Here is a 72,089-nt window from a genome sequence, read left to right as displayed (position 1 = left end):
CTGAGAGAGTGCAGCTTCAAGGCAGAAGGATGATGGCAAAACAAACCCTTAACAAGAGATACAGCGCTACAATACCAAACATATTGCACAAGAGTTGTATCTTTATATTCACACAAAAATAATCAATATATCCATTGAATCACCTGGGTTTTAAAACCACTTAGCAGCACTTAATCTGCTGAAATATAACCGCCGTTACCTGTTTCTGTCTTCGTCAGATGTTTTTAATAAATTATTTTGCAAATTAAATATGTCTTGACGTCTTGATAACTCAAACAGCCATTTAATTGAGTTTAAAAATACTAAATGCGTCAATTAATTTACGCACTACATACTTATAAATCGGATAGTTCCAAAGTTTTAGGGGGGAAAACGCATTCTCTCATTATTTAACGGTTAATTGATGTTTTATGAGGATTGCTTTGGTTTTACAGAAATGCAAACTTGTAGAGGACTGCCAAGGTTTTACTAATCGATTGGAAAAGATTGGCTTTTTTAAGAGGCGAAACTAGCTGCTGTATTTTGTTACGTACACGCACATTCTATCCGCAACTCGGAACATATTTTGGCGGCTGTTTTCAGATTGATCGTTACGGTTCTCAGGTATTTCATTTCATATCCGAATAAAATCAAGCATATATGCCTTATAAATTAATTAAAGATTCTAGTATTAATGTTTGTCCACTACTTAATACCTGCCTTTTCTCAAATTAAATGATATAAACAATACACTGAATAACTTCTCCAAGTTTTTAGAGCAAATGTTTTATAACAAGAACGGACCTCCCCCTTGATACCAAAGGAGTAATAACTCGGTAAATTTGGTGAAGATTCGTTATAATGATATTCCTATACTACGTTCTAGATGAATTTCTATATACAAGTGGTAATTTGAAAAGTGACAAATGAGAAAAAAAATACATACATTAGATTGTTTTTATTAGAAAAGGCTTCAGTATTTTGCGGGCATTATATATTCACATTGATGGCAAATCAATAATTGTACTCAAAGACGTCTACCAACCTTAGATGTTTCGGACTATAAACTGGGATGGCTGCACGAATTAACGTAAGAGGAAGCACCCTTCCGCCAGGAATAGAAAAAAATAGGCCCAAAATGTGGTATATTGGGTTTTAGGGCTCATGATTATACTGAGGTATGTGTTACATTTACCAGTGTATCATGGACCCATGTTCGTCGATCTAGGACTGGTATCTTCTTGTTAAAGGCAATAGTTAAGGTTTTATTATAAAATATATAAAACCGTTCACCTTCTCTCGGTTTGACTGTGATAAACACCTCCAAGGATCTTAGAGTCAGTCAGGCAACCTTAAATCATGTTGGTAAGTCTAACTCTTAAAGATAATCGGAGAATTTAAAAAAGTAATAGTTAGTGCACAATCTTATGACAAGCACTATAACCTATACATTTTGCTGCATGCATCAATTTTACATGTTACCCTTCTTTTAGCATGGCGAATTGTCCGAATGTTATGCTTTAAGCCACAGCTCATTCATTTCGCAGATTGTCTGAAAAATATGTTGCCAAAATAGTAACCAATAAAAATTGAAAAACATTTTTCTAGCATCAATTGCAGTGGTAGAAACGGCATTTGGATACTTAACAACACCGGTGGAAAAGAAACAAATAACGACGGGAGGGGCAGTTTACGATGACGGCAACTCAAATAACGTCGAGGAGAAAGTAGATAACGGCGACCGATATTATACACAGGGGAGTATCACGTGATCGCTATAGTACATCGGCCGTACAAGATGGCGAATAATTCGCCCGCTTCAACCCATAATTTCGACTTTTACAGATGGTGAATATTAAGGCAGGATCTTTAGAATAGGCGCAGAGTACCCGCATTGTAACACAGTTGACTCGCGTGTTTTTTTTTTGTTTTTCGGAGGTTTGCTTAGTTTAAGCCTAAAACTCGATACAGATTTATTTCTGCGCATACATTGTCCGTATAAGTCTGAAATCTGAAGTCTGAGGAACTATCACTTGAAAATTACAACGAAGTATACATTTGCAAATTTAATCCATATTTTGTAGACATTTGTTTCATATTCATGTTTTGCGCTAAAACACACGGAATTCAGACTTATATGGACACTGTACGCACAGAAATAAAATCTGTCTACGACCAACCTATACCTTAGGCATTTGATTCATTGCACGTTGTTCACATCGTGTTAATAACAACTTATCAGTTTCCCAAAAGTATCCACATTTATCCTCCATTATAGCTACATAATGGTCTCCATATAAATCCCGGATACGACCTACCTTTCTGTATGGTTCTCAGTCCATCTTTCTTTATCAGGTATCTATTCTCCTTGATACATTTATTCGGAATTAGATATCTGGATACCTACCTGCTGTTTTAACTATGTATGTTTCTATTTTTAAAATATTAACAGGTAGATAAACTCGGTTTATGATTTGCTGCAGACAGAGCTCTTCAAGAACAGAGATTGTTGGGCACAATATTTTACGACAAGCGATTATTTATGTGATGTATTTAGAACTGACGAAGGTGATATTAATAATTAAATAAATTATGCAGAATAATAAAATTGATATATAATCATTTTAAACATTTGTAATATTATCTCACTTTATTTACCAGCAGTTTAGTAGCGTTATTATGGTGCTATTCAAAAATGTAATTCACAATGCAAAAATTATATAGCTAAAAAATATAGATCAAACATAGAAATCCATCTCGATGTTTATAGCTAAGATGCATTAACGTTGCATCCTAGTGAATGTAGATTTGAAGTGGAACTTATTTTAAAAGGCTTCGGTTTGTTCATATGTACTGTTTATATGTACTTTATATGTACTGCATGGATACTATATAGCCAAACATAGTCAACGGCGTGTAGCTCTGGAGACGGTATGGGTGAAGTTCAGTTACATTGGGCACTATTACACGTGCTGGAAATGTGTAAATTATAAATCTGTATCTCCAGTTCACTCTTTAAATATTTGCTAATAGACCGTATGGTGCCTCCAATTCTTTCTCTTCAAACTTTGATTGCGGGTTGTAGGTTAAAGCCGTTGATTGAAATGTAAAGGCTAATGGAGCCAAACCGATCAGATAAAGACAATACTTTGTGGTTTTAGAACTCATGTATTAACTGACGAAAATCACAGTAGTTGAAAGCAAGATGGATGGTGTATCCTCAACTTGTTGTATAAAATGTGTTGATATCTTAAAGGCTGACTGATACGAATGTGACTCCGTTATTTACTTTCAAGACAGCAGTTAACCGATTGAGCAAAGGGAATAAAAACAAAATGTTTAGACCTTGTACATAAACAACAAAGCAAGCATTTAGTACGAGAAATGAATTACCATTGTTGTCCATTCATATATCTGCTGACACACAGGAACAAATAATGAATTATACAAAATGTTGAATAACGCATTACCATACCTCATGCTCTTTTGTAATCGACCGCAATAATACCAGCTGACACAACCAAAAAAAATATGTCCTTTGTATTATGGCTGGGTCTCTTTATGCTTTGTTTTTATGACGGCGTGTCCTAGATTGTCTAGATTGCGTTCATGAATTCCTTAACATTTAAACTAGTAATATTTCAAACAGCGTAACTTTCAATTTTGACATTTTTTTGTCTTACGATAAGTCGTTCAGTCTCTTAATCTCCATATACAAATACATTGGATCATCCCTACTCATTCATCGAAGTCTGATTTGATATCGACTTTCCTTACAAATGTGACTAGAATGTCATCGAATCCTTTGTGCTCACTCTGCAATAACGGATACAACCGAATGCTCAATTGCTTCAAAACTTCGTTACCACTCACCGATAGCGCACCAAATACTCATTCATTTACCTCGAATCCCTCAAAACCAATCTCCCATTGCATACCGAATACTATTTCAGTGTCCTCGAATCCCTCGAAACCTCTCTCCCATTGCATACCGAATACTATTTCAGTATCCTCGAATCCCTCAAACCCACTCCCCCATTGCATACCGAATACGTATTCATTAACCTCAAATCTTTCGAAACAACTCTCCCATTGCATACCGAATACTATTTCAGTATCCTTGAACCCTCGAAACCACTCTCACATTGCATACCGAAAACTAATTTAGTGTCCTCGAGTATTTCGAACCACTCTCCCATTGCATACCGAATACTAATTCAGTGTCCTCGAATCCTTCGAAACCACTCTCTCATTGCATACCGAATACTATTTCAGTATCCTTGAATCCCTCGAAACCACTCTCTCATTGCATACCGAAAACTAATTCAGTAGCCTCGAATCCCTCGAAACCACTCTCTCATTGCATTGAATACTAATTCAGTTTCCTCGAATCCGTTACATACCGAATAAGTAAGTATTCAGTATCCTCAGCATACCGCGTTTGACCTTAATTATTTCCGAGTACTCCCTCAAAAGTGTCTGAATGATGCGTATCAAAGGAAGGTGGGATTCAGCCTCGAAGAATAGTTTCAAAACAACCTATTGAGAGGAAAGCAACTGCAAGCTGGTTCGTCCTTTGTAGTAAATATTGTATGGAACATTTTTGTTAACATTCGTACTGCACGAGTGTTTTAATTCATACACTATCGTTTAAACTCAGGATAGTGGATAATTGAGTATGATGTCACGGTTGAATATATATATGTACTGTTTGGGAAACACCGTGTTAGCTGATGCAAACGCTTATTCTAGTGGTAAATGATTGACTGCCTAATTAAGGGGTGCAGGTGCGATCTTTCGCGTCACTGAAAAGATACGAATGATATTCGGGTCGGACCCGTCGAATTGGGGGTCATCGCTTTACATTGGCGCAAGTTAAAAAAACAGGTTAGATCTAAGCATGGTTAAATTCTGTCTGTTGATGTTGCCCCACAATTAACAAAACTGAGATTCTCCGTTGGGCAGACGTCCTTCGATATGCCAATATCATCAGGTTTAATATGTCGACAATACATCCAGACCGGATATTTTTTTCTACCTGAACCCTAATGCATTCTGAAAAGTCAACTTAACGTATTTCGGCTAAGATTTCTCCTCTTTTTATACATTACGTTTTTGTGTTGTTTGAGCGCTCTTTCTTTTTATTTCTAAACAAGAATCTTCAATGCTTTAATTTATTTTAAATACCTCCATCTATCTTAGAATGTATGCGATATGTTCTACCTGTACCCCTAACTGGTTTTCTTAAGATAACACTTTATATCCATGATTGTTTTCCTCATGCCGCTGCTGGTTATATTTTCACAAATGTTCACTGTTTTTGTTTGTATTAAAAAATACAGAACGTTTTCAAACCGCTTCATATGCTCGGGAACGTGTGCGTGTGTACTTCATTTTGTGGGCTTCATCAACAAAGTACGATATGTAGTTTTATACAAGTTTGAAATGAAATGTACAGCTGCAAGCTGATAGTGATTGATACGAGCGCGAGCTAAGCTACAAGAACAAATATAGAGAGAGTTCGCAAACGACTTCGAAGCCCTACAACAGCACGTAAACACGAAGGTTTATATCGTCGAAGAAGACGTTGTATTTTGCAGACTTCACTATTAATTTATTGGTTTAATGCCACTTTCAAACATTAATTCATATTGATAATTCAATAGAAACGAGAAAAACTTTACTATCAATATGTAGACATTCATTAATACAATACATTAATGATAAAAGTATAATAATGTCTATAACTGCAATTAGTGTAGAGTGTTTTATGAAACAAATACAATTATCAGACTAATATAAAATCGCTTTTAATTTGAAGTTGAATATTCCAGCCAAAGAATGTTTTATCATTGCTATCTCAATATTATGTTGATAACATGATGGTAAAATATTTGCAGCTGGCAACGTTACAAACAGACTTTCAGTTACGTTGTTTCTACCCCTTTCATTTTAACTGTTTCTAAGAGATGAGGAGAAGAAACAATACTTAAACATTTCGTTCCTGGAAAAGTGTAATTAGAAATTAATGAATTGGCTTCGATCGACTGCATTTTATAAAGGCACTAATGACTCTTAACCGTGTAATTAATTAACGTACGTACTTTGTTATTTTTACCATGGTACAAGTAAATCATATATGAGGATATCACACCCAACCCCTTGGAATCCAATTGATTGATTGATTGAGAATGATGTGGTCTAGCTTATGCAAGATGTGTTAATCTAAAAATATAAATATTAACTAACAATTCAACTTTTGTCTTTTCAATATTGGTATGGAAAGTCAGCTTCTGATAATAACCATACATTATGGACTATATATAGATTAAAATGCGCTTTAATGGTGATCACTCGCAATACAGTTTCAACATTAAGACCCGCTAAAGCTACCAAAGTTTAAATAAGCAACAAAAAACTACAAAGAGCAAAAGAAATACTTAGAGCTACATTGAATTATTAAAAACAAAAAGTAAGTACTAGAGCTATATTGAACTATTAACAAAAAGAAAGAAATACTTAGAGTTACATTGAATTATTAACAACAACAAATAAGTACTTAGAGCAACATTGAATTATAAACAACAACAATGTATAAGTACATAAAGCTTCATTGAACTGTTAACAACAACAAATAAGTACTAAGAGCTACATTGAACTATTAACAACAACAAATAAGTACTAAGAGCTACATTGAACTATTAACAACAACAAATAAGTACTTAGAGCTACATTGAACTATTCACAACAACAAATAAGTACTTAGAGCTACATTGAACTATTCACAACAACAAATAAGTACTAAGAGCTACATTGAACTATTAACAACAACAAATAAGTCTTAGAGCTACATTGAACTATTCACAACAACAAATAAGTACTAGAGCTACATTGAACTATTAACAACAACAAATAAGTACTTAGAGCTACATTGAACTATTAACAACAACAAATAAGTACTTAGAGCTACATTGAACTATTAACAACAACAAATAAGTACTTAGAGCTACATTGAACTATTCACAACAACAAATAAGTAGTAGAGCTACATTGAACTATTAACAAAAAGAAAGAAATACTTAGAGTTACATTGAATTATTAACAACAACAAATAAGTACTTAGAGCAACATTGAATTATAAACAACAACAATGTATAAGTACATAAAGCTTCATTGAACTGTTAACAACAACAAATAAGTACTTAGAGCTACATTGAACTGTTAACAACAACAAATAAGTACTTAGAGCTACATTGAACTATTAACAACAACAAAAATAAGTACTAAGAGCTACATTGAACTATTCACAACAAAAATAAGTACTAGATCTACATTGAACTATTCACAACAACAAATAAGTACTTAGAGCTACATTGAACTATTCACAACAACAAATAAGCAGTTAGAGGTACATTGAACTATTCACAACAACAAATAAGTACTAGAGCTACATTGAACTATTCACAACAACAAATAAGTACTAGAGCTACATTGAACTATTCACAACAACAAATAAGTACTTAGAGCTACATTGAACTATTAACAACAATATATAAGTACTTAGAGCTACATTGAACTATTAACAACAACAAATAAGTACTTAGAGCTACATTGAACTATTAACAACAACAAATAAGTACTTAGAGCTACATTGAACTATTCACAACAACAAATAAGTACTTAGAGCTACATTGAACTATTAACAACAACAAATAAGTACTAAGAGCTACATTGAACTATTCACAACAACAAATAAGCAGTTAGAGGTACATTGAACTATTCACAACAACAAATAAGTACTAGAGCTACATTGAACTATTCACAACAACAAATAAGTACTAGAGCTACATTGAACTATTCACAACAACAGATAAGTACTTAGAGCTACATTGAACTATTAACAACAATAATAATGACTTAGAGCTACATTGAACTATTAACAACAACAAATAAGTACTTAGAGCTACATTGAACTATTAACAACAACAAATAAGTACTTAGAGCTACATTGAACTATTCACAACAACAAATAAGTACTTAGAGCTACATTGAACTATTAACAACAACAAATAAGTACTAAGAGCTACATTGAACTATTAACAACAACAAATAAGTACTTAGAGCTACATTGAACTATTCACAACAACAAATAAGTACTAAGAGCTACATTGAACTATTAACAACAACAAATAAGTACTAAGAGCTACATTGAACTATTAACAAAACAAATAAGTACTAAGAGCTACATTGAACTATTAACAACAACAAATAAGTACTTAGAGCTACATTGAACTATTAACAACAACAAATAAGTACTTAGAGCTACATTGAACTATTCACAACAACAAATAAGTACTTAGAGCTACATTGAACTATTAACAACAACAAATAAGTACTTAGAGCTACATTGAACTATTCACAACAACAAATAAGTACTAAGAGCTACATTGAACTATTAACAAAAACAAATAAGTACTTAGAGCTACATTGAACTATTAACAACAACAAATAAGTACTAAGAGCTACATTGAACTATTAACAACAACAAATAAGTACTAAGAGCTACATTGAACTATTAACAACAACAAATAAGTACTTAGAGCTACATTGAACTATTAACAACAACAAATAAGTACTAAGAGCTACATTGAACTATTCACAACAACAAATAAGTACTAAGAGCTACATTGAACTATTCACAACAACAAATAAGTACTAGAGCTACATTGAACTATTCACAACAACAAATAAGTACTAAGAGCTACATTGAACTATTAACAACAACAAATAAGTACTAAGCTACATTGAACTGTTAACAACAACAAATAAGTACTAGAGCTACATTGAACTATTCACAACAACAAATAAGTACTAAGAGCTACATTGAACTATTCACAACAACAAATAAGTACTAAGAGCTACATTGAACTATTCACAACAACAAATAAGTACTAAGAGCTACATTGAACTATTAACAACAACAAATAAGTACTAAGAGCTACATTGAACTATTCACAACAACAAATAAGTACTAAGAGCTACATTGAACTATTCACAACAACAAATAAGTACTAAGAGCTACATTGAACTATTCACAACAACAAATAAGTACTAAGAGCTACATTGAACTATTAACAACAACAAATAAGTACTTAGAGCTACATTGAACTATTCACAACAAATAAGTACTAAGAGCTACATTGAACTATTCACAACAACAAATAAGTACTAAGAGCTACATTGAACTATAAACAACAACAAATAAGTACTTAGAGCTACATTGAACTATAAACAACAACAAATAAGTACTTAGAGCTACATTGAACTATTCACAACAACAAATAAGTACTAAGAGCTACATTGAACTATTCACAACAACAAATAAGTACTTAGAGCTACATTGAACTATTCACAACAACAAATAAGTACTTAGAGCTACATTGAACTATTCACAACAACAAATAAGTACTAAGAGCTACATTGAACTATAAACAACAACAAATAAGTACTAAGAGCTACATTGAACTATTCACAACAACAAATAAGTACTAAGAGCTACATTGAACTATTCACAACAACAAATAAGTACTAAGAGCTACATTGAACTATTCACAACAACAAATAAGTACTTAGAGCTACATTGAACTATTCACAACAACAAATAAGTACTAAGAGCTACATTGAACTATAAACAACAACAAATAAGTACTAAGAGCTACATTGAACTATTCACAACAACAAATAAGTACTAAGAGCTACATTGAACTATTCACAACAACAAATAAGTACTAAGAGCTACATTGAACTATTCACAACAACAAATAAGTACTAAGAGCTACATTGAACTATAAACAACAACAAATAAGTACTTAGAGCTACATTGAACTATAAACAACAACAAATAAGTACTAAGAGCTACATTGAACTATTCACAACAACAAATAAGTACTAAGAGCTACATTGAACTATTCACAACAACAAATAAGTACTAAGAGCTACATTGAACTATTCACAACAACAAATAAGTACTAAGAGCTACATTGAACTATTCACAACAACAAATAAGTACTAAGAGCTACATTGAACTATTCACAACAGCAAATAAGTACTAAGAGCTACATTGAACTATTAACAACAACAAATAAGTACTAAGAGCTACATTGAACTATTAACAACAACAAATAAGTACTTAGAGCTACATTGTACTATTCACAACAACAAATAAGTACTAGAGCTACATTGAACTATAAACAACAACAAATAAGTACTTAGAGCTACATTGAACTATTCACAACAACAAATAAGTACTAAGAGCTACATTGAACTATTAACAAACACATATAAGTACTAAGAGCTACATTGAACTATTCACAACAACAAATAAGTACTGGAGCTACATTGAACTATTCACAACAACAAATAAGTACTTAGAGCTACATTGAACTATTCACAACAACAAATAAGTACTTAGAGCTACATTGAACTATTCACAACAACAAATAAGTACTAAGCTACATTGAACTATTCACAACAACAAATAAGTACTAAGAGCTACATTGAACTATTCACAACAACAAATAAGTACTTAGAGCTACATTGAACTATTCACAACAACAAATAAGTACTTAGAGCTACATTGAACTATTCACAACAACAAATAAGTACTAAGAGCTACATTGAACTATTAACAACAACAAATAAGTACTTAGAGCTACATTGAACTATTAACAACAAATATAAGTACTTAGAGCTACATTGAACTATTCACAACAACAAATAAGTACTAAGAGCTACATTGAACTATTCACAACAACAAAATAAGTACTAAGAGCTACATTGAACTATTCACAACAACAAATAAGTACTAAGAGCTACATTGAACTATTCACAACAACAAATAAGTACTTAGAGCTACATTGAACTATTAACAACAACAAATAAGTACTTAGAGCTACATTGAACTATTCACAACAACAAATAAGTACTAAGAGCTACATTGAACTATTCACAACAACAAATAAGTACTAAGAGCTACATTGAACTATAAACAACAACAAATAAGTACTAAGAGCTACATTGAACTATTAACAACAACAAATAAGTACTAAGAGCTACATTGAACTATTCACAACAACAAATAAGTACTAAGAGCTACATTGAACTATAAACAACAAATAAGTACTTAGAGCTACATTGAACTATTCACAACAACAAATAAGTACTAGAGCTACATTGAACTATAAACAACAACAAATAAGTACTAAGAGCTACATTGAACTATTCACAACAACAAATAAGTACTAGAGCTACATTGAACTATAAACAACAACAAATGAGTACTTAGAGCTACATTGAACTATTCACAACAACAAATAAGTAGTTAGAGCTACATTGAACTATAAACAACAACAAATGAGTACTTAGAGCTACATTGAACTATTCACAACAACAAAAAAGTAGTTAGAGCTACATTGAACTATTCACAACAACAAATGAGTACTTAGAGCTACATTGAACTATAAACAACAACAAATAAGTACTTAGAGCTATATTGAACTATTCACAACAACAAATAAGTACTAAGAGCTACATTGAACTATTCACAACAACAAATAAGCACTAAGAGCTACATTGAACTATAAACAACAACAAATAAGTACTAAGAGCTACATTGAACTATAAACAACAACAAATAAGTACTAAGAGCTACATTGAACTATTCACAACAACAAATAAGTACTTAGAGCTACATTGAACTATAAACAACAACAATAAGTACTTAGAGCTACATTGAACTATAAACAACAACAAATAAGTACTTAGAGCTACATTGAACTATTCACAACAACAAATAAGTACTAGAGCTACATTGAACTATAAACAACAACAAATAAGTACTAGAGCTACATTGAACTATTCACAACAACAAATAAGTACTAGAGCTACATTGAACTATAAACAACAACAAATGAGTACTTAGAGCTACATTGAACTATTCACAACAACAAATAAGTAGTTAGAGGTACATTGAACTATTCACAACAACAAATAAGTACTAGAGCTACATTGAACTATAAACAACAACAAATAAGTACTAGAGCTACATTGAACTATTCACAACAACAAATAAGTACTAGAGCTACATTGAACTATAAACAACAACAAATAAGTACTTAGAGCTACATTGAACTATTAACAACAACAAATAAGTACTTAGAGCTACATTGAACTATTCACAACAACAAATAAGTACTAAGAGCTACATTGAACTATAAACAACAACAAATAAGTACTAAGAGCTACATTGAACTATAAACAACAACAAATAAGTACTAAGAGCTACATTGAACTATTAACAACAACAAATAAGTACTAAGAGCTACATTGAACTATAAACAACAACAAATAAGTACTAAGAGCTACATTGAACTATTCACAACAACAAATAAGTACTAAGAGCTACATTGAACTGTTCACAACAACAAATAAGTACTAGAGCTACATTGAACTATTCACAACAACAAATAAGTACTAAGAGCTACATTGAACTGTTCACAACAACAAATAAGTACTAAGAGCTACATTGAACTATAAACAACAACAAATAAGTACTAGAGCTACATTGAACTATAAACAAAAACAAATAAGTACTAAGAGCTACATTGAACTATAAACAACAACAAATAAGTACTTAGAGCTACATTGAACTATTCACAACAACAAATAAGTACTAGAGCTACATTGAACTATAAACAACAACAAATAAGTACTTAGAGCTACATTGAACTATTAACAACAACAAATAAGTACTAAGAGCTACATTGAACTATTAACAACAACAAATAAGTACTAAGAGCTACATTGAACTATTAACAACAACAAATAAGTACTAAGAGCTACATTGAACTATTAACAACAACAAATAAGTACTAAGAGCTACATTGAACTATTAACAACAACAAATAAGTACTTAGAGCTACATTGAACTATTAACAACAACAAATAAGTACTTAGAGCTACATTGAACTATTCACAACAACAAATAAGTACTAAGAGCTACATTGAACTATTCACAACAACAAATAAGTACTAAGAGCTACATTGAACTATTCACAACAACAAATAAGTACTTAGAGCTACATTGAACTATTCACAACAACAAATAAGTACTAGAGCTACATTGAACTATTCACAACAACAAATAAGTACTAAGAGCTACATTGAACTATAAACAACAACAAATAAGTACTTAGAGCTACATTGAACTATTCACAACAACAATTAAGTACTAAGAGCTACATTGAACTATAAACAACAACAAATAAGTACTTAGAGCTACATTGAACTATTCACAACAACAAATAAGTACTAGAGCTACATTGAACTATAAACAACAACAAATAAGTACTTAGAGCTACATTGAACTATTAACAACAACAAATAAGTACTAAGAGCTACATTGAACTATTAACAACAACAAATAAGTACTAAGAGCTACATTGAACTATAAACAACAACAAATAAGTACTTAGAGCTACATTGAACTATTCACAACAACAAATAAGTACTAAGAGCTACATTGAACTATTAACAACAACAAATAAGTACTCAGAGCTACATTGAACTATTAACAACAACAAATAAGTACTAAGAGCTAAATTGAACTGTTAACAACAACAAATAAGTACTTAGAGCTACATTGAACTATTCACAACAACAAATAAGTACTAGAGCTACATTGAACTATTAACAACAACAAATAAGTACTACGTGCAAATATCACCTTACAGCTACAACAAACTATTAAGAGCTACAGAGAGCTATAAATAGATACAAATAGCTTATGCAACTACACATAAATTACTTAGAGCAACAAAAATAATACTTAGAGATAAAAAGAACTGCGTACAAATCCAAAGAATTAATTTGACAACAAAACATTATTTAGATGGATATTATTTTATAAGTGTTGGGTGAATATGGTGAATAAGGAAAGAGCCAAAATGAATTGAACACTTCAAAACTGTACCTCCAATAAGACGGTTTCAAAACCTTCGTGATCATAGTACATTTATATTACAATCGAAACGGAATTCGGGCAAGCCAAAAAAATCGTGGATCATCGTAGTTTATCATGACCTTAATTTTATGACGATCATGTACGGCAGCTTTTCTTTTTTAATTAATAAATTTAAAGCTATGTAAATGTAACATACGTTTTAGCAATTGTGAGGAATATTCCTAATACATACAAATAGCGCTGTTATTATTAGAACTGTCCTTATACATCTGTAAGTATTAGAAAAAACCCGTATTACAACACGACCGCTTTGTCTCTGGTAATGGTCAGGATTTGTACAAAACATATCAAATTGGAGCTATACTTATGTCTCTGATTCGTCATAATGCATCGAAAACAAGTCATGGGGAATCGGGGCTGAGAGTACAAGCTGATATGTCGGTCGCATTCCTTATAAGAAAATGCCCAAAATGTTCAAATAGGAGAATTTTTATTTTTAATAGTACGGCAAGTGATTCAATTGTATGCCAAAAACATTTGCTAAATTCTGCGTATTATGAAAATTCAATCTGATAGAACAGGTTTTCAAGTGAGGGCAATACATCGGTAATTGGACAATGATTTTTTTGCGTTCAAAACAAGAGTATAATGTCAAGTGATATCCAAATGGATATAGCACACAATGAGTTGCATAAGAACATTTTTAAAACCGGATTTATTTTACAAATCAGTTTGGTGTTTCTGACTCATATTCACGCGAGCTTATCAATTGGTCGGAAGGAAAACGAGGATGTACTCCCACAGAAATATTAGGGAAGATTATATATTCATAGTTATCAAATCACTGTTGAGAAAACTGCAAGGTTTAACAGAAACAAGACGCCATTCGAATAAATATTTTCTTTCGATGTTGTATCAAGTGCAATTGTATTTTAATAACAGGTCGCCGAACAGGTCTGCGCATCTAGTGTGCGTTGTATTAACCAGCGCTCATTATCAGAGAAGCCTGTTGGAAGACTAGTCACTGTTATAAAATGTAAGTTTGAAATATTTAGAAGTATTTTGTGTAACAAATCAATTGACAAAAGGATTAATAACACAAAATAGAATTAATGTGCGTATATTTTAATTTAGTAATTATAACATGTGTATTAACATCTTAACAGCAGTATTTTTTTTTATAGTTTAAGAATTGAAACATATTTAACTTTAAACTTCGTATTATCTACATTAAAGCAGTGTTTTTTCATTCGTTATCAGCTTATGTCATCTTTTTGTTTCGATAAAATTTTGTATACTAATATAAGGAATAAATTATTGATGTATAATTATAGATTATACCATAAAAGCCAGAAAAAAATATATTTTATATCTATTATATATCTACCCATTTAACCCCTTTAAATGATAACAAAATAATACAGAGTTACTCGCCCCTTGGGTTGGAATTTGTATGAATAATCTCCACTAAAATTGGAATTTTTATGAATATGCGCCGCTAGGTTTGGAATTTGTACGTATAATTTCCACCTAGGTTTGAACTTTGAATGAATTTTCTACGTTTGGTTTGGAATTTGTATAGATTGTCTCCCCATTTAATTTTTGGTTTCAATCTCCGCTTAGGATTTTGTATGAATTATCTTTATCCAATCCTATATTTGGAGTTTGTATGACATGCAGGACATTAAGAGAACCTATTTTTAGTAAGTTGATGGGGTTATAAAACTTCGAGTGACTTGGGTAAAATTCATAATTAATTATTACTTATTTTTTTTTAAACTTTTAAAAAATGTTTACAAATATAATAATTTTCTAATAATGTCAATCTTCTTCGTTCGCGAACTGTTGCTTTCAGTAAAGTTTAGCATGCACATTAGGAGACTACTGTGTGATACGGAATCAAATCGGTCTTGGAAGCAAAACATATAGTACTTAATTTAAGTACTTGGACGTACATGCTTCGTTGTTTAGTAGCATGGGCGACATTTGCGGATGATCTCAAAGGCTTAATTAATCCACTTCGTTTCAATTCATTTTAGTTTCAGGTTGATAAACAACCCACAACGTTGATGGAGAACTCGCTGGTATGGTGGTTGGAGGCTATATCTATTCCTGCTATTACACTGTTTGGGCTGATTGGGAATATACTCACGTTCATTGTGCTTGCCCGAAAGCCTCCTCACCCTACATGGACACCTCCAGCCTCTCTCATGCTTTCCAGGTCATCGATACCGCGTCGCGAGTCTTCGTCAACAGATCACCCGTGTTCACTACCGTATTATCCGTCTTCTACTCAATCTGCATCGCGTCATACTTCGCCTCGAACTCAATCCACAGCTACATCCAGTGGCAGACATTACTCAATTGCCTCCCGACGGTCGTCCTCAACACCAGACGATGGTACATATCTTCCACCATTGACAACTCGTTTTCTTCTTAAGGCCCTGGCCATTGCTGACTCTTTAATTCTACTTTGGCCGTGCTTTATCAACTCGATTGTATACCTAAGCACTGGTTCAATTATTTTATTTCTATCGGTTTCACTATGCAAGATAGGAACGTTCTTCAATTATTTTCTTATGCAACTGTCTCCATGGCTATTAGTTCTTGTGACAATGGACCGTGTGTACAATATAGTGTTTCCAACATTAAGTCGGAGAAAAAAGTTAACACGAAAACATGTGAAGATTTTGTTCATATTGACTATGTTAATTTTGGCTCTAATTAATCTATACATGTTATTTGGTCTTGATCTGCAATCTGAAGAAGTAATGACATATCAAAATTCAACGAACACATCCAATTTTCATTCTCCGAGCCTGAGATGCCTTCCAAAGAAAAGTTTTAAATATTTCATAACTAAAGTTTGGAGTTGGATAGATTTTGTCGTTGCATTCGGATTACCGTTTGTCATCTTAGTAATCGGAAACATACTAGTTCTCATAAAAATGAAGTCTAGTGAGAACTTTAGATCTAGAAGTGCCCGTGGCGGGATGATGGCCTCTCCGAGAGCAGCTGAACATTGGGCAAAAGTGAGTGCAATTCTTGGATTAACGTTCATTGTCCTTGTTATGCCACTCGTCGTATTTCAGATCGGTGGTTCGTACTGGTTCCCAGCTAAACCCGACCCAGATATAATTCCAACGCTTATCACTGTAAGATTGGTGCTTAACCTGCTACTCTACATTAACAGTGCAATCAATTTTGTTTTGTACATGCTCTTGGGTTCGCCAAAACTTCGACAACAGTTCGTTAGACCGCTTCACGATTGTAAAAGGTTCATCTGCAAATGTACCTCGAGAGATGAATAACAATACTTTATATTGGAAAACAAAGCAAGAATACAGAAAGAGGCCAAATAGAATATGTGCAAACGTCGTGAAAACACAACAGACTGTGCATATAGGTTTAATAAATAATACAAGTATGAACTGATCAATATCAATAATTTACACAATGCTGTATGTATGTTTTGATATCCATGAAAAGGACGGATCCTATCAACAATGCGTATATAATATTTTTCTCCGATATTGACAAAAAGTAAACTTGGATAATTAAGGGGGGGGGGGGGGTTGCTGAATCCGCTAGTGATATTGCTTCGTAAAATTTATGATGAGTTGTGTTGTTTGTAATTATAACAGCTTGTTTTACACTTTGTTCTAGAGTTCTATACTATATATTCAAATGTTAGTATGCAACATTATATTTCATATGGAAATGTAATAGTTTGTTCCAGTAAATATTTTGTTAAAGTTAGTCATGATTATTCTTCGTGTTGTTTAGACTGACAAAATATGGTGTGGAACACGACATGTACGTGTTCTTGTACAATCACGTTCACGCACATACAAACGTCGCGGCTGAATTTGAAAGCAGTTTAAGAATGTATTTCCAAACTTGTTAGTAAAGGCATACCTTCATCTACATAAAACACCTGCATGCGTCATTTGAAACGCGTCCACTCTACATATATCTCGATAACGTAAAGCTCAAAATAGTACACACGTAAACGTTACCATAGAATAAGTATTGGAATATCTCTATTATCTGAATTGTGTTACAGGAAGTGCTGTATCATGATACATAGTGTGCTAGTATAATAAACAAATAAACTATTTTGAATTCAATAAATTGAAATAGGCGACAGAAAAAAGCATGTATATCAGCGATACATATTGAGTGCTAAACCTTCAACTACTTACCAAATCATGAATTTATGGAAAATATTAATTACTGATAACAAGTTTATAACCGTGTATTTACTAGCTGAAAACGCAAAAATATTTAAATGATTGGTGAATGCTAAAAGATTTACTGTGATCTACTTACGTCTCATAAGGATAGAAATACCGTGTTTTCTGCACCTTTCCATCAAAGTAAACGCAGTTTCCTTCATACGAACCATTGTTTTTGACATTTCTTCACCGTTTTGGTAAATTAAAAAAAGTGTATTAAATATGGTAAATCGTTTTTGGGAGTAATAGTGCATCTTAAAAGATGCACTCTAACTCCCAAATAAGATTTACCCCAACTGATAATATTGTTTAAGTATTCTAAAGAGGATGAATTCATATCATAAACAATGATTCTTTTAAAGTATATTGAGTTAAATTTGAAAGAAATGAGCATAAAACACGGTATCTCTACCTTATGACACTATAGTAGAACACAGTAAATCTGTTAGCATTCACCAATCATTTAATATTTTGGCCCTTGCTGCTATTAAATTCACCGTTACAATCTTGTAATCAGTAGTTAATAGTTTCCACAATAGCATTATTTAGTAAGTAGTTAAAGGTTTATCAGTCAAAAGTTTGTTATACATATGTATGTATTGATTTTGAATAACAGTGCCACATTAAATAAATGGCGACGTCCTATTTTGTCCTTGTATTGTATATGAATAATTCTGAAACATCAATAATCTCAATTGCAAAGAAAGCAACACCAATCGTTATGTGCTGTTACTCGAGGTAATTTCCAGACATTCTACTTAAATAGCTAAAAAAAACTGAATGGTGTCTATATTTTTGCAAGATGTGATATTGCATTGGCAGACGCATTGCATCAATATCAATTATATCTCACTAAAAGCGAGATGAACCACCGAAAGGCATAACATAAATCGAGGCACTTCATTAAAATACCACTTGACATAGATAGGAATAGATAACATATTTGTTTGGACCCATCACAATCGAGATTTTTTCAATTGTTCTATGCATTAATTGTACGTAGATCAACGAAAATATCAAACACAAAATATTTGACGATCAACAAATAATAAAGCGGGGTACTGTGGCCGAACACAATTAAACATTTACTTGTGTTTATCCATCCTACCATTATTAACAATTCTCAAACAATTATAAACAATTCCAAGGAGTACATCTCCACATGTAGGTATTCTCAAATTAATGACCAGTACCTTAATCGATTAATTTAAAACCGGATACAGATTGTTAAACCATCATATTCAATTCGTACGAATAAAACATTATGTTGGTTGAAATCCGAAACTGGCAGTATTCCAGCAGGAATTTCACTTAACTGCCAGCTGTGTTACAAATCAAAAGCCAAGAAGGATGTTGATGCATGGCTGTTAAGGGCTTTAATTGTCGTTTATCAGATATCCGAATGTCTTTTATCTGCCTTTTAAAGTTACATTGACTCTTGTTTCGTTACTTTATTAAAACGGAGTTAAAAATATTTATATGTTGAGCTATATTGTTTTACTATAATCTACAATGCCAGTGTAAATAAGTCACGACTGTAATGATTCAACATTAAAAACTAAGAGGACAAGCAGCAGTAGCTTGAAATTTAAGATAGGTCATGTTTAAAGGCAGAAGGATAATGGTCAAACAATTCCCAAACAAGGGATACAGAGCTACGTTGTATTGGCTGCATTTTAGCTTGACCCCCGCCGTGACGCCATCATGACTTAAATTGTGTTTAAATGTCATAAGGTCACGAGATAGAAGTGACTGCAATTCGCAGTATAATCCAGACGTTAGAAGACTTGAAGAAACAGATTGAGATAAAAGAGTTCCGGTTGCGATACCCTAGCGCTTTTGCGATATTCCTCTTGGTTCTTTAACGTGTACCATGTGAAGCGCCGAAACACGGGATACAAATTTCCTAGGTTTAAGCACTACTGAGTACACAATTTTCCAATAAATATCCTATTTATGCCAAACGCTAGGCAAGGGAGCAGTATCACTACATTCACTTAAAATAAATGACCTACTGATAATAATATATTAGTACTTCCGGAATAAAAAAGAACAAACACAATCTGTGTTATATAGTCGAACCTCGCTATGTCGTCATCGGATAAGTCGACTTTCCGGTTATGTCGACTTTTTTCCGGTCCCAAATTTATTCCTTCTATTAATGATATAAAATAAAATTCAAGTTCAAAGTTTATTGGCAAAGATCGGCATACAAATGCCTATGGCCATTAAACACATAGTCATGGTGATAATATATAATCAAAGCGCTGATAGCGCTATATGAACAGGGTTTTATACGGGTTTTCACCATTATGATTTACGATCATGTGTGTATTAATAAGGTGCTGATATGTCGCACAGTGAATCTAAGAGTCCGCGTGTAAAACAACCCCAGGTTTATTGAAGCATAATGGTAAATGAAAAATTAATATTTTATTGACAATAAAATTAATGTCGCTGTGTAAGAAGGCAAACAATGATGATGGAGAACGTAACCAATCCGAGCAGAACTCCATCATATGGTGTTACATATGAGTATATATATACTAATCAAACTTTACTCATTAGAAAGAGTTTGCCTATGTTTGCCTTGTTATTAACAAAACAACTTTAAAACAGAATAAGAGAAATGGTTTCTTAATTAAAATGATGAAAAATTAAATAATTGATTTAAACAATTGTAGATATATATACATCATATAAAGTTAGCATAAAATCTTTAATTTCAAAACTTTTTTTCCTTCATTGTCTATATGGTCAGCGACTCTCTTCTATTTCTATATCATCAGGTTACTCGTCAGCACTTTAGCACGTTTGTTATTCCCACGTGGGCTATCACGTGATGTTTTAAGCAGGGAAACTGTGTGATAATTGAGATCAATGAGACCATTGTTGCTTTCTAGGTAATTTCAGGTTTTAAGATGAGAATACATTTGTAATTCCTAAGCGAGGGTGGGTCTATATGTCCAGGTTACCATATGTAGCAGTTAAAATTCAAACAACAAACACAGTGTTCTTCAATATCTCTATATTCAACATTATCGAAAGTAGATATAATATCGGAGCGTCATGAAAATATAAATATAAACAACCATAAGATAATGAATAATAACATGTTTATAAGTTAACATCGTAAACAGTCTTATGTCTTATACCAGGTATGATTTAATCGTGTGCAGTGGCAGATTAAATTAAATGGCTAAAGCATATAAAACACACATATAATACAAGCGGTTACAACAACAACAACACAGTTCATCATAAAAACAAATCATTGACATGCAACTTACTGACTTATGGAATCAAACCCTCCTACTCCCTCGTACTCCCATGGTGACTTCTGTTATCCATGCATGTTATCATCAGTAACCAAACCCACATATATTAGTATATGGAAAGAGGCTAAAAGAATATCACGGAACTGCCATTCTCGGTTTAAATACAAAATCTGCTGATGTCGTAAAAATACATGACAAAACTAAATAAATGCAGCTGAATGAAATAATGATCATTCCAATCCATTGCTAACCCAAGAAAAACACAAAAGACTACAAATGCAAATCAATACTAACCATCAGAACATCAGATTCCAAGTAAAACAATCAAGTTTTCTAAACCAAAGTAAAACAAACATCTCTGTAGACTTCAAATGTGCACGACAATCAATCAAGCTTGGATTTCCCGCTTCTTCTTTACAAAGTCAAGGCAGAGAAATCTGATTAACTTACTGCATTATCTCATTACAGGATTATCTCTCTTCGACTGTAAATTCACTTGGCTTCATCATTGTGTCACGTGATTGAATGATGCGCTTAGAGTGGATAGTAATTCTTTGTTTACATTTCGATGTTCATTCATCTTTTGGTACAGGGATACTACTTTAATGTTATCTTTATTTAAGTTCAACAGATTAAATTATTTAAATAGATATTGCGTTATGATTGCTTCTTGCTTTGTCAAATCTACCTCGGTTATTTGAAACATAGCTTGCAATTAAAATAGTCTGCACTTTCTCAACTAAATGTTTGGTGGTAAATCGGCTGGCGACATTTGTTACTATTAATAGGATTTTTCTGTTGTGAGTGTCGAGTTTGTGGCTACACTGAACAGGGTAAAAAACAACCCTGTTCAAAAATAGAAACACACAAAGATTCAGTAGTACAGTACAGATCATAATACAAAAAAGACACAAAAACATAAAGCAAAAAACAAACAAAAAAACAACATAATAATAAGCCAATTGATTTATACCTAATTATATCAGTAAATTTTAGAAACAGTTAAGGTTCCAGGGTAGATTTATCTTAATTCCATTGCAAATTTGATAAATCTTACAGTATTAAGTAACTGACTAGTTGATTTGTTTAGTAATACAGATTTAAACATATTTATAGAAGGCCAGGAGGTGTTGCCTAAGTAAGTTTGTCTCAATCTATTGTATAGTGTACAACATAACATAAAATGATACTCGTCTTCTATCATATTTGAAGAACATCATTTACATTTTCTGTCAGCTCTGGCAGTACCAATTTATCTACCAGGTTCAATTTCAAGATTTTGTGCTGATAAACTAAAACACGTCATATATTTTCTTAGTTTATCATTTTTAATTTGTACAAGATAAATTTCAGAAGAAAAGTTTTCTTTAAGTTTTCAATACAATGAAAGTTTTGGCATACTATTTATAGGAGCATTCCATTCTTGAATAAACTGATCACGAATTCTACATTAAAGTAAAGGAAGATAATTTCTGTTTACATCGAAGTTTAGTCTTACCTCCATAAAACCAAAATGATCAATAATGGAATTTATTCTGTTTGCCCAAGACGAATTATTTATATTAGCATTCAAATTATTATATACCATATGCTTTGGTGAATTTACATTTTTCTTTACTTTTTACCAAAATTTAACATATCGTTCCTTGCATAAAATGGATAAAGGAAATCTGCGAAGCTCACCATATACAGCAGCGTTAGGGGTTTGTTGCTTTACACCTAAAATATACTTAAGAAATCTAATGTGTGCCTTGTCAACTTCCTTAAAGTTATATACCCCCATACCTCTGAACCGTACAGTAAAATTGGAACAACCACAGCGTCAAACAAAGACAATTTGGTTTTAACATAGAGATGAACTTTGTCAAACAATGACAAGAGACTTTGGTAGGCCACATCACAAAACCACACTCTCGTTTAACATCGTCCGAACGAGAGTTATGAATATTATGCTGTTATTACTTGTTTCATAATCGTTGTAAAATAACAAGTTTAAACTAACCTTTAACGCACTGCCGTGAAAATATTATAAGTTTGTTTTAATAAATAAACATACATACTTGAATGTGTCATGTATTTTTGAGCGTATGTATAAAACGTTCAAGTGATGAATTGTTTATAGTAGGTGACTTTTATTTATTGGTTTTCTTAAAATCGAATTTGCTGTTTATTTGACCTGTATTATAACGTATATTTACTTTTGAAATGTTTTCTTATAAACGGGGTAAATTATGTTGGCTAGCCTAGGAATTCTAATCAAATATAAGGTTCAATATATGTAGATTATAAGTATCTTCCATGGCCAAGAGTGTAAGATAGGATCATCCCGACCCGGGCGTAGGGTGCGAAAACGAGGTTTCGCTGCGCGAGGTTTGTGATGAACCTATCTTACACGAGCGGCTATGGTAGATGCCTTTTCTCCCGATACATGTACATAGTAACCTATAGTTTATTGCTGTTTTCATGTTAATACATAAGTATTGACAGTGTTAATTAGTGTGTAATATTTATCACAAACTGGCCTTATCTTTTGAATGCAATATATAGTGATGAGTGCTTGTTTGAGCGATCACCGAAAGTATTATGTTCATGAATAGCTAATAGTCGTAAGTTAAACTGTGAAAATTCCATATTCACGAGATTAGATAAATGGCAACGTTCTTATTTGTCCTTGCAATGTATATGAATAATTCTGAAACTTCAATAATCTTAATTGCAAAGAAAGCAACACCAATCGTTATGTGCTGTTACTCGAGGTAGTTTCCAGACATTCTACTTAAATAGCTCCAAATAACTGAATGGTGTCTATATTTTTGCAAGATGTGATATTGCATTGGCAGACGCATTGCATCAATATCAATTATATCTCACTGATATCGCGATAAACCGCCGGAAGGCAAAACATACATCGAGGCACTCCATTAAAATACCACTTCACATAGATAGGAATAGATAACATATTTGTGTGGACCCATCACAATCGAGGTTTTTTCAATTGTTCTATTCATTAATTGTACGTAGATCAACGAAAATATCAAAAACAAAATATTTGACGATCAACAAAAATAAAGCGGGCTACTATGGCCTAACAAAATTAAACATTAACTTGTGTTTCTTCATCCTACAATTAATAAAAAGTTTCATAAAATGTTAAACAATTCCCCGGAGTACATCTCCCCATGTAGGTTTTCTCTAAATCATGACCAGTACTTTAATCGATTAAACCGGATACAGAATGTTAAACCATCATATTCAATGCGTACAAAAAACATGTTGACTGTCCAATGTTATCCAAAACTGGCAGTATTCCAGCAGGAATTTCATTTAATTGCCAGCTGTGTTACAAAATCAAAAACTCCTTCTATGAAAAGAAAAATGTTGATGCATGGCTGTTAAGGGCTTTCAATTGTCACTTATCAGATATTTTATGTCTTCTTTCTACATTTGTAAGTTGCATTTGCTCTTCTTTTGTTACTTTATTAAAACGGTATTTGAAATTTATTTATATGTTGAGGTTTATTGTTTTACTTTACTATATAATGCCAGTGTAAATAAGTGCACGATTGTAAGAATTCAACATTAAATAAGGACAAGCAGCAGTAGCTTGGAATTTAAGATAGGTCATGTTTAAAGGCAGAAGGATAATGGTCAAACAAATCCAAACAAGGGATACAGAGCTACGTTGAATTGGCTGCATTTTAGCTTGACCCCCGCCGTGACGCAATCATGACTTAAATTGTGTTTAAATGTCATAAGGTCACGAGATAGAAGTGACTGCAATTCGCAGTATAATCCAGACGTTAGAAGTCTTAAAGAAACAGATTGAGATAAAAGAGTTCCGGTTGCGATACCCTAGCGCTTTTGCGATATTCCTCTTGGTTCTTTAACGTGTACCATGTGAAGCGCCGAAACACGGGATACAAATTTCCTGGGTTTAAGCACTACTGAGTACACAATTTTCTAATAAATATCCTATATATGCCAAACGCTAGGCAAGGGAGCTACTTATACCATAATCAAACATAATCCAATTTGACGCGGCCGGGGTTTGAACCCCCGACCTATCGCACCCAGCGCTCTACCACTGAGCTATCACGGCGGTGACGCAGAGGAATACAACATATATTATAGAACTGCTGTATCACTACATTCACTTAAAATAAATGACCTACTGATAATAATATATTAGTACTTCCGGAATAAAAACCTCGTTTTTCAGTCTATGTGGTCGAATTTCACACATTTCCTATGTTCTTTATGTCGAACTGTAGATCGAGACGTAGGTGTGAAAATATTCATGACGGTTTGCGGCATGTCGCAAATACCGTGTGTGTTAATATAACAAACTGTCATAATTGGGGGATACAAATTATAATTAAAGAGACATTTATTGCTCAAGTTCTTTGGTATTGTATAAAACATGAACATTTTATTGGTTAGATATATATATGCTCGCCGAATGGGTATAACCCGATGGCGAGGGTAAATAAGCTCCTGCCGATTAGATATCAATCCCGAATGGGAACAGAAAGAATAACTTCAACGGCGACTGCAGTGGTAAAACGAAGTAGGGCTTATAACGGCGACTGCAGTGGTAAAACGAAGTAGGGCTTATAACGGCGACTGCAGTGGTAAAACGAGGTAGGGCTTATAACAGTGACTGCAGTGGGAAAACGAAGTAGGGCTTATTACGGCGACTGCAGTGGTAAAAACAGGTGATCGAAGTAGCAACAATGGTGGTGGGAGGGCTAATGACGGCGATAAAATTATACAAGGCCGATGAAAAGGGGGTAAAAAAGGACGTAAAGGGATTGGTCTTTATGCCAACGGAAGTAGAAAAATAGCGACGAAAGTGGAATCAATGACGAGGTGTGGGTTGATAATGGCCATATAAGTTGTAATAATTGCAATAGCAGGGGTAACAACGGTGAAGGCACGGGTTACAACAACGATGACAGGAATAAAACGACGATGGAATGGGTAACAACGATGTCAGGGGTGGAAACTCTTGAAACTTATTTAATGTTTATGTTTTTTGTGTATAAGTTAAATCCCACGTCAATACTTAAAAAAAACAAAGTATTTTTAAAAAAACAACAAAAACAATTGCACGGGAACATCCTAAATTTCACATCAATTACTTAAATAGATCAAACTAATCAATCAAATAAATCTAATATATGCTCAGTAGTGAAGCTCTGAAAACATTTCATTAATTTAAAAATTGCCTAATTTGCCTGTCCTGACAAAGATTTCTGACATTGAATTTAGGAGACTCCAGATGTAAATACAAAATCAACAATTTTAGTATCGTCTGTATTCATTGAAACATTCCATCTACTACAGTTGTGTTATTTATTTATTTATCTATATTTAGATTAGTTTGCATTTCTACACTGTTTTTTTATATCATCTGCAAATATCAATGAAATAGGTTAACAGTACCAAGATCAATCCCTTTTGCTTCATTAAAACAGCTCCACTTCTAGGTCATTAAGATACATAAAAATACCAAGGGCTTAAACAACCATATTGCCGGACACCGATATATATAAAGTATAATTTAAGAGATTTGAAATTTACTTCGGAATATGTAACAGCCATTAATTAGCGTCAAGCATTTACCTCACTTCCTTTTCATATTGCAAATTTGATGGTGTATCATACGTCGATGCAGTACGGTTCTCCATCCTTGACGACCAGGAATTAGAGTTTTAGTGTTTGCTTTATGTTTGGAAAGTACGTCTATTTTTCACATAATAAATACTTACTTCAAAACCTCCGTTTTTTATCAGCATTGGCCTCAAAAAGTCGACTTAAGATTGGAAACAAATCAATTATCAAATACGAACGACATATGCCAGACAACCCATCTACAACAAGAGCTCATCCTTTGAGAGGACACATAGTGTATGCAATCACAGATGAGGATACCTTGCCATTTGGTGCATTAAAATCATGTGAATAACTCTCACCTCTTTCCCAAAAATATCCACATTAATCCCACATTGCACCTACTCTCTATTGACTCGATATAAAGCTCCTAGATTATCTGCGTGTGTTCCTCCATGTCACAATTGGGTTATTTACCCATCTTTCGTTATCCAACATCTATTCTTCTTGACGCATTAATTCTGAGTTAGTTATATGTGTTAATTGTTTCTTTGTTTCTGTCTATTTTTTAGGAAATATAATTATGTAGATAAAACTCCGAAATAATTGTTTTTATGGTGTCTGGCTGACAACAAGCCTTGACTACTTATGCTATGCAAGAAAATTATGTTATTTAATTTAAATTTCATCATAATTTAGTTGTCGACACATGATATATCTTTTCCAGATTATAAGTATCTTCCATGGCCGAGAGTGTAAGATAGGTTCATTCCGACCCGAGCGTAGGGTGTTTTGCGGAAACGAGGTTTACCGAATCGGGATGAACCTATCTTACACGAGCGGCTATGGTAGATGCTTTTTCTTCAACCTCAGTTAAACAAAATTAAGTCAAAATGTATTTTTTGCTGGAACTCGTTTTGCTTAGTGAAAATAATTGTGTATGAATATGTGATAGCACGTGGTTGTCATGGATATGTGCGCAGTGATCCAGTTAATGTTAATAGTCAACTCGGTCTTTTTAAATAGTTCTAAAGAGAATGAAGCATTATTTCTTGAATGGTGCGTAAAAACTGTTTTATAGTGACATTTGAAGCAAGAAATAATTAATTAGCGTTCTAAATATTACCATAAGACAAGATTTCCTTGATGTTACTGACGACAGTCTTCAACAAGGGAGGTAATTACAATATGGTTACCAATAAAAAGGAGTTCCATACGGGCATTTTATCTTCGCCCGTGAATAAGAATATCTAGCATGGTTAAATTATTGGATCTACTTATCTGAGGTGGGAGAAACTTTAATCAGAAATACACTCACATTCAAAGCAAATAGTTCCAAGAAAAAAATGCGCCAGCAAAGAACACCTGGCTAAACATCCATAGTAAATGAAAAATTGACATTTTGAAAGAAGTTTATACTATCCCGTCTGAGCGTCGAATGACCAATTCAAGACTGTAGAAGCACGAGGAAAACTACTAATTTACGCACGAGTAACCAAATCTATACAAAAAAGTACTCTTATAATCCTATACCGCAGATATAATAAATACGTTTATTGTTTCTATTTCATTACATTACATGCTAAACATAAATAATTTATTATTTACCTAAAGGATAATAATATAAAAAGAAGACAATGTAGGTGTGCCACAGATGGGATACTTTAATCGAATGAAAATGAATGGGAACCTTCTTGTTCATGTTTTAAAACAAATTAATATATTTGTTAAAGTTGATAAAAGTTCTACTACAAATAATCAAATATCATGACAGAGAAATATATTTACAGATTTAAACAGATAAATAATTATATTTAGTATGTTGTCGTCTGAAACATATATTCATTTAATATTCCACTGTTCCATTTTAATATTATTACTCGTCGTTAGCTTCATATTTTAAAGCGTAATATGTAACAAAACATCTCCGACTGTAGCTAATGTAACAACAGTAAAAGCAAACTAGTGTAAGACATCTAGCACGCTGATAAATCAGATTTCATCCTAACTGTAAAGATAAACGATACTATTCAGAGACATCGTAAAAATATTTAAATGCTTAAATTCTTCGATACACTCATTTTGATTTCGACTTAATTAATAACATATCTGTCCTTAGCATTGTCGGACTTCAAACGTCCGTGTTTTTTAAGCATTTTATCGGGCATGCCATTTACAACAGCCGCTGTAGCTCCGCCCGAACGAAAGGAATGAAGACCATATTGTTTACTATCAATACCAACAACTTTTAGATTGGTAACTAAAATTTACCTAGCTCTATTGTAGGATATTGGTTTGCCCGAACATGGAATATGTTTGTTCAATTTACGAGAGTATCTAATATTATGAAAAATATAATCACCTGAATGTTCATTAATATCAGATTCAGTGAGATATTTCTCAAGGAAATAAACTGGACATGAACATTTGCCTGTTCTGGAAATAAAAACCTTTTCTCCAGCTTTGTGCTGACTGTTTTACTAGAAGAAATAAAGATTTCTGCACAATCATACAGAATCTTTAAATCAGATCTTTTTAAATGCGAATATTCACCAAATCTCAAAACATCTGCAAAATTTAGTAGGCACATACTAATAAATCTTAAATCCAACAAGTTTTTTGTACCTCCAAAATGAGCAATAAGTTTAAGCAAATCATCTTTAGAAATTTCAGATTTTTGTTGAACCGGTCTCCCAGAAACTCGCAACAGGCCATTTTTAGTGAGACTCACTAAATTAGAAGAGCAAGGATCAGTAAACCCCGAAACCTTATGAACCCACGAAATACTGTAAATAATAGCATTTACTTTTGATGCTAACGATGAAGAGCCCTTCATGGATGACAGAAAAAAGCGCTACATGATAATCGGATGCTGGAAGCGGTTGAAATTCATATTTTTACACCATATGCAAAACGATGTAAAATAACAGTTGTATTGTTTGAAGGTGTTGTCCGATTTCGAAAATTTCACTAGCGTTTGTATATTATTATGGGCCAGTGATTCCATTCAGCCTATTGGTCAGCTAAATATACAGGCCAATCAAAACACTTGGTTTCTAATCTTAAAGCTAAGTTCAATCTAAAATGCTTATTGAATACGGCCTAAGATGTGTTTCGAGATCATCGGGCAGAGATTATTTGTGAAAACTCCTCCATAATCCAACATTGAGTGCATCTGTCAAATGTACAATATAAGATATTATTAGCAAATTTAGTGCTTAAAAATTTAAGCATCTTTTACACATATTATAAATAAAATAAATTGAAAAAATAATAATTAAAAAACGTCTTTCTAATACTCTTCGTGTACAGAGCACGACTTCATTTATACCAGGTACAAATGGACACTCCGGTTCAACAGACCGAGTAAAGGAAAAAATCCATTACATTCCGGTACAACAGACCGAATAAAAGTCATATTCGCAAATTTTGATCAATTGTAGATTGATAGTATCTGATACCGACATTGTGTAAAAAGAACTCTTTTAAAACTATTAAAGAAGGGCAACAACCCATACTGGGTGAGTACCTAAATCGGAACACTTTCGGCACTATTTTTTAAATATTTTTAGTTAGACTTGCACCACAACTACATCAGCATACTAGGATTTAAGACCAATTGGTTGACATAAATGGCATTTTTCAAGATACTACCAATCTGCATGAAAAGTTCTTTATTAACCTCACAATTAAGGACTGCCATTTTCGTCCTCGGGGTACCTTATTATGGAACAGTTTTAATTTACTTAGTTTTATGTATTCTTTTAAAAGTATTGCTCCATGATTTGTTTAAGTAAATTAATATTTTTTTGTTATTTCCAGCTTTTTTGTTTGTTTGTCATTTTTTGTAAGTAAAATTTGATGATTTCAGTAAAATACAGGCTGTACCAGTATGCTGTGATTGTAGCAAGCATGAAGTCTTTCCCCCGCGTACCATGTATTGCCATTTGAACATGAAAAACTTCAAATGTTAGCAGAATTTGAAATACTTACCGGAGAATCGTGTTCTTTGGAATATGTATCTAAGACAAACGTCTTTATTGATTAAAATCGTAAATAAACTGATCTCAATCAGAAAAACACTTTTATGATGGGTGTTCCATATTTAGGTACTGTTCCGATTTAGGAACTCACCCAGTCATCCCGATATTTTGATAGAAAAAAGAGAAATTTCATATCTGAATCTGGCTATATATCCTGTTTTTATCACTCGTCTGAGACTGTTTATATCATTGCTATCTCGTTCTATTCCGACACCCATGGCATTCTGTTGATAACCCGAAAATTTGGATGATGTAGTTTCTCATTATCAATGTTATGTTGATCCTTCTAAGAGATCTGTTATAGAAAAAACATTTTAACATGTCGTTCCTGAAAAAAATATATCTGTTGATTACGAAATTGGCTCATTTTGAAAATGGGAATTTTTGAGGTCGTAAAATATGGCTGTATGCAATCAGTACAAATCAGAATTAATTCAACATCTGATATAATATTTAATAATATTTCTAGGGATCTATTTTTGAGGATATCCTAACATTGATTTTAGCCATCACATCATATTTCTAATATTGCTAATTCCCCGTTTATATGTCCAGCATTTGCCCCTGGATTTATTTTGCCACAGGGTATTCAATGAAAGGGTTTACATGGCAACTGAAAAAATGAAAATTTTGTATGTGTTAGCAACTCTTTACATTTGTTTAACTGACAGATTTTAAAACATATAAGAATCTAGTATGTTTCAAAAATGCCGTATCTGTAATAAATGAGTAGGGCATCTTTGATATGCGAGCATTAGCGGATAACATTAGCTCAATGCGAAAAGAAAAGAAAACAATGACAGTCTAATCGCACGTTGAATCCAAACATGTCAGTCGCTTTTTAGAACTTAGGAAGTTTGACAAATTATTTAAAAGAATAAATTATTAGGGTTTGATCTATCTATTACAATCTTCTCTTTATAGTTTTGTGGTTATGTTCAGTATATACTGAAAAAAGAACCTGCAAGATACTTCCCGAAGTTAAATTCACCGCTATAGATATTTGCTTTTATATGCATTTATTTGCCAGCGGTGTCAATACTCCCCAAGGGTAAATCTCGCCATATAAACATAGCATATTGGTATTCAAAGTCAGCTTCAGACAATAACCATACAACAACGGCCATATTTATGTTATGATGCGCTTATGGTGGAACGCGAACATGAGCGAATTTTCGAGTTTAGTCTGAAAATTGTTATAATAACTTAACAGCATATTCCCAATTAGGGACTTTTTTACATTTTCAATAATCGAAACAGTTTTGAAACGACGAGTGTTCAAAATATACCACTGACGTAAGTATTGAAACGTTTTTTTGCGTCAATAACCGATATTTGCTATCATTTTTATTTTACCCCCTCAAGTGCGTCTTGAAAAATAACGTCCACAGTTAATAGGAAACAGTCTATTGATTTTAGCCGATGCATTATCATTGTTCTTAATCGTTTGAAAGGTCAGACTTGTATGCAGCGGCTAAATTATAAACGAGACCAACGTAATGCGTATAAAACAAACGTGTTGCAATTTATATCACTGTGACTTTCTTTCATTACTATGTACTATCAAATTTGTATTGTGTTTGTAAATATTCATGCTTATGTATGTATTACCATATACCATGTACATTTCCAGAAAATGGGGGAAATAAAGCTATATATATCGCTCACGTACAAACACACGCACTTACACGCAGGTACTGTACACTAAAAGGCAGGCATACACACTCGCACGCGCAAACATGCACCCACTCACACACAGACCACTTTTATCAATGTATGGCATTATGCTTGTCATTCGAGAACACCAGAGTGATGCTGTTATCTGTACTGATAGAATTATCATAATGATGATTATCAAACATCTGATGAATGAGAATATATGATTGTATGCACATCGAGATAAGGTTGCTAGATTGACTTCTGTATTATAGGCATTGAATGTAGCGCTAAAAGATGTATCATGGAATTGGTTATGTTTGTTTTTGTGTTCTATGTATTTGGTGTTTAGTCAGTGCCATTAAACGGGGTTTATGTTTAAACGTTCTGCTACTGAGATTGTTTCTGCAGTGTTTCATATAATTATAATCAAATTTTATTGTTCCTTTTTCCTTTTCCATAAAATTGCTTGAACACACATTATAGAGTGTGGAATAAGACCAGGAAAACATATCGTTTCAGCACTGGGTCCTTCTAAAAGCCACCAAAATCGTAAAATATGACGTCACGCTGTTATTGCTAACTAAGGGTTTAATAGTATGGCAAGTGTGTCAATTATACGGTAAATCCCCTTATAAATTAATAAACAACAAGTGCAATTACTGAAGTTTAATTGTTTACATCCGCTTTTTGATGACAAGAAGCATTATTCATATTCATATTCATATGTCATGCATGAGATGACAAACCTACTATATAGCTACATGTGTTTGAAATGATAACAGTATAAACGCACATATATCACGCATCTTATTTTAAGCATCTTGATCGGATTTTAATATTATATGTTTATTGAACTATATAACTGTTAGGAAAGGACTTTACATACGTTTTTAGTAACTTGTTTTCCAATCCTTGTTATTTGTATTGTTGGTAAAATACCTTATATATGTAAATTTGAAATAAATACTGTTTAAACTAAGCATTATTCAGCTGGATATATTGACCGGTAAATGATTTTCCAATTAAAATCATTAATTAGTATAACTATTTAACATTCCGTGTGAATGAAACAGTCAGATTGTTAAGTAAGACCGGATGCAATAAACCGAACGTTGTACAGCGGGATGTGTTATCGTTCAGATACATGACATGAATGTTAAGTGTTATTAAAATGGATATACACAACGAATGGCATGGATACATTATTACAACCTGTTTGCTCTACCAAATCAGTGTTTTGTTTCTTAATTATTATTTACGTGAGTTTATCCATTGGTCGAAAGAAAAACATAGCATGTGTTTGTACGTTGTATGCATCACACAGAAAAGTTACAAATTCAAAAGTTCAAAGTAATCCAATCATTGTTGAGGAAAAGCCTAGGTTAAAAAAAAACAAACGATGTTTTACCAAGGACAAGAATATTTTTCAATAACAGGTCGCCGCACAGGTCTGAACATCTAGTGTGCGCTGTATTAACCAGCGTTCATTATCAGGGAAGCCTGATGGAAGACTAGTCACTGTTATAAAAACTAACTTTGAAATATTTAGAAGTGTTTCGTGGGGCAAATCAATTGACAAAAGGATAAATAACGTGAAGTGGAATTATTGTACGTATATTTCAATTTTATCATAAATATTGAATTGTAAAAAAATGTTTATTTACAACTTTTAAGCATTTTTTTTTTAATTTTTGGTTTAAGACTTAGAAGAATTATTTATTTAAAAACTTCATCTAATGTACAATTACGCATGTTTTTTTTTTCCTTCGTAACCAGCTTATGTCGTCATATAATTTTGGTAAAACTTGAAATACTAAAACACAGAATAAACGATCGAGATACAATTATAGATAAATCAATTAAAGCCAAAAAAGGCGTGTTTTTATTTTTCTTTAATATTTTCACTATAATATCTCTAGTCATTAAGATTCTAAAAAAAATAGAATAGAGTAACCAGTTATCCACAACTTCACTCCCTTCGGTTTGAAGTGTAGGTTTGGATTTTGAATGAATTATGTCCGCTAGGACGGAATTTGTATTAATTATTGCCAAGTGGGTATGGATTTTGTATGAATTATCTCCTCCTCCTCCCAGAATTGGATTTTGAATGAATTATGTCCGCTAGGTTTTTTTTATGAATAACTTCACCTTGGTTTTGATCTAAGGTCTCGATTTTATATGACTTATCTCCGCTAGGTTGTGAATTTGTATAAAATATCGTCGTTAGATTTGGATTTTATATGCCATCCAGGACATGAAAGGAATGGTAAACAAGTAGGTTAATGGGGGTTGTTAAACTTCGAGTGGCTTAAGAAAAATTAAATCATTACTTTTTGTCGTTACTTTTAGAAAACAAAGATGGAAGTATAATAATCAAATAATTATAATAAAGTCGTTTTTTTATTTCGTTTTCGAACTGTTGCTGCAGTAAAGTTGAGCATGCGCACTAGGCGACTACTTAGTGAAACGGCATTAAATCGTTCTTGGAGTGAAAACTTTCAATATTTTATTTGTTTGTATTGTACCCACATCATTCATTGTTTAGAAATGTGAACGCAATCTAGGGATGGTCTCAACGGCTTAATTAATCAACTTAATGATTTAAGTTTCAGGCCAATTAACAACCCAAGACGTAGATGGAGAATTCGCTGACGTGGTGGTTGGGGGCTATGTTTATTCCTACCATTACAATGTTTGGGGTGATTGGGAATATACTCACGGTCATTGTGCTTTCTCGCAAGCCTCAACGCCGTCACTTTAGACCTGAATCTTACCCTATGATTTCCATGTCATCGAGACTGCATCGTTCATCTTCTTCATCGACAGATCCGTATGCTCCACAGGAGTGTCCGTCTTCTACTCGATCAGATACTCAGTGCTCTACATCCAATGGCAGACATCAGTCGCCCGTCTCCCAACCGTCGTCCTCATCACCAGATGATGGTACATATCTTCCACCATTGACAACTCGTTTTCTTCTTAAGGCCCTGGCCGTTGTTGACTCTTTTATTCTTCTTTGGCCGTGCTTTATCCAGTGGACAGTACGTTTAAGCAGTGGTTCCAGTATTTTTGATCGATTGGATACATTCTGCAAAATAGGAACATTCTTCAATTATTTTCTCTTGCAACTGTCTCCATGGTTGCTAGTTCTTGTGACAATAGACCGTGTTTATAACATAGCGTTTCCAACATTTAGTCTGAAAACCCCGTTAACACAAACACATGTGAAACGTTTGTTTATAGTGACTATGCTGATTTTGGCCCTACTTAATTCATACATGTTGTTCGGTCTCAATCTGCGATTAGAAAAAGAAATGAGCAATACACCATATGAAAATGCAACGAATGCATCGAGCCCACAGTCAGACTGGAAGTGTTATCCAAAGGACAGTTTTAAATATTTCGTGATAAGTGTTTGGAGTTGGATAGATTTCGCAGTTGCATTCGGATTACCGTGTGGCATTATAGTACTCGGAAACGTACTTGTTTTCAGGAAAATGAAGTCCAGTGAGAACTTTCGGTCTAGATATGCCCATGGCGGGATAATAGCCTCTGAAAAATGGGCAAAAGTGAGTGCGATTCTTGGAATTTCGTTCATTGTCCTTGTCATGCCACTTGTCGTTTTTCAGATCGGCGGGGAGTACTGGTTCACTGGAAATCCCGACCTAGAATTAAAACAAACGTTTGACACTTTAAGATTGGTATTTACTTTGCTCCTCTACACAAACAGTGCTATCAATTTTGTAATGTACATGCTCTTGGGATCGCCAAAACTTCGACAACAGTTCGTTAAACCGCTTCACGATTGTAAAAAAATCATCTGCAAATGTACCTCAACAGATGAATAACAATACTTAACTATTATATAGAAGACAAAGCAAGAACACAGAAAAAGGCTCAGCGTCTAGAGTACGTGCAAAAGGTCGTGAAAACACTATCTGGCCATAACGTACTGTGCATATATATATACATAATATATATAATAATAAAATTATTAAATTATACAAGTATGCGTATCTCAGCAAGAACACAGAAAAACGCTCAGCGTCTTGAATATGTGCAAATGGTCGTCAAAACACTATCTGGCCATAACGTACTGTGCAAATATATATACAAAAATAAAATAATTAAATTATACAAGTATGCGTATGTATTGATCAATATCAGTGATTTAAACAAGTGATGATTAACTAAAATAAACTATTATATTGGACAACAAAGCAAAAACACAGAAAATGCCCAACGTCTAGATGACGAATGAAAAGCCGTGAAAACCCTACCTGGTCATAAAATACTGTACAGAAATATATATTATACGATCAAATTAGCTGTACATAGAACACAACACAACACAAGTTTATTTCCACACTTAACATCACACATATATACAACAATGAAGTAGACTATGGTAGTCCATGGTTATTTCCATTTTTTAACACTTGCTTGGCGGTTTATATATGTTTTTAACTAGTTGAGATATTTTACAGTAACAAATATAGTAGCAAAAATTAATCAAAATAATTATTACGAACAAATCCTTATTACAGCTATTTTACGGCTGGTATATAAATATATAATAATCATGTATCATGTAAAGTAATGAAATTCTTTCTCTGAGCAAATGCTGTATACACCACCAACTCCTTGTGCAAGCCAGACGTGATGAAACCCAATATTACTCAATATTGTTTTAACATGTACTGCCCAGTTTGTTTTATTTGGATTTTATACAACATCATTAATCATTACACACACACGCACGCACGCACGCACTCACGCACGCACGTACGCACGCACGCACGTACGCACGCACGCACACACACACACACACACACACACACACACACACACGTTTATTTTCACACATAACATCACACATATGTACATCAATGAAGTAGACTATGATAGTCCATTATCATTTCCATTATTTAACACTTGCTTGGCGGTGTTTATATGTTTTTAACTAGTTGAGATATATTACAGTAACAAAAATAGTAGCAAATGTTAATCAAAAGAAGAATTATTACGAACAAATTCTTATTACAACTATATAACGGCTGGTATTAAAACATATAATAATCATGTATCATGTAAAGTAATGAAATTCTTTCTCTGAGCAAATGCTTTATACACGAAAATAGAAAGTTTCTTTAACAAATCAGTATGATCTGTATTCAGCAATTCTATGGTTTTAAACATATTTGGATTAGTACGATAATATCTAGGAATATATTTAGATCTAATATTTGTATACAGGCTGCATTCAACCAAGAAATGAAATTCGTCTTCTAAGACATTACAATGTGGGCAAAGTCTTTGTTTCAAAATTGTATTATTCCACCTACCTGCTTCTATATTTAACCGATGCGACGATAATCTTAATTGGCTTAAAGCAATTCTGAATTTCTGTACATTAACACACTTAAGATAGGGTTTTAATTCAAAATCAGAAATGTTTCTATGAAATAAAGCTCTTGAGGAGTCTGACAATCTGCTGTTTAAATTTTGAACATAAACGTCTCGTATTCTTTGCTTTAAAAATGACACAAAATTTGAAACATCACCAACTCCGTGTGCAAGCTAAACGTGCTGAAACCCCAATATTGTTTTAACATGTACTGCCCAGTTTGTTTTATTTGGAAATTTTACAACATCATTAATCATTACATTATAGATAATTCTTACATATTTATCATTCGGCATACTTAGAACTTTAAGCCAGTATTTAAAAATATTTATAATGCATTGCGACAGTAGATCTAATCTGCCCGTCTCTGCATAAACAAAGTCAGTTTGTGTTGTTGTTTTAACCGAAAGTACATATTTTATGAATTGGGGGTGTATCCTTTCAATTGGCAATCGTTTTAAAAATCCCCAAACTTCTGAACCATATAATAGGATAGGTCTAATAAGTTTGTCAAAAAGTTCCAGTTTATGTTTAGGTGTTATATTAGTAAATTTGTTCAAATATTTTCTTAATTTAAAAATTGCTTTATGTGGTTGGCCAGATAACGTTTTGGTAGCATGCCCTGAGCTAAAGACTATACCTAAATATGTAAATTTGTTTACAACCTCCAATGGTGATCCCTGATAGAAAAACTGAAGATTTATAGGTAATCTACCCCCTTTCCTAAAAACCAATATCTTTGTTTTGCTTATATTGACCTTAAGTTTCCATGTGTTACAATATTCCTCTAATATATTAATATTCGCTTGCAGTTCTGCTGCTGAATTAGCAAAAATTACAATATCGTCTGCATATAAGAGTAAAAAGAACTTTAACAATCCTGTGTCGACCCCTTTGGTACCTTTGAGATATAATACTTCCTGTAGATCGTTAATATACAATGAAAATAATAATGGCGATAGGCATTCGCCTTGACGTACACCTAAATGACGTTTTAACACTGCACCTAACTCGTTTTGCTGTTTAACACTTGAATACACATGATTATACATAGACTTTATAACTGAAAAGAGATTGCCCCGTAGTCCTAATATATAAAGTTTATACCATATATTATCTCGTACTATAGACGATTCATATGTCTTAAATAAGACCGCCGCCATTTTGTTGTCACGTGACCGTCCGCCATTACAGAAGTGAAAGTTCCTGATAGTCTGCAAGAACGCTCACACGCCATTTAAATTTTAGAATTGAGACCAAAAATGACCTCCGAGAAGCAGCTACGTAAGTTGTTATATTGGAACACTTTTTCTGAATGTAATTGTAATAAATAGTAGACCGTATAGTTGTAACTGGCCTGTAAAAAGACAATTAAATACTGCCGTATTGCTCTAAAAAACAAAATGGTGGACTTTGTTTAACAAATTATGTTTATCATTTTAGAGGGTTATTCGTGTAATTAAAGTCAGAATCTTTTTTTGGTTTTTAAATAAACATTTATAAAATGTTGTATAAAATGCTTTCTTGACGGAAAAAATAATGACAATAGCCGTTCAACTTGCCAGAGTACATAATGTTGACCTGTTGACTGCCAAGAGATTTGACAGGTGTGAACATTTCTTGTAAATAGCCTTGGGCTTTTGTCTTATAACTCGGCTGTAATTATAAATACTTCCAACTCTTTTGCAAATGAATGTTATTCCAAATAGAGGATTTATGTATGCATTACTTATTACAAGGCTGCCACCCGATGACTTGAAGTGGGAAAAGAACAAAAGCAATGCCTGGCCTAAACTGATGTACGAGGATCTTGTTGACTATTTGATACATGCAAAAGCATATGATGAAAAGGCCATGAAATCCTTTAGGTCGTTGTACGGATATAACTATGTACAAAATGGTTGGATGGGTGATATGTGGTCCATTGAATGTGAGGGTATGACTTACATAAAGGCCAAAATTTCGCCGAGTCAGCCAGGCGTTGGGCGCAAGGACTACAACTCATGGATTGCGGTTTCTAGTGAAAATACTGTTGAGACTGGCCATTGTTCTTGTCCAGCTGGCAATGCCCGATCGTGTAGTCATATATCAGCAATTATTTATGCAATTACACTGGCGTGGGCGAATGGTGTAGGTGGGGAAACGTGTACAGACAAACAGCGGGCTTGGGGTAAAGAAGCTGCGCAAGTACTGTCACATGACACCATTTCAGATATGGTGTTTGACCGACCAAGCCCATTTCAGCTACAACCATGTACTGAGAAAACAGCCAACAAGACCAACACGGATACAGATTGTCCACCTCGTACTGAACAGTTTCTGGACCATAGTGACTTACAGGACTTTGTGTCAAATTCCACAGTGGCAAACATTTGGGGGTGTAAAGGTACAATGTTGTACAAAATGCTACATGCACCAGAGGTTAAAAGGGACATAAATGAAGAAATCCTGCACCAAGAACATTGTGAAAATGCCTCGTATCCTGTACAAGTTCCTCTGTCATGTGCCAAATGCCAAACATTCTACGATAAAAATGTCAACATTAGTTCAGAAAAATTCAAATGTTAGCCAAATCCACAGAACACCTGTGTCTGGACAGACAGTAGAAAATTGAGATTAACCAGCAGCAAAGTGAATGATTTGCCAAAGACTAAAAGAGCTAATCCTAATAAATTTGTGACAAATCAAATTTATCCTAGGTTTAAGGGATGCTTTGCTACACCTCATGGACAGAAATACGAACCAGTTGCACGAGCCTGGTATGAAAGCGTTTCTGGTCACAAGGTTAGAAAATCTGGGATTGTTGTTAGTTTAACGGAGCCATATATTGCTGCCAGCCCAGATGGTATTATAGACGAAAGAACAATTGTGGAAATAAAATGTCCAACACGCCCGCTAGAAGACCTCATATCATCAGGAAAATATGATGTTCTACTCGAAGATGGTCAGCCGAAATTGAGCCCCAAGGGAAAAAATGGCTATTATTGCCAAGTGCAAGTTGCAATGTTTTGCACTGAGTCAACTATGTGCAAGTTTGTTGTGTGGACAGCTGAAAAGCAGTGTGTTGTGGATGTTCAATACAGTAAAGACTTTATAAAGGGCATTCTTCCTAGAATCCGTGACTTTTATTTTAAGCACCTCCTTCTTAGACTAACAGATGAGTTCCAGGCAAGTCGTCTGAAAATTTCCCCGGAATACAAATCCTAGTGCCGTTAATTCCATAACAAATTTAAGGACTTGAGACTTAAGGAAATTTCCTGGAAGAAGATTATTTAATCTGAATGTCATTTTATGTGTACCTTAAAATGTAATGGAAATTTCTGTGAGAAATGCACACACTTTTGATTTCTTAAGATTGTTATTTATCTGTTAAAACTTAAATATTGTAATTCATATAATTATATGTAAAAATTATTACTGTAATACATTATTGTAATCATCATAAAATTAAAGGAGTAAACTCAGATTATTGTCCTTGAAATCTTTTTCAAACTTTAAAGGGACTCGCTTACTGACTTTAGCTTGACACCATTAAACTAAATTTGAAATCAAAACATAAGATATCTGACCATTAAAAAATTGAACGAGTCTCTTAAAGGGTTGAAAGCATATGTATATACTTAATACATATCTTAGTAGTTCATCAAGGACACTACTTGAAAAGCTTATTGTACAGTAATAAATGGATAGACCCAATACTTCTCCAGTTGGCATTTGCATCACCATCTACTAGTCTTGTTTTTTGCCAGTGTGGGCTTATACAGAAAAGAAATAATAGACAATATATTTTCTTCTTTTTATGTGCCATATTTAATATGAAATTCATTTAAGACATGCATAGTGTTATTAATGAATGAAATAGCAAAAACAACCATTTGGCTTTTGAATTTAAGATCCAAACCATTGGACAATTACCAAGAGGTAGCATACATTTCATTTGCATACAGTATGCAATAAACAACATACTGTATACAATAAACAATAAATTGTATACAATAAACAACATAAACGGCTGTGAAATTAATTAAACTACATGTATACACAGATCTTTGTCTAGTCAACAACATCATCCCGTATTAATGAATCTCTCATGTTGCACAAAGCTGCAACTACACGGACAGTTTTATCTGCATTATGTAATGTTTTTATACTGTATTTAGTGTTCAACAGTCTAAAAGACTTCATTCGCATGATAGCGCGCTCAACATGAATTCTTTCAGCCGCAATCCTTCTAGAGTCAATGGTCTCCTGTTCGGATAGCTGCGATCGACCCTTCATAAATGCAGGAATATTCAGTTTGACTCGACGGCTACACATATCCTCACCTATTGTGAAACCACGATCAGCCATTACTTCATCCCCAGGCAGCAAATAGTCCAAAAATCCACAATTTTTAGTGATGAAATTGTCACTTGCCCGTCCACCATACAAGTGAGATGTACATTATAAATCCACTTTGAGCTATCGCAATCAGAAATTTGGCAGTGTTATTACTTTTATATGTACTCCAAGTCTGAGCCCTTGCTTTTAATGAAAATGGCCTTTGAATAAAAATTTCAGAACAGTCTATTATGCAGGTTGTCTTTGGAAATGATGTTTTGAAGGAATTTGGTAATGTTCTTCGAATAGTATCTCAGGGCAACCATTCCACACAATGTGACAGATGTTGGGACATTACATTGATCCATGACTTAAAAACATTACTCATGAGTTGGTGAGACACACCAAAACGTCTGCCGATGTCTTCGAATGTGAGTGCAAGCCTTAATCTTAACAGCACTGAGAGGATTTGGTTTGGAACACTCATTCTGTATGGGAAACCTTTTCCATAAGTTGACAATGTTGAAATTAATGTCATGAACACTGAGAGGCTCAATCCTGTGTAAAAACGAGAGTCTGAGTCTGTTTGTATGTTTTCAAAACCAAATTCCGCAGAAGAATGCTGAGTAGATACCGTCTTTGTTTTAAGAGAATACCAGTAAGTGTGGCCATGGGCCACCAAATCAATAGTCTGTGTACTGCTGTCTTCTAGCTTAGGCTTATTGGCATTATGGCAGTGTTGTGGGTATTTCTGACAACAGATGCTTAAACATTGCTGACAGTCCGTAAAGGCTTCATCCGCATCAGTGATTGGGGTAGCTGTCAACATTTCGTCAGGAGGACAGCCAACTTTTGGACTTGGTCGTTTAACAGGAGTTGATAATGGCTGTGACTGTCTTGGACTTGAATTTTCATTAGATTCTAGACGGAGTCTTTTCAAAGGTCTACGTCCAGGTGTCTTTGGCGTCACTGGTCGATATCCCATTTCCAACACTGGGATTGGGTTTTGCATTGTAGGGCGGCCATCTATAAAGTGCTTCGAACAAACCTGAAAATATAGATTTATTTACACCTTAACAATTAATGAAAAAATGTTTTAACATCATTTCTTAATTTAATGTTGCCGACAATAAGTGTGGTGCTTTTCCATTTTTAAGGGTGGCTGTTCACCATAGTGGTTATGGTACTGTATACATAATACATAATATAAAAAAATATGACACAGTTACTCCATTTTTTCCAAAATTTAGCATAACTCACCACTGACTTGATAGGAGGATCAAAGCACAGGCGCAAGTCACAAAATAAAAAATCGGCCTATATATATGTTTATTAAGATATCTTATTATAGTATATAGCCCATATAGAACATTAAAAAAAGTTTGTGTCAAGTACCTGTGGATCAAAGCCATTCCTGTTGATGGATATCTTATTATAGTATATAGCCCATATAGAACATTAAAAAAAGTTTGTGTCAAGTACCTGTGGATCAAAGCCTTTCCTGTTGATGGATTTCAACCACTGGAGACGATTTTCTCCCGATGCCGGTATGCAGTGGAATTTGAACGGTACAAAACATGGACAGTCTTTGCCATTTACATCATTATGAAACTGGCAGGGGGAATTTTCCCAGTCGTAAAGTTTCTTCTGGTTATTGCTACAATCAACCACAACACACTGCCTTCCACCACCTCGTTTATATGGCATTATTATCCGATATTTTATCGCTTCGAGATAATTTGACAGATTATTGGTTTTTCACTTCCGCAATGGCGGACAAGTAAATTGAAGAGTATTTGACAGGGGAGATAATTCGTACTGTACTATTAAATAGAATCGTCTATATAATCAAACGCTTTTGAAAAATCAACAAAAACACAAAATAAATGCTTGTTTTCATTAAGAACATAGTTAATTAAATTTTGTAACACAAAAATGTTATCAACGGTACTCATTTTAGCTCTGAATCCAGCTTGTGCCTCGATATATACATGGTAATATTCAGCATAATAATATTTGTGAATAGTTTTCCCACAACACTTAATAATGTAATTCTTCGAAAATTTCCAACTTCGTTTAAATTTCCCTTTTTATGTAATGGGACTTTATAACCCTCAGTCCACTTTTCCGGAAAATACCCGGTTATTAATAGTTTATTAAATAGCCTTAAAAGAAAAGACGATAGTCTATGTTTACCATATATCAAAAATTCATTCTGTATCCGATCTGGACCAGCACTTTTGCCCAAATTCAAATTTGAAATACCTTTAAGAACGTCTTCCTCAGTGGATGGCAAATCTAGTTCAGAAAACGTTATCTTCAATTCATTTTGTAAAATAGTATTATTAAAGTATAATATATCTTGGTCTGGCTGAAAAAACTATCATTAGGATCATTAATTGCCTGAAAGTAGGCTGTAAACGATTCAAGCGATATATTTTTAGGAGTTCTATGAGTTGTTCCATCTTTTAATAATTTCCAATAATCTTTTGCATTTTTGTTTTTAGCATTTATTAATTGATTAGTCCGCTTATTCATAGTTAGGTAGTTATAACTTTGAACGTTTCTTTTATAAACACTTCTCGCCCGAATCATTATAGCCTTATTTTCCTCGGTTTTATGTTCTCTGTAATTATTTAAAGCAGTGTAAAAAGACTTTCGTTCGTCTTTACGTGTTTTATCGAATAAACTACTCCTAACACTAGAAGTAGATCGATAAGCATGAGTATGCATTTTACGTGAAAACAATGGTACGCAAATATTATCGATACCGTTAACAAAATTCGATAAACACGAATCAATATCAGAATTATTTTCCGATTATTCAACTGATATTTCCAACTGATTCATAAACTGAATAAAATTTTCGGCGTTTAAAGTACTTACATAATCTTCTTTCATTGAATTACGTCACGAAAATGAATAATCAATATTGATATGTGAACGACTTTCGTTATTTTCTATATTTTCATGTATATTTGGTGACCGTTCTAATGCAAATTCAATTAAACAGTGGTCTGTCAAAACATTCGGTCCATGAACATTGAAATTTACAAATTTAGTGAGCAAAACCTCATCTACAATGCAGTATTCTATGACACTTGACCCATTTGCACCCACAAATGTAAAAGCGCCAATATTTTTATCACCCTTTACGCGCCCGTTTGCTATTCTAAGTCCTGTTTCAATCAGAAAATCAATAAGCAATCGACTATTTCTATTATCAACATTATCTTCAGATGTCCTTGGCAAATAATTATCGGTTGTATATTCCTCAGGTAAAAGGTTTTGATTTTTTAATGTGTAATTATCATCTATTACAAAATCTTGCAAATGTCCCACCCTTGAATTTAAATCTCCAAGTATCATAAACAGACAATTACTGTCATCATTTTGTTGCTTAATTGTGATGATATTTTGTTCAATTATATCATAAATGTTATTTTCAACTTGAATGTTCCTACTAGAATTAGAGGGTAAAATATATCATAAACAAACAAATAAACTATCCCCTAAACATAGTAAAGCTTTATCAATTTTTATCCATAAATGCGAGTCGCTGTGACATCACGAAAGAGACATATTTGGCGATACAATACATACAATAATAAACCACCAGAATTTCTCTATGTACCAGCAATTTTCTCTAACCTATTTAAATAAAACATTCAAAATCTTCGACATCGCAACAATAATCACTACTTCCCCAACTTTCTGTGAAACAAATAATATCATTTTCTTCAAATAATTCAAATTACATTATAGATTGTCCTAACATATTTATCATTCGGCATACTTAAAACTTTAAGCCAGTATTTAATAATATTTATGATGCATTGCGACAGTAGATTTATTCTGCCCGTCTCTGCACAAAGTCATTTTGTTTTGTTGTTTTAACCCAAAGTACATATTTTATGAACCAAATTTGTTATTAATTTAAAAATTGCTTAATGTGTTTGGCCAGATGACGTTTTGGAAGCATGCATAAGTGAACCCCCTGAGCTAAAGACCCAATGATGATCCCTGATAGAAAAACTGAAGATTTATAGGTAATCTGCCCCCTTTCCTAAAAACCAGTTTCTTTGTATTGTTTTTATTAACCCTAATTTTCCATATGTTACAATATTCCTCTAATATATTCGCTTGCAGCTCTGCTCCTGAATAAGCAAAAAATTACAATATTGTCTGCATATAAGAATAGAATGAATTTTAACAATCCTGTGTTGACCCCTTTGATAAAATTAGTTGTACATAAGTGTTTTAAAAGATATATTCGATTAAAACAGATATACAGTGTATGCATATCTTGAAACCCTTGAAAATAAATCGTGCGCATTAAGAAACAAAATGTTATATAATCAAGAGAAAATACAAGAACTAATTATTTACGACTAAACGTTAAACTGGATTTAACAAAGTTGTCAGCAAGAATGGAGCAAAATCACATTGTTCCGTTGTTTGGATATCGAAAACTGTTTTCCAGCATTCTTAATAACAGATTGACATCATGGCTCAGGCCGGTTTTCGCAGTGGAATGGGCACTACTGATAATATATTCGCCCTACATGGTATAATTACACATATGATAAATCAGGGTAAAAATAGTATTGTAGTTTTATAGATTTTAGCAAAGCTTTTGATTGTGTTGAACGCAATAGTCTTTGGTCTAAACTGATAGAACTTGGTATTTGCGGTAAAATGATGACAATTCTTAAAAGTATGTACTCAAGTGTTAAATCTCGTGTTAGGTTCAACAACAAGTTTTCCTTCTTTTTAGGCGTTCGTCAAGGTGAATCGTTGTCTCCTGTCTTGTTTTCAATGTTTCTCAATGATATTGAAGAGCATCTAGTACTGAATGGTTTTAATGGTATCGAGATGCACATGACAAAAATGTTTATTTTATTATACGCTGACGACATTGTTTTTTTTCTGATTCCCCCGAAGGCTTGCAAAACGGTTTAGATAATTTTTATGATTATTGTCGTAGATGGAAGCTCAAAATAAATGTCCAGAAAACCAAAATAATTGTTTTCAGAAAGGGTGGCATTTTGCCAAGGATTCTACAGTTTTCATTCAATGGGGAAATTCTTGAAATAGTCAGGTCTCTTTCTTATTTAGGTGTCGTCTTTTTCTCGGGTGGTTCTTTTAGTAAAACAGAAGTAACTCTAGCTGGCAAAGCACAAAAAGCTATTTTTAAACTTAATAAATATTCATACAATTTTCCTTACGTGAGCGCTAAACACATACTCGACCTTTTTGACAAGCTGATTGTACCTATTTTGAATTACTATAGCGAGGTTTGGGTTTTTTATGAGGCAAATATTATCGAACGTATCCATACACAGTATTGCAAACGCATTCTTCAGGTAAAACGCTGTTCACAGAATGATTTTGTTTACGGTGTACTCGGTCGATTTGATTTAGCATACAATATATATATTAGAATTGTAAAATACTGGCTAAAGATTCTAACTAGTGACGACCTGAAGTATTGTAAAATTGTCTACGAAGTTTTAAAACTGATGCTGATTTGCTTCCAAATAATGGGTCGTGGGTAACATTACTTCAACATTTATTGTCATCATTAGGATTTTATGAAGTTTGGGTAGCTCAGGGTGTTGATGATGCAAGTGTTTTTGGAAAAAAAATTAAACAACGTTTGTGTGATACAAATATACAAAACTGGAACGCGAAAATTAAAATTTCACCACGCAGCACTTTCTTTTAATCCATTGTTTCCTTTGGCTTTCAGTATTATTCAAAATGTAACGTATGTAATAGTTTAACCATAGCAATGTCTAGGTTACTTCTATCATCTCATAATCTGTCTATTGAAACAGGTCGATGGCATAGTCCAAACTCTATTCCACCTCAAGATAGAAAGTGTATTCCATGCAATAAATTGAAAGACGAATATCACTTTGTGATAGAATGTAATTTATATACTGAAGTCCGTAAAAGATACGTTGTAAAATATTATTGGTCTAATGAAAGTATGTTTAAACTTAAACAACTCTTCGAAAGTACTAATATTACTTAACTCAGAATGTTATGCACATACGTAGATAAGGCTTTTAAATTTAAAAAAAAGTTTACAAAGATAAACAATCTTCTTTTTTTCATTTTTGTTTTTTGTTGTTGTTGTGTTTTTTTGTTATAATATGTTGCCTTACATTTCATTGTATGTATTAGTAAATTTGTCCTTTAATTTGTATGTATTGAAGATCGATATTTTTGCTTTTGAAATGTATAAATGTACAATGTGTAAAAAGTTCACTTTTCTCAGATTTCTATGTTGCACTATGTTGACACTGTATGTAGTAATATAGGTATATGAACACCTTCTCCGTATATGATGTCGACTTGCACCTTTAAGCATTACGTTGTCTCTTATAATGCCCTTCGTTACCTTTTAAAATCTTTCGTAAAATTTAAACAAGCCTTACGTGCTCCACTTGCTATGTCATTGGTAAATGTTAAATCGTGTATTTTGTTTTTCTCACGGGCAATGTGGCTTATTGAACATGTGTTCAAAATAAACTATCTATCATCATACTGTTCGAATTACGTTCGAGATTGTCTGCTTCCTTAACTATGGTAACCAGTGTCGTTTACATCATGTAAAGCACTCCAAAACAACTGCGACAATTGTATTAATGTGTATGTACATACATGCTTTCGCTATCTTAGTTTAGTTTTATGGCATGTGTAAGTGCTTGTGTGTATACCATGTTCTGTTCAATTGCTAATTGTACGTGACTAATAGGGCAATGATTTCAATTAATAGATTGTAAAATTATCAAGATCTATTGAGTGTCAATTCATGTTGCACTTGTCTTAACACTTTATCTGATAACTTGATACAAAAGAGATCACCAAGTATCTCGAGTGCAAGAATGGATGGTTCATATAGTACAAATCCGACAAATGAAGTCACAGTCAAGTACAAAAAAACAAGTCAATTAGTTGAGGCAAAAAGGTATTCCGAGGTACAATGCGAAAAAGGCCATATCTACGTCTTTATTTTAAGTCGTACATCATCCCTTGATAACAATGACGTATGAGGCTGAGTAGACACTTGACGATTATGAATTAAACAGTGTCATGTTTCGGAAAGGCAGTTGAACGTATAGTTAGTAAGTAAGTAAGTTTAACATTGGTATGTTATACAAAAGTAGTCAAATTTCTTAGTATTAGTTTCAAAGTATTAGTTTAATATTGGGCGACTTTAAATTAAAGTTTGTGATCTTGTGGTCACAGTAATTATAATAATTTCAAAGAAAAAAGCATGCAATATACAAGGCAGAATAAAAGGGGACACATAATTATGCTATACAGTGCTTTAAACGAGCATGTGTGATTATTGAAAACATCCTAAATTTTTATTGCAGTTAACATCTTTATATATACATATTGATATCACAAACTGGCATAATGCAATACATAGATTGTTTTTTGTTTCAGTGAATTCAAAAAGTAATATGTTCACGAGCGGCTAATCCTTGAGCTAAACTGCGAGCATTTTGTGAGCGATTAAATCAAAGGCAAGTTCCCAATCTCGGTCCTGTTTAAGTAGCAGGTCCGTGATCTCGTGGTTTTACATTTGCCTGTCAATCGTAGGTACGATTCCCTTCCGCACCACTAAAATAATTATAATCGTCTTCAGGGATTGACGTTAAATGGGATTCACGAATTTCACGTAAGTTACAGTGCTATACACTGGTGCACGTTAAAGAAGGCTCCATAAAATCGCTAGCAATCTTATCAAAGCTCTCGCCGCACCTTGCTCAAGTGCGAGTATAAATAAGCTATCATACACGCATTCCTTTTATTCTGATGACTTGAAATTGCAATAACCAGGACACTCAAGCACCATTACATGACGAAACTAAAAAGAGAGAAAAAGCACAAGTCGTAATGTGGTGTTACTTGAGATAGTTTTCACGCACTCTAAAAATGATTCCCTATGTAACTGAATGGTGCTTTCTTTATAAGTTGTGTTATTGCATTGTAAGACGCATTGCGTTGATATCAATCAAGTCTAACTGATAAAACTCCGTAAACCGCCGAAAGGCAAAACTAAAACAAGGCACTCCATGAAAATATCTATCACGGCCATTGAAATTATTCGGTTAACATTATTTGCGTTTTTGTTTACGTTGCCATTAATAAGGTGTCTCTTAAAGCGTTTTTCTCTAACTAATGACCTGTATCTTAATCACTTAAACCGTGTACAGGAATATTTCATTTAATTGCAACCCGATGTTATTTCTGTACGAATTATCATTTTGATAATGGCTGTAATGAGCTTTTAATTGTCGTTTATCAGATTCCCGGAAGTCTTCTGTCTTCATTTAAAAGCTTCATGTGCTCTTGTTTTAAAGAAACGATGTTTGACACCTGGATTAAGAACACCTGTTTATACTCTGGTTACAAACACATTATTATCATTCACACTCAGTCATCGTCATTTTGATCTATGTTAAAGACTTGTTTCACTTTACGAGCCATCTTTAACACATGTAAGTTGCGTTTCCAAAATAATTTAATGCCCTTTTTTATTTGGTCGTGATTGTAATAATACAACAATGATTTCAGTGCTTTACATGCAATACAATGGCCTTGGCCGGGGATATAACGGCGGTAACAGTGATTACAACGGCCTTGGTAGGGGTTATAACGGCGGTAACAGTGATTACAACGGCATGGGCAGGGATTATAACGGCGATCACAGTGATAACTATGGCCTTGGTAGGGGTTATAACGGCGGTAACAGTGATAACAATGGCCTTGGTAGGGGATATAACGGCGGTTACAGAAATAACAACTGCCTTTGTATAGGTTATAACGGCGGTAACAGTGATTACAACGGCCTTGGTAGTGGATATAACGGCGGTAACAGTGATAACTATGGCCTTGGTAGGGGTTATTACGGCGGTAACAGTGATTACAACGGCCTTGGTAGGGGTTATAACGGCGGTAACAGTAATTACAACGGCCTTGGTAGGGGTTATTACGGCGGTAACAGTGATAACAATGGCCTTGGTAGGGGTTATAACGGCGGTAACAGTAATAACAACTGCCTTGGTAGGGGTTATAACGGCCATAACAGTGATTACAAGGGCCTTGGTAGTGGATATAACGGCGGTAACAGTGATAACTATGGCCTTGGTAGGGGTTATTACGGCGGTAACAGTGATTACAACGGCCTTGGTAGGGGTTATAACGGCGGTAACAGTAATTACAACGGCCTTGGTAGGGGTTATTACGGCGGTAACAGTGATAACAACGGCCTGGGCAGGGGGTATAACGGCGATAACAGTGATAGCTATGGCCTTGGTAGGGGTTATAACGGCGGTAACAGTGATAACAATGGCCTTGGCAGGGGTTATAACGGCGGTAACAGTGATATCAATGGCCTTGGCAGGGGTTATAACGGCGGTAACAGTAATAACAACGGCCTTGGCAGGGGTTATAACGGCGATAACAGTGATAACAATGGCCTTGGCAGGGGTTATAACGTGGGTAACACTCATAACAATGGCCTTGGTAGGGGATATAACGGCGATAACAGTGATTACAATGGCCTTGGAAGGGGTATTAACGTGGGTAACAGTGATAACAATGGCCTTGGTAGGGGTTATAACGGCCATAACAGTGATTAAAACGGCCTTTAATGATAATTTTTCTTTAATTAGTTCATACAATTTTCGTTCATAAAAGCTGTTTTTATCAAGCATATTTGATAGTTTTATCTTACAATAATAATGTTGGCTGTTCCATTTTGATCACGTGACCCTCCACGGTACAACACTGAAACGTATTAAATAACTGACGTCGCGTTTCTGCGAAACGTGTACCACCCTCTGGAGTCATGCGTATTCATAAATAAACGCTGCTGTATAGTTTCAAATCAACTGATATGTCAAGGAAGGGCGAACAAAAGCCTGTTCTGAAACCTGCCACGATAATTGCTAAAAATGATGAAAAATAATTTACTAATATGACAGATAGTTTTCATTATTTGTAGCAAATATTGTCTAAAAAAGTTTTGTAGCCATTCGTTCTGCACTGCTTACAGAACAGCTATTTCACGAGTTTCGATAATGTTTAAAGTGCTTAGTATAAAAGATGATATGAAACAATTTCGGCTAAGCAATATTTTCTTTCATGCTTTTCGATGAAATACGTAGTTTTATCAGTGAAATTACTCCAGTGAAAATATCACCTCTAACTAATTAGATATTTCCATTTACCAGAAAATGAATTTGATAATCTTTAGTACTACAAACTCACCCATTGTTGTTTTCTGAATCGTACCTGTTATCCTCACTTGTCTGAGAATGTTAATATCATTGCTATCTCGATCTAAACCGACACCCATGGCATTCCCTTGATAACCCAAAAGTGAAATATTTGCAACTTAGTTAATAAAAACAGGTACTGCTAACCCTGCAAAACGACTTGGGTAACTTTATTTCTGATTATCATTGAAATGTTGATCCCTCTAACAGATCGGTTGTCAAAACAACATTTAAAAATGTCGTTCCTAAAAAAAAAGTATATTAGAAAATAATGAAATTGGCGTCGATCGACTGCTTTTCGTTAAGGTTGAAATGGCTGTGTAAATTATTGCGCATACTTTGTTATTTCTACCAGGAAAATCATGTGTACCGTGAGGGTGCCAACCCGTCAGCATTGATAAATTTGAGATTAATCTGGTCTAGTATGGCTGTATGCTTTACAGTGCGCTGCAGATCGGTGCAGTATTTCTAAATATTGACACAGCTTATTTAATATGTATAATGCTTTCTAGGAACAAAAATAAAATTAAAGATATTCCCCAACAATTTATGTGTACCGGACTGTGTTTTGTTCAATGAAAAGAAACGAAATGAAATACCAGACGAAAAATAAGGCATGTTAATCAATGCAAAAAGCTTTTTCTAATGTAGCGAAATATGTATGGGGTCACAAGGTATCAAATTTTAACATTTATGCAAAAAAAGCAAACTGGACCTCACTGTAACGATAATCAAATGGTGATGCTTCAAAAGGTAGCGCAATTATAGTGCAGTCGTATCTCAATCGGGTATAGTTCTACGGGAATCGGGCAGGCCTGAAAAATCTTGGAATGAGCGAAGTTTATCGTGACTTTAATGACTGGCGATCCTGTACGAATGAGCAGTCCTGCTCTTCGATTCATCACAATTAAAGCTATGTAAATAAAGACTGTAACATATGTTTGAGTAATCGTGAGGAAGCTTCCTTATACATACATTTATCGCTGTTGTTCTAAGAACTGTCCTTTACCATTGCAAATATTCAAACACCACCATAGTGTACCTTGTACTTATAACATATCAAATTTGGGCCATACTTATGTCCCCGATTCATTACCCGATTCATCACGATTAATGCCTCAAAGACAAATCAGGAGGAATCGGTTCTTAACTCGTGAACATAAGAATTAAGCTTAATGGACCTAGTAATGTTTCGTTTATTCATTAAAAAGAGATGTACGTGAAGTAAGCGGTCTAGCGGCCATGCAGCGTGATGCAAGCGGCCATGCGGCGTGAAATAAGCGGCCAATTGGCCAGGCCGCTAACTTCACGCCGCTAGACTGCTGAACTGCTTGATCGACTTTTTGGAAAAAAGTGATAATTTGTGCATAAAACAATTAATTTATCATTGTTTTAGAAGAAAACGCATATAAAAATGCGTTAAAATAGAAAACATTTTAAGGCCGCTTTGTTAATGTGTGAACAGAAGACATAACATAGATTTATCACTGTTTTCCAAGAAAACGCATGAACAATTATTTTGAAATAGAGAACAAATTTAGGCCGTTAGGCCGCTAGGCCGCCAACTTCACGCCGCTAGGCAGCTAATTTCACGCCGCTTGGCCGCTAGGCCGCTAACTTCACATACATTGAAAAGTAAACAAATGCAATTACAAAAGAACAATGGTTTACATTGGCTAATATTTACACATCAATTAACATTTCTTTAATGAGCGGCCTTTCTGCAATTGCAAATATTTTCCGATGAACGCAACATCTTCGGATCGCGAACCAACGCGTTTTAATGTGAATTGAAATTGTTATCTTGTTTTGTTTGAATTGTGCCAGTAGGCCACAAATTATTTTAATCAGCATGTGAAAATTTTTTAAGTCATGATTTGTTAAATGTATTGTTGTCATTAGTGTCTCAATTTTACGTAAAAAAATGATTTCAAAATCAGCTTTAAAGTGTCTATTTTTCATGACGTCAACTGTTTCCGGTTTAAGTCGGATTGTTCTATTTACAGAAAACGTGCGAAAGAAAGATTTTTTTTTAAAACTACAATTTGTTAAGCAAATCTGGAAAGAAATAATGAATTATTTTTGTAAATATAAGGAACGAAATCTGTGATTTATGTCTTTATCGGGGATATGAACGCCGTTGAACTGGTTATTGTACGAGGTGAGTCCTGCGTTCATATCCTAATATTGATATCAATCACGCAATTCATTCCTTAATAAGACGGCAAAAAGTATTTTTTAGCTGGATGTTTTGACTCGGAAGAAATTATTTCAACATTCCTCGTTGATAAAACAGTTATTTGATCAGTGTTCCAAGGGAGGGCAATAAACCGGTAGTTGATGGTGGGATACTTTTTCTTCTTCTTGTGTTCTACGTGGGGTTCTGGTAGTTCTGGTACTAAACATTATGGACCTTTTCTGATAGACGTGGGAGGTCCTTTTTTGGCCAACATAACGCAACCAGTTTCAACCAGTTTTGTCGCCAAATGTCTCTGTTTTGCCTGTGGCGAATACTCTCACTTCAGATGGAATTGTCCACATTCCAGAGGTTCCGCTTTCTCAGAAGCTTAAGGCATCAGGAAGCAATGAAATAGCGGATCCGCCAGAGGATGAACCCGAAGTGTCGTCATATTCGATTAAAGATGAGCATTATGACAATAGTAGATGTACACATGATTTTTATGAATGTAATCAGGGCAAAACATTTTTTTTGTGAAGGGAAGTTTAAAGAACCATTTCTTTTGGCGATCATTTGATACAAATTATTTTATACCAGAAATAGTAATTAGTTTTGAAACTGATTATACAAGAGCGGTCACAGACAGCTATATCCCCCGCCTCATGGGGGTATTTTTTGTAGCGAAAGCCAGTCAATGGTAAGGGTAGTTTCTCAGGAACATAAGAAATGCGTTAAATTAAAAAAGGGCAATAACTCTTTCAAAAAAGGTCAAATTGCAAATGCCTGACAATATGCGCTGCATCACTATATAGTCATCAATCTGTGAAAGTTTGGTAGAAATTGCATGAAAACCGTAAGAGGAGTTGCGAAGAAACCAATTTTAAATGTAAAAAAGGGCAATAACTCTTTCAAAACTGGCCGAATCGCAGAAGCCCGACAATATTCTCTGCATCACTATATAGTCATCAATCTGTGAGTTTGGTAGAAATCGCATGAAAAACGTAAGAGGAGTTGCGAAGAAACCAATTTTAAATGTAAAATAAACAAAGGGCTATAACTCTTTCAATAATGGTTGAATCGCAAAAGCCCGACAATATGAGCTGCATCACTATATAGTCATCAATCTGTGAAAGTTTGGTAGAAATCGCATGTTAAACGTAAGAGGAGTTGCGAAGAAACCAATTTAAAATGTAAAATAAGAAAAGGGCAATAACTCTTTCAAAATAGTCGAATCGGGAAAGTCCGACAATAAGCGCTGCTTCACTTTATGATCATCAATCTGTAAATGTTTGGTAGAAATTGCATGAAAAACGTAAGAGGAGTTGCGAAGAAACCAATTTTAAATGTAAAATAAACAAAGGGCAATAACTTTTTCAAAAATGGTCGAATCGGGAAAGCCCGACAATATGCGCTGCTTCACTTTATGATCATCAATCTGTGAAAGGTTGGTAAAAATCGCATGAAAAACGTAAGAGGACTTGCGAAGAAACCAATTTTTGATGTAAAATAAGCAAAGGGCAATAACTCTTTCAAAAATCAGGAAAGCCCGACAATATGCGCTGTTTCATTTTATGATAATCAATCTGTGAAAGTTTGGTAGAAATCGCATGAAAAACGTAAGAGGAGTTGCGAAGAAACCAATTTTAAATGTAAAATAAGAAAAGGGCAATAACTCTTTCAAAAAATCGTCGAATCTGGAAAGCCCGACAATATGCGCTGCTTCACTTTATGATAATCAATCTGTGAAAGTTTGGTAGAAATCACATAAAAAACGTAAGAGGCGTTGCGAAGAAACCAATTTAAATGTAAAATAAGCAAAGGGCAATAACTCTTTCAAAACTGGTTGAATCGCAAAAGCCCGACAATATGCGCTGCTTCACTGTATGATTATCAATCTGTGAAAGTTTGGTAGAAATCGCATGAAAAACGTAAGATGAGTTGCGAAGAAACCAATTTTAAATGTAAAATAACCAAAGGGCAATAACTATTTCAAAAATGGTCGAATCGGGAAAGCCCGACAAAATGTGCTGCTTCACTTTATGATCATCGATCTGTGAACGTTTGGTAGAAATCGCATGAAAAACGTTAGAGGAGTTGCGAAGAAACCAATTTTAAATGTAAAATAAACAAAGGGCTATAACTCTTTCAAAAATGGTTGAATCGCAAAAGCCCGACAATATGAGCTGCTTCACTTTATGATCATCACTCTGTGAACGTTTGGTAGAAATCGCATGAGAAATGTAAGAGGAGATGCAAAGAAATGAATGTGGGACGGACGGACGCACACACGCACGCACACACGCACGCACACACGCACGCACACACCCGCACACACACGCACGCACGCACACACGCACGCACGAAATTGCGCCTACCATTTCTCTATCCCCTCGCCTTTTCAAGCGGGGGATAAAAATACCTTAAAACGTAAAAACTTCACAAACATTATGTAAAAATAATTAGTTTTCGAAAATCGAAATCCGTTTGCTATCGATAATCAAATCAAGTCGATAAAGCTTTTCGATTTACTATCTGACAATAATTGGAAGTTCATGATATCATTTGACAATACATTCTTAATACATAATATCAGCATGCTTATTTAAATGGTTTAAGTGTGACACCGACGTCATCTCGTCATGTCACGCTCAGTTAGTGATTTCCATGAACTATTTCTGTCTTAAAAACCTAACTAAATAACATAACAAAACACACCGAATCAAGGAAAGTGTGTCGGCATTTTATTTTATCCATGTAAAGGCATTTTCAATAGTTGTTAAACTTGATTAACCTTATATATTAAAACAAACACAAATATAAAACCGTTCTCAATAAATGTAATTAAAAACGACATCAAAAAAGGTTTCACGAACGGTATACTGGAAAATCATACCTATTGTCTACATTTAGCAGATGCCATAGAAATTGCCGAAAGTTGTTTATTGATATATTGAAGCCATTCGTACAGTGGACCATTTTATTGATTTACACTGCAGGGTACGTATACAGTAACATGCAGCGGATACTGATTGGTATTTGACTCGAACTTAACATATTTTTAAAAGTTACTGAATGTCCAGCGTGTTGCTATTTGTATAGCATATTTGCTTGAATATTAGCAGAGACTCTACCAGAATTTTTATGTCATTTTTCGCCACGTGACCTGAAATCCAGAAATTCTCCGACATTTTACGGAACCACAGTGAAATGATTCTCTTTTTGGTACTTTTCTAAGAAATTTTCGTCCGCACCACGATCTGAAAATTTTTTAAACTTCAATATCGGTCATATATATACCATGTTAGCAAAGTGTGTATAAAATGTGTTTAACACTTAAACATAATAACCCAAACAATGCATCTTTTGGACAATGTTTTCTTTTGGGAGAATTCAATAACTCTTTATTGGGAGGATTTACAATTCACTTTTTCAAAAGCGATTATTTGGCTTTAAATAAAGGCGTTGAATGATATCTTCATTGAATTTGTTCATATCTTGTACATTGTAATTGATTTATTTCAAAAAGCATTCAACTTTTATTGAAGTCAAACACCGGCGTTGAAAATTTAAACAAAAACAACTATAACATAAAACTTCAACCTACTTGGCCTCGAAATGAAATAAGTAATGCGGAATTTTCAGCCTGATCAGCCTGCTTTTACAGCATGTAGCTATTTGAAAAAAGCGGCATAGCTGCAAAAATAATAGCATGTGGAAGTCTGTACATTTTTTGTTTGTAGCCGAATTATTTCATAACCTTACGGTAATATTTTTCTACTAAATTTTGATAGAAATTTCAAAAGTCAACGTTATGTTTTCTTTGGATTAAATTTCGTGTCTTGGATTGTTCTAGGTTGATTGCTTTTAAATTTGGACTGTTCAAAATTTTAATCCGGGTTAACGTCTATATGAAACGTATAGTAAAAATAACTGTGCATTACGCCTGATATGGAGGTACCTTTTGGAGGTTTGACCTATTTTGAATTGTTATAATTTTTTAAATTATTAGCCTGATAGATTGTTCAGGACTGTTTGCTTACTATCGAAACATTCGGTCTTTTCTGAGTACTTTCTTTGCTTTATAATATGAAAGTTTATTGCTGTTATTCATTACTTGAAAAACATTTGCAAATCATTTTTTTACAATCGTGAAGCGGTCTAACGAACTGTTGTCGAAGTTTTGGTGAACCCAAAAGCATGTACAAAACAAAATTGATGGCACTGTTTGTGTAGAGGAGCAGACGAAACAACACTATTAAAGTGTCAAACGTTTGTTCTATTTCCTGGCCGGGATGACTTTTGAACCAGTACGATCCACCGATTTGGTATACGACATACGGCATGAGAAGGACAATGAACGTAACTCCAAGAAGAGCACTCACTTTTGCCCAATTTTCAGCCGCTCCTGGAAGGGTCATATTTCCGCCACGAGCATTTCTTGACCTAAACTTTTCACTTGACCTCATTTGCCTGAGAACGTACGTACGTTTCCAAGTACTATGATGACAAAGGGTAATCCAAATGCAACTGCGAAATCTATCCAACTCCAAACACTTATCACAAAATATTTAAAACTGTCCTTTGGATAACACTCCCAGTCTGACTGTGAGCTGGATGCATTCGTTGCATTTTCATATGATGTATTACTCATTTCTTTTTCTAATCGCAGATTGAGACCAAACAACATGTATGAATTAAGCAGGGCCAAAATCAATATAGTCACTATAAACAAACGTTTCACATGTGTTTGTGTTAACGGGGTTTTCAGACTAAATGTTGGAAACGCTATATTATAAACACGGTCTATTGTCACAAGAACTAGCAACCATGGAGACAGCTGCAAGAGAAAATAATTGAAGAATGTTCCTATTTTGCAGAATGCATCCGATCGATCGAAAATACTTGAACCACTGCTTAAGCGTACAGTCCATTGGATAAAGCACGGCCAAAGAAGAATTAAAGAGTCAACAATGGCAAGGGCCTTAAGAAGAAAACGAGTTGTCAATGGTGGAAGATATGTAGCATCTTTTGGTGTTGAGGACGACGGTTGGGAGGCGGGCGAATGATTTTTGTCGCTGGATGAAGCTGTTAATTGTGCAGGAGGCGAAGCATTCCGCGATGGAGAAGACGATATATTAAATACGGAAGACGAATGTCCCTGTTTGGTTGATGGACGCTGCGATGAAGAGGACTGAGTATCCGATTCAGTAAAAGGAGGATTATCCAGTGGAGAACTCGGAGGTTGCGGTCTCGATGCCCTATAACGCATAATAGGGGCTATCCATCTGGGGCGCGGAGGCTTGCGAGTAAGCATAATGAAAGTGAGTGTATTCCCAATCAGGCCAAATCCTGTGATGGCAGGAATAAATATAGCCTCCAACCACGATGCCAGTGAGTTTTCCATCTCTGTAATTGTTTGTTTTTCCGCCTGAAACTGAAATCATTAAGTTGATTAATTTAGCCTTTGGGAATTTTCCAAACGTCGCAAGCACTACTTAACAATGAACGATGTGGGTACAAAAAAATGTTTACCCTCCAAGACCAATTTTCTTGTCTAGTTTGCATGCCTGCTGTCACAATACAAACGACAACAAAACGAACAATATCCGCTTTATATTGAAACATGATGATTCGTGATCTGAACAAATCCTAAGTGTCCATCAGAAAATATTCGCAATTGCCGGAAGTCCGTTCATTTAAGTAATGGAATCATATTTGTGAATAACACCCATTGGTGGTTCACCATTTTTAGTTTAGTTTTGTGTATAATTTTTGTTCAATAAACTGAAAAACTAATATTGTAACGTTACAATATATCAAAAATTAAATCTCTCTTCGAAAGATTATCGAAGTAATGGTGATCCATTTGGACATATCTAAATCTTAATTAATAGAAGACTCTATGAAACAAATAAAACTTGGAACAGGAAACGTGCATTCCAAGTGAGTGTATCCTTACTCGAAGCCCCAGTGTTGACCCCGCGTCGAACCAATGATGGTTGTAACCGTCCCGTGCGCCAAATATCCGAACAAAACGAGTAATATACAAATAAGTTTAAATTATAAGATTTAATAATACGCACATGAATTCCACTTCACGTTATTTATCCCTGTATTTGACGAAACACTTCCAAATAAAATAGTTCACAGATACTTTTGTGACTGGTTCTCTATCCAGTTGCATTAATTAAAATGTTTGTTAATACAACACACACGTGCAGTTTGCCACATCCGTATTAAACACACTTAACATTATACTCATGTTTCTATAAGATATCACATCCTCTTTATCAACGCCCGGTTTATTGCCATCACTTAAGAAACTTATCAAATTACTGTTTTATCAATGCAGAGTGTTGAAACAATTCTAATAATTATTGCCTAGTCATTTGTCAGACGTTTTGTTTTGATGTTGTTTTTATTTTATTTTTTCATTATAATATTCAACATAACCTTTTGTCTCAGTAATTGAATTTGTTTTGTTTGTTTTTTCAAAACAAAAATCCACATCTAAATAAAGGTGTTTACAATAATAATCGAAACACTTGCTTTGATATTAAACCTTCTTCATGCCAACTTGTATTTTCTTTTAAGGGAGCTGACCCACAAATAATCTAGAAATCTAGAAGATCTATTACGCCTGGTTCTCACCGTTACTATCTCAGCCTCGAATCCCCCTGACCTGTCCTCGATGCATTACTGGTGATAAATCGGGGACATAAGTATGGCCCTAATTTAATATGCTATATACGAATCTGACGAGTACCAAGTACTAAGCGGTGTTGTTCGAATAGCTGCATTTTTATGAGAGTTTTTTTTAAGAATAGCGATATATGAGCGTTACGTTTTTAGCCGCGCACTTGTTCCTCGTTTCTTACATCCACAATTTGCAAACAACAGCCGGGTGTGACAAAGGTCCGTGTTGTCGCCACGTTGTGGCCTCGTTGAAAACTCGTTGTGACACGATTGAAGGTGGCAAAGAATACCAAAGTCGATTTATGTCTTTCTTTCCCCGCGTAATTCCACGCTGTGTTTCGTTATGCAACGCTCAATTAAAACTCGTGCCGCACTGGATGGCTGGCTGGCTGGCCTGTTTATAAACAAAATCATAACTGACTTCCGATTGAAGTACATCTCCATTTAAAATTTTAAAAGACGAAAACCTATGTTTTTGCTACGCTGTTGCTACGTTAGAAATCGATGTTCCAGGTACTCGCCACGTTGTTGCAACGTTGTAGTAAGTTGGGGGGACGTCGTTAGAACATGTCCACATTAAAAAAAAATCAGCCCACGTTTTGTCACGTATGATCACGCTTTAGCCAAGTTGTTTTACGCTTGTTCACGTTGTTGCCACTATGACTTGGGCATGATTAGGAAGATTTCTCACGATTACTCATACATGTGTTACAGTCCTAAGTTACATTGTTTTAAATGTATTAAATGGAAGAGTAGACCATAGTTTTAAACATTGACCCATAACGATCATCCACGATTATACAGGCCTGTCCGTATTTCCCGATTGACATAAGGTTGCACTAAGGTTTTGGTTTTAAAAAATCGTAGCAACTCGTAGCGGCAGCACAATTACACCATTACAACAGGATCACCTAAGACTTAGTACGATCAAGCAAATGTCACAACGTATGAATTAACCATCTGTCACGTATCACCATGATGTAAACCGTGGGTAATCGTATCAGTAAGATCCAGCTGGCCTTTTACCCATAATGTGAAAGTTTTACGCCTGGTCACCCAATACAAATTTAATTACATTTGAAAGATCATTATGCTTTGCTTAACCTGGCTTCTTGTTCATCTAGTATTCCGATTTTCCAATTGTTAATTTCATTGAATAATGCACGTACATAAGTGAAGTGCCAACGACTGTTTATACCGATTCTTTTAAATCGTTTAAGATTAAGAAATATACTGACAACAGACATAAACAAATGCCATTTATATGACTGGGGGTGGTGAAAATTTGCCTTTGGTGGTATTTCATGTTTTATACACCCAAAACCTGATTTGCCACTTGGGATATATCGAGTTCATTAATTTCTTATAAATACAGATTTATTTTTTTTTCCCATTAAATCGCATGTCGACATTGCTCGTCCAAATGTTCCTTAATAAACGACAGATATGGGATCTTATTGTTTGTTTGTTTTTCGAGCTAAACTTGGTAAACAAGACACCCTTATATAACAGATGATTTGCTTGTATTACGGTAGAAGTCACAATACATGCACATTTATTTCTACACGTTAAGAAGCCGTTGCAATCTTCAAAATGCAGCCAATAGACGCCAATTCGTAATTTCGAATCATACTTTTTTTCAAGGAACGACATTTTTTAACGTTGTTTTTTAAAAACGATATCTGAGTTGAACCAACAAAACATTGATAATAAGATGATGTAACCCAAATATTTAAGTGTTTTGAAGGGTTAACAATATTTCATTTTCGGGTAATCAACATAATGCCATGGGTGTCGGGAGAGAACCAGAACGCAACGAAAATCAAAGCACTCAGAGTGCTGAATGTGGCAATGCCTTTTATAATCGATGGTTGGTTGAATAAAAGCAAAAATAATAGTGTGTTGAAACTAAAATTCTTAAAAAAATTAGTTCAAATGACAACATCAGAATTTCAAAACTCCGATTATATGTAAACATTGATTCAGTAAAACACTGATCCAACTGGGTCGAGATTCATGTGTATTATGGTAGTTCTCGAAAGTGTTATAGGAAGCCACTGGTTGATATTGACTAAGGTAGTTGCTAAGGTAATCATTGCTTGTTATGAATAAAGGTTGTTCCTAAAAATATCATTGGCTGCATAGGAAATACATGGTTGCTAAGTAGGTAAGTGGTTGCTTAAAAGTAACTGGTTGCTAAGGAAGTCATATGTTGCTAAGGAAGTAATTGATTGCTTTGGATGAAGGTTGTTGGTTCGGAGTTTTTGTTTGGTTATGAAGTCGTTGGTTCTTAAAAAAAGAATCGCTTGCTTAGAAAGACATTTGTTACAAAGGAAGTAAGTGGATGCTAGTGAATTATATGGTTCCTAAGGAAGTTACTGCTAGCAAAGGAAGTCATTGGTTGCTAAGGAGGTCATTTGTTGCTCAGAACATCTGATGTTACTAATGAAGTCATTGGTTACTAAGGAAGTAATTGATTGCTTTGGATGAAGGTTGTTGCTATGGAGTTTTTGGTTGCTTATGAAGTCATTGGTTCCTAAAAAAGAATCGCTTGCTTAGGAAGACATTGGTTACAAAGGAAGTAAGTGGATGTTAGGGTTTTATCTGGTTCCTACGATAGTCACGGCTGGTTAAGGAAGTCATTAGTTCGAAGGAAGTAAATTGTTGCTAAGAAAATCTAAGGTTGCTGAGGAGGTCATTGGTTTCTGCTAAGATTTTAAGTTATTTCTTAGACTGCATAGAAAGTAATTCGTTTTTAAAGGAAGTCAATAATTGGTATGAAAGGAGTAAATGGTTAATTAGGAAGTAATTGGTTGCTAAGGAAGTCGCTTTTGCTAGGAAAGTCATCGATTGCTATGGATGAAGGTATTTTTAAGCACTACATGAACCTACATACCAATATCAAGGGTCTTGACCTTACAGTTTAGAGGAGATTTAATTATATAAGTATTTAAAAAAAACTGATAAAACATCTTAAATCATGTCCTTACTGAAGTCATTTTTAAAGTTGAGTATCATACTGGACACATGATAAAATTGGCTTAATATTTTCTGAGATTTTTTATTTTCATTTGCATACCTTCATGTTAAAAACCCTTATATATGACTCAATTTTTATCTATGAAAATTTTAGAAAACAGACAAAAAGATAAGAAAAAAGCTTATGATCTTTTATAAATACCAGCCAAGGGGCATTATTTGATAAAGGAAAAAAGGGTAAAAAAAAACACTTCATGAGGCTGCATACCAACTATCAAAGGTCTGGGCCTTGCGGTTTCAGAGAAGATTTTCGTAGTTTTCACCATATCAGTATATAAAAAAAAAAACAGGAACCCCTGAGAACTGGCGAGCTTCGACCAAATGGACAGATTTTGAACAATTTTTGCTAAAGGGCCACTACATGAGACTACATTCCAATTATCAAAGGTCTGGGCTTTGCGGTCTCAGAGAAGTTTTGGTAGTTTTCACCATATCAGTATATAAAAAAACCAGGAACCCCTGAGAACTCGCGAGCTTCGACCAAATGGACAGATTTTGAACAATTTTTGCTAAACGGCCACTGCATGAGACTGCATTCCAAATATCAAGGGTCTAGGCCTTGCGGTTTAAGAGAAGAATATTTTATCCAAAAATATAGAAAACCATGGACCGCTATGACCGGACAAGGAACCCCTGAGAACTGGCGAGCTTCGACCAAATGGACAGATTTTGAACAATTTTTGCTAAAGGGCCACTACATGAGACTGCATTCCAATTATCAAAGGTCTGGGCCTTGCGGTTTAAGAGAAGCATATTTTATATAAATATGGAAAACCATGGACCGCTTTGACCAGACCCCTTTTGACCACAGGGTCATAATTTGAACAATTTTTGTGAAGGACAACTACATGAGGCTGCATTGGTTAGTGTTCACCAAGCCTGACAAATGATTTTTCTACGGTTCTCTACCCACAACCCAAGACAACGCTCGTTTGTAACATTATGCCACCAAGGGTGACATTGTATTTATTTTACAGCCATAGTCCATTTAACTCCGGATGTAACCGACCTGTCACGGACATCAACAGACGCTAGTATCCGAGCCAAGGCCTATGATCAATCAATGCTGGTAGAAAAACATAATGTATATAACCCAAACTTTGATAGGACTACATCTGTAAACAAAGTTGTGTAATTGATGTTTGAATGTGTGTACCAGCTAATAAGGCCCACAAAATGCTTAGTTAAGTGTTGTAAAAATCGATTTAAAGCACGATAAGAGTCGATATTTCAACGACTACCGTGTACACCTTTGCAAAGAAGAGTTGTTACGCGTTGGATTGTCAGAAAACAAACTGCAAGATGTGACTTTGAATTAATGACAAGGATTAGTAATTGGATTTTTCATATTTGGAGAGAGAAAGGACTTCAACTTTACGGCTTATTCCTACACTTTATATTCAAGATTTGTTTTTGGGATGATTCAAACCGACCGCTACTAAAAAAGCTTTATTTGTATACAAAATTCGGGCGAGCCAGACGAAGAATGTTTGTAGTTCGTACTCATATAGGGTAGTTCCCGTAATTACCATGCGTTTGAAATGCTATGAGGATGAGTCAACTGTTTCGTTGTAAATCATAATACAAACATACCGCAAATGATCTATTTAACTAGCTGTGAGAATTTTCGTGGGTCTTTATATAGCATTTATACGGCCGCCATTTTAAAGCATCTGCTTACGTCATGCAGATACAGGAGAGAAAAAAAACATACCCTACATTTGACATATACGATAAAATTGCCGAAAGTTGTGTACTGATATATTGAAGCCATGCATTTAGAGGACCATTTTATTTATTCAGTAGGGTAGGTATACAGCTATGATGCAGTATCTACCTATCGGTATTTCGGGATATTGATTTGGATTTAGCATCTTTTAATGGTTTTCTTTTAGCGCGGAGGGTTATCAAAAAGACACGCGTTCCGCGCGTTCATTAGGTCAAATATGGTAATTTCCTGATTTCGACTCATGGTGATGTTGTTTTTCATAACAGACATGTTTGTTAACTTGCTAACTTGCATAAACTCTACCATCCTTTCATTGGCGAACACAATCATGTCATTATTAGTCACGTGACTTGAAATACCGAAATTCTCGACGTTATACGAACACACTGTGAAATGGACTATTGAGAAGGAAGTTATATAAACCTATAAGTTAATATAACTTTCTTCACAAATATAGAACATAAGGATTATCGATCAAAATTTTGGAGAAGCACCAATATTTTGACCTTTTGATTCCTTTAAAGATGTCGGGTCAACTTGGCCCAATTACCCTTTAGGCCTGGTCCAATTCGGCCTCGTTCATTTCGGGCTACTTCTGAAAGTAAATTTGCCTGTGAAATGCCGATGTTGGTATCGTGTTGTTCACACATACCTTTTAGGGTTATTTTAGAGCCGTTTACGTGTTCACAGTTAACACCGAATCATCTTTAATATTAAATTATTTATTTTTTGTTCATATAATTAATGCCTTATTACGTTAAAAGATTGTAAGTGAAAGGATATTAGTATAACATAGGAACATGAGTGCGCAATATAAACATTTTGTATTTTTAAAAAAAATGAATTTCGGCAACATTTGCATGTCGTTTTTATGAGCACCCGATATTTTGATTAAATTTGTTGAGGGGCCAAAAAAAAACCTCTAGCATCGATTTGTGCAAACAGTAATACTATATAACTTGAAAACAAGATTATTGCTTAGTTTGTTTTAATTGAAATTCAACGAACTTTGACAAAAAAATCAAAACACTACCAGTCGGTCTAGCTTCTAGCTAGCCTCTGCACTAGATAGACCGGACTATCAATTTATGTTTAAATCTGCAAGGCTACTTGGCCGTAATGTAATTGGTATGTCAAATGGCTGCCTTTAAATCTACTGGTGTAAGAAAATAGTACATGAGATATCTGACGTCACAGTAAACTGGTAGCCTTATTCTCTTTTCGATACTTCTCGTTGGAGAATTTGTCCGCATAACGTTCTGAACATCTTTGAAACTTTAATATCGGTTATGTAAATATCATGTTTATAGCAACAAAGTGTGTTCAATTTGTCGAATTCTTTAAAATTCGAAAATCATAACTCAAATGACGCTTGAACAATGCATATTTCGGAAAAGTATAATTTGGAAACTCTTTTTTGGGAGGATTCACAACTGCTCGAACATAAATAGTATGTTAAATCGTCGTGCAAATTACCTTTTGAACTGTTTGTCGTAGTAATACGTAATTCAGGGAACATCCACACAACAATACATAGATTATAACTCATGAATATTAAACCCCAAACAAATTTCAAAATTTGTCAACAACTAGCGTGGTCTTGACTCTGCCTGATCTTCAAGCGAATCAGTCTGGTCTCTGACTGTGAGTGATGACTGAATACCCATGCATCATGAAACAAACTCTAAAATCAAGAAAGATATTTTCCATCATTTTCATATATTTTTAATCTAATGATTATCCGCTATTGTTTTGCTAACACGTTCGACCTTGTGGCGAAGTATTTTGGTCATGAATTAATGCCCTGTTTCATTTCGTGATTTGTTGATTTCAATGTAAGATCGTAAAACGAACTATATTTTTCTCGTGGCTTCGCTAATCGTGAAAATGTTTTTTTTTATGACACCCGTAAAATAAATACGATCTTACACTGAAATCAACAAATGTCCTCTATAAATTGCCGATATAGTTTCATGTGTTATGATGCTTTCTAGAGTATGGTTTACTCTTATTTCTATGTATGTTTCGAACAATTACATGTTAAGTTAAAGTATTACTTCATTGGAGCAACATAGAAACACGCATTGACTGAGTTTGTGAAATGCATATGTTACTGTTTACTGATACGGTGCACAAACGATTTTAGTATAAAAGGATAATTTGAATCGATTCTTTATAAGAACAGTTGGAGAAAAACATTGTTATTTATGGCGAATCCGTGGTCTAGTGATAAGACGATTGGCTGTCATCCAAAGGGGTTTCTTCGGTTCGATGTTTTGCATTATACATCTGCGTGTAATATTTTCCTTCATTGTTGCACAATTGTTCACAGTGTAGTTTTTGTATTTGATGATAGGAGAGAGATTGCGTCTCGCTACATGTGCGGGTACGTGTAGATGTTTACTACTTTTTGTGCACTACGTCATCGAGGCATGTTCAAAATCATGAGAAAATGATAAATGCATATGTAAGAGGAGGTACAATTTCATATTTAGAGATTTGTTGCAAAATATTTTTAAGCTCTGTAACTGCAACGTCTGCATGTACGAGTAGCAAGTACGCAGAAGTGCAAGTTCTCGTTGTATTTCGCAATTAATCTATTTGTTCCACGTCGGCCACGTTTAAACATTCATTAATAATATAATGTAATACAAACGAATAAAACTGTATTTTCAATAAGCTGACATCAATTTATACAATGCATTTATGATACAAGTAAAATAAGAGTTCAAAGGCGGTGCCCCTAACATTAATTGATAAATATATGTAAACTCATGTGTTGTATATCGATGTTGTTTTGTACGGTTTGTGTTTTCGTTAAGTGTCTGTTTATCCTTTATATGATGCCTTTAAACAGGTTCTTCGTGAAATATTTGACCACTGGGCCTATGTAAGTTTTTAATATTGTGCCTTTAAAGAGGGTATTCGTTAAATGGTTGGATTTTATAGTTCCTACATAATTTAGGTATTTTAACAATACATAAACACAATGACATCAAAATTGATTAATCTATACAAACCTTTAACATCCTGAGAATAAGTACCATATAAGAGCAAATTGAACTAACTGTCTTGCTAATTAGATATTTCCATTTACCAGAAAATGAATTTGATAATCTTAAGTACTACTTACTCACTCAATGCTTTTTAGTTCGGAAAGTAGGAATTTTGTATCTGAATCGTACCTGTTATCCTCACTTGTCAGAGAATGTTTATATCATTGCTATCTCGTTCTAAGCCGACACCTATGGCATTCTCTTGATAACCCAAAAGAGAAATATTTGCAACTTAGTTAATAAAAACAGGTACTTCTAACCCTGCAAACGACTTGGGTAACGTTATTATCTCATTAGTATTGTTATGTTGATCCCTCCAACCGATCGGTTGTCAAAACAACATTTAAAGATGTCGTTCCTAGAAAAAAAGTATAATTGAAAATTACGAGATTGGCGTCGATCGACTGCATTTTGTAAAGGTTGTAATGGTTGTGTTAATTAATGCGCATACTTTTTTTTATTTCTTCCAGGAAAATTGTGTACCGTGATAGTGCCAACCCGTCAGCATTGATAAATTTGAGATTAATCTGGTCTAGTATTGCTGTATGCTTTACAGTACGCGTTGCAGTTCCTCGCAGTATTTTTTTTAAATATTGACACAGCTTATTATATATGTATAATGCTTTCTAGCAACAAAAATAAAAATAAAGATTTCCCAACAATATATGTGTACCGGACTGTGTTTCGTTCAATGAAAAGAAAAAAAATGAAATACCAGCCGAAAAACTAGCCATGTTAATAAATGCAAAATGCTTTTTCTATTGTAACAAAATATGAACGGGGTTACAGGGTATCAAAGGTTGGCAAAAAGCCAACGTAATCTCACTATAACGATAATCAACGTAATCTCACTGTAACGATAATCAACGTAATCTCACTGTAACGATGATGAAATTGTGGTGTTTCTTGACAGATTGTGATTTCATTTGTTACGGCATTTGCGTAAATTGATTGTTGATTATTGTAATTGGGGAAGTGCCAAAACAGTTTTGAACTGTTCAAAATTGTAATGGTGCCGCTACAATTTGCTACGATGTTTCAAAAAGTAGCGCAATTATAGTGCAGTCGTATCTCAATCGGGTATAGTTCTACGGGAATCGGGCAGGCCTGAATAAGTTTGAATGAGCGAATTTTATCGTGCCTTTAGTTTGTATGGCGATCCTGTATGAACGATTAGTTCTACTCTTCGATTCGTTGCAGTTAAAGCTATGTAAATGAAGACTGTAGCATATGTTTGAGTAATCGTGGGGATTCTTCCTTATACGTACATATATCGCTGTTATTCTAAGATCTGTTTTTTTACTATTGTAAGTATTCGAACACCACTGCAGTGTACGTTGAACTCATAACATATCAAATTGGGACCATATGTATATCCCCGATTTATCACCCGATTTATCACGCTTAATCAGGGGCCAAACAATGTTACAATAAGAATTAAGCTTAATGGACCTTTTAATGTTTCGTTTTTATTTATTAAATAGAGAACAAATGCAATTACTAAAGTACAATGGTTTACATTGGCTAATATTTATACCTCAATTTACATTTCTTAAATAAACGGCCTTTCGGCAATTGCGAATATTTTCCGATGAACGCATCATCTTCGGTTCGCAAATCAAAGCGTGTTATTATAAATTCAAATTTTTATCTTCATTTTGTTTTTATTGTGCCAGCAGGCCACGAAAAATCTGTTATCAGAATGTGAAATTTGTTCATTGTGATTTAAGATATCATCTTTAAAGTAACTAAATTCTTATGACGTCAACTGTTTCCGGTTCAAGTCGGATCGTTTTATTTACAGAAAGGGTGTGAACGAATGACTGTAAGGTTTTTTCCTAAATGAAAATGTGTTAGTAAATCTGGAAAGAACTATTGCTGTAAATACAAGTAACTCATGTTATACTACAGTTGCCTCTAAGCTTGTTAATAAAAATGCCAGTTTGTATGAATAAGTTTGGAAAATCTTTTGTGACAAAATTCTATGCCAATTTAGGTGTGGTGTTTAATAGCTTATCTTTTTCGTTTTTTTCGGAAAAATCAGATTTTGATGTAATTATTTGACTTATATAAGGCTACAGGCTTATGTGGTATGTCTTCTCGTTTTATAAAGGTTGAAGTTTTCATTATTGCCGAACCTCTTGCTCATTTCATAAATGTATCCCTTATTCAAGATGTCGTATCAAATGATCTAAACTCAGCTAGTGTAGTTCCAATATTTAAAAAGAATGACACAATTTATGTAAGTAACTACCTCCCGGTTTCTATTCTATCTTTTGTATCAAAGATTTATGAAAGGCTTGCATATGACCAAGTTTAATAATACTTCATGGTAAACAAGTTAGAGTATAGATTTCAGTCTAAGTTTAGAAGTGGCTTTTTAACAGATACATGTCTAGTTTATTTTACAGATTTCATAAGGATAGAGATTGACAAAGGTCACATAGTAGGTATGATTCTTTTAGACCTCCAAAGAGCTTTCGATACAGTCGACTACTTCATTCTTCTTATGAACCGTCGATCAGCAGG

At 34.1% G+C, this 72,089-nt stretch overlaps 5 protein-coding genes and 1 pseudogene across 10 annotated transcripts; 3 read left to right on the top strand and 3 right to left on the bottom strand.

Moving 5' to 3' along the window:
• Positions 1-14,880: 14,880 nt before the first annotated feature.
• Positions 14,881-17,363, top strand: LOC128224673 (chemerin-like receptor 2). 3 transcript variants are annotated; one of them, XM_052934637.1, is made up of 2 exons: positions 14,881-15,035; positions 16,045-17,363. In XM_052934637.1, the coding sequence occupies exon 2, from the start codon at positions 16,069-16,071 to the stop codon at positions 17,308-17,310; it is 1,242 nt and encodes a 413-aa protein (XP_052790597.1). In that variant the 5' UTR covers positions 14,881-15,035; positions 16,045-16,068; the 3' UTR covers positions 17,311-17,363. The 3 variants fall into 3 exon arrangements, with proteins under 3 accessions (XP_052790597.1, XP_052790595.1, XP_052790596.1); XM_052934635.1 differs by having other exon boundaries at positions 16,039-17,363; XM_052934636.1 differs by having other exon boundaries at positions 15,022-15,113; positions 16,039-17,363.
• Positions 17,364-33,631: 16,268 nt separating this feature from the next.
• On the top strand, positions 33,632-36,953 carry LOC128224577 (uncharacterized). Of its 2 annotated transcripts, none has more exons than XM_052934483.1 (2): positions 33,632-34,438; positions 35,443-36,953. In XM_052934483.1, the coding sequence occupies exon 2, from the start codon at positions 35,467-35,469 to the stop codon at positions 36,676-36,678; it is 1,212 nt and encodes a 403-aa protein (XP_052790443.1). In that variant the 5' UTR covers positions 33,632-34,438; positions 35,443-35,466; the 3' UTR covers positions 36,679-36,953. The 2 variants fall into 2 exon arrangements, with proteins under 2 accessions (XP_052790443.1, XP_052790442.1); XM_052934482.1 differs by having other exon boundaries at positions 35,437-36,953.
• Positions 36,954-39,926: 2,973 nt separating this feature from the next.
• LOC128223530 (uncharacterized) lies at positions 39,927-41,444 on the top strand. The gene is made up of 2 exons (XM_052932807.1): positions 39,927-40,714; positions 40,937-41,444. Exons 1-2 carry the CDS (start codon positions 39,927-39,929, stop codon positions 41,442-41,444), a joined length of 1,296 nt encoding a protein of 431 aa, XP_052788767.1.
• An 846-nt stretch (positions 41,445-42,290) lies between these two features.
• LOC128223529 (uncharacterized) lies at positions 42,291-44,264 on the bottom strand (annotated as a pseudogene).
• Positions 44,265-51,151: 6,887 nt separating this feature from the next.
• Positions 51,152-52,210, bottom strand: LOC128223528 (uncharacterized). The gene has a single exon (XM_052932805.1). It carries the CDS (start codon positions 52,208-52,210, stop codon positions 51,152-51,154), a length of 1,059 nt encoding a protein of 352 aa, XP_052788765.1.
• A 5,549-nt stretch (positions 52,211-57,759) lies between these two features.
• On the bottom strand, positions 57,760-61,277 carry LOC128223137 (uncharacterized). 3 transcript variants are annotated; one of them, XM_052932419.1, is made up of 2 exons: positions 61,124-61,277; positions 57,760-60,474 (listed from the first exon to the last, which is right to left on the bottom strand). In XM_052932419.1, the coding sequence occupies exon 2, from the start codon at positions 60,442-60,444 to the stop codon at positions 59,503-59,505; it is 942 nt and encodes a 313-aa protein (XP_052788379.1). In that variant the 5' UTR covers positions 60,445-60,474; positions 61,124-61,277; the 3' UTR covers positions 57,760-59,502. The 3 variants fall into 3 exon arrangements, with proteins under 3 accessions (XP_052788379.1, XP_052788378.1, XP_052788380.1); XM_052932418.1 differs by having other exon boundaries at positions 61,000-61,274; XM_052932420.1 differs by having other exon boundaries at positions 57,760-60,468; positions 61,124-61,274.
• Between the last annotated feature and the right edge of the window lie 10,812 nt (positions 61,278-72,089).

The sequence above is a fragment of the Mya arenaria genome, chromosome 17 (genome assembly GCF_026914265.1).
Source record: "Mya arenaria isolate MELC-2E11 chromosome 17, ASM2691426v1".
Taxonomy (NCBI): domain Eukaryota; kingdom Metazoa; phylum Mollusca; class Bivalvia; order Myida; family Myidae; genus Mya; species Mya arenaria.
Note: the sequence above shows the minus strand (reverse complement) of the source record. Positions and strands in the feature narration are given on the sequence as shown.

What these genes read in the sequence shown, in the direction of transcription:
- LOC128224673 (XM_052934637.1), top strand. Translation starts at nt 16,069, where the DNA reads ATGGAGAACTCGCTGGTATGGTGGTTGGAGGCTATATCTATTCCTGCT.
- LOC128224577 (XM_052934483.1), top strand. Translation starts at nt 35,467, where the DNA reads ATGGAGAATTCGCTGACGTGGTGGTTGGGGGCTATGTTTATTCCTACC.
- LOC128223530 (XM_052932807.1), top strand. Translation starts at nt 39,927, where the DNA reads ATGAATGTTATTCCAAATAGAGGATTTATGTATGCATTACTTATTACA. An exon ending in GAACATTGTGAAAATGCCTC is followed by an intron (nt 40,715 to 40,936) that starts GTATCCTGTACA and finishes AATTTATCCTAG; the next exon opens with GTTTAAGGGATGCTTTGCTA.
- LOC128223528 (XM_052932805.1), bottom strand. Translation starts at nt 52,210, where the DNA reads ATGGCCGTTATAACCCCTACCAAGGCCATTGTTATCACTGTTACCCAC.
- LOC128223137 (XM_052932419.1), bottom strand. Translation starts at nt 60,444, where the DNA reads ATGGAAAACTCACTGGCATCGTGGTTGGAGGCTATATTTATTCCTGCC.